Source organism: Triplophysa rosa, linkage group LG1 (genome assembly GCF_024868665.1).
Source record: "Triplophysa rosa linkage group LG1, Trosa_1v2, whole genome shotgun sequence".
In the NCBI taxonomy this organism is placed as follows: Eukaryota; Metazoa; Chordata; class Actinopteri; order Cypriniformes; family Nemacheilidae; genus Triplophysa; species Triplophysa rosa.
This window is the reverse complement of record NC_079890.1, coordinates 26137534-26209622: the sequence shown is the minus strand read 5'-3', so window position 1 is coordinate 26209622 and position 72089 is coordinate 26137534. Positions and strand designations below refer to the sequence as shown.

The following is a 72089-nucleotide window of genomic DNA, read 5'->3' as shown; positions in this document are numbered from 1 at the left end:
CCTATTCTCATAAATTTAGAACGCCTTGTAAAAGTTTATAGTTATGGTTACAGTTATCATTCATGGTGTTAATGGGCTTTGTATCATCACATACTTTTGTACATTTTGTACTTACATAAAAATACTGGCCATATAAGGTACAAAGAGTATTAGTAAGCGAATTAGGACCAATGTGTCTTTATGCAGATGATTGATTAATGAATCTATTCAGCATAGAAGCAATTCTGGTGATGAATTAGATAATGAATGTCGCACAAGACAGTGAACACAGTGGACTCAAGTCTGACTGCTTGAGTTTGGAACAGATGAGAATGTTCAGAAGTGCACCAGATTAACAGCCTCTGGCCAGCACTGTGTGTATCCCACGTCTGCACCTCAAAACCTGCTGTTGTCTTGTAAAATAAAATGTATATATATATTTTTTTTTTTTCAAAAGAGACAGTCAAGTAATTAGGCTGTGCTGAAAGTAAATATCCATCTTTTGGAATCCACTCTCTGAAGAAATTAGCTGAATATTCCCACTGTAGGGACGGCTAGTCAGAAAATCTGCAGCGGTACGTGCCTGAAAATTTGTTCCTAATGTCACCAGTTGAGTGTGTGCTAAATTATTCACCAACCAAAAATGACAGTGAATCATTTATTAAAATATTTGTGCTGGATAAACAGTATGAAATTGCCAGGAGCCTGCAGTGACTGCCAATGACAGATCTGGAAAGATCTGTAATATTAGATTGAGCTATCGACTCATTTTTATGAAAACTGTTGTATTATACTTATGCAGTGTGAATCTGATATCTCTAAACAGTGTATGTAATCTCTATAATTGCGGTGGAAATGTTATTTAGTTTTTTCAAAGGTAATATTGTTTATTTTTTATAATATTTTTACTGTAACATTTCATGGTAATTAAATATCTTATCAGTACAAGTGGGTAACAGCAGAAGAATTTTCAAAAGCGATTTAATTTGACGTAACAAATTCTATTTAATCCCATAGACGGTTTACAGCACCTCACAAGAGCTATTACCTACTACATTTACATTTACATTTAGTCATTTAGCAGACGCTTTTATCCAAAGCGACTGTTTTCACTCACCAGTCAAATCGGCTGCTACATTTTTACAATACTGGGTATTCAGAAAAAATGTTTTTATTATTGTAGCGGGGAAGGCGGGGCGAGAGCCGTGGGGTGGGTAAGGCGGGGCCAGCGGCGTAAGTGGCAACGAGTGTCAGCTGTGCGACCGCCGGTCCCCCACTTACCCGCCCCACGGCTCTCGCCCCGCCTTCCTCGCTACAATTATGAAATCTCTATTTCATTTTATTCAAAAACGACAGTAATTCTGTATTTTTTCTCTTTTATCATCATCCTTTTAAACCAGCACACTGTTACCTACTATATGATTGTGCTATATATCATGTCCTTCCCTTCATTGTGCCACAGCATCTATCTTCATTTGTGTTAAGGTTATCCAGACGAAACTCCACAGTTATACACTGCAAAATGATTAAAAACACCAAATCAGAGAAAATGGACTTGAAGGCCAGTGGACCAGATCACCACGAAGAGACCAGGTGAGTGAACGGTGGGGAAACATAAACATTCTCTCCCCTACCTACAGACTGCTAACTCCATGTGCCTGTCTGAGGAAAATATTTCAAAAGAAAAGAGCCATCATAAGCCTCTGAAGATGTTTTCTATTGACAAATCATAAACATCTTAAGGCCTAAACCCAAATTTCTATCCCCAGAGATGCTAACCGCTTCTTATATTATTGTTCCCACATGCATCTTAGGGTTGGTGTTAATATTTAAGAGTATCTGATTTATGCAGCAATTTATCTATTAGTGTTTCTGTCAGTGGATTTTAGTCTAGAAGCATTTCCTCCAGTTTGGAACGAACGTTTTCACTCACCAGTCAAATTGGCTGCTACATTTTCACAATACTGAGTATTCAGAAAAAATATTTTTATTATGAAATCTCTATTTCATTTTATTCAAAAACAACAGTAATCCTGTATCTTTTCCTTTTCTCTTTTATCCTCATCCTTCATTCTTTTCACCAAAAATCCATTTTAGGTCTTCAGTGCAAATGCAGGTATGTTCAAGTAAGCCAAATATGTGCAGTTGTATATGTGTACTAAATATGTGTAGGTTTGGCTTACACAAACATACCCAGCAAAGGGAGTAATCTGCCAAATTGGTTGTGATTTGACAGTGTTATCCGCCACACTTGATTTTTACCTGGTTGGCGGGTGTTAACTGATTTCCTGTCTTCTCAAAGTTTCATTTAAAGGAATAGATGGAGACCCATTATGAGTGTAAAATGAGATGGAAAGAAAGGTGATGACGGTTATTTTGGTTAGGCTTTTAGTTTGTCCCCATTTCGGCTTTGGTTTCACAAACAATCAGTGGCATTCATGTGTGAAGACAAATTGTAAGATGATCATGAGAAGAAGAGCAAAAATACGTTTTTGTTAGCTTGTAGGTCTCACAAGAGAATTATTTAACTTTCAATGTTTAATGGCAATGTTTTTGAGACTCATTTTATTTTATCAACATTTCTAGATGTATTGTGGCCATTCCAGTCCAGTGTCAGTTAAATTGCAACAAAACCAAATCTCAGGAGTGACGTAAAGTCATCCAACAGCAATGTGAAAGACTGACAGCATGACAAGACACATGAAAACGTCTTGGTTACGGATGTAACCTCGGTTCCCTGATGGAGGGAACGAGACGTTGTGTCGAACCGACAGAATGGGGTTTGTCTTGAGAACCTATCATCTTCTGAGTATTTAGAAAAGGCCAATGAAAATTGGCGAATGAAATTTGCATGCCGGGCTCCTCCCCGGATGTCCGGGTATAAGAGGGAAGCCGGCGTGCTCATTCATTCACCTTTTGTTCTTCAGAGCCTAAAGCATCTCCCCCGACGCTGGGGTGGGCGGCCAGTGTTGTGGCATGAGGGACACAACGTCTCGTTCCCTCCATCAGGACTTACATCCAACGACGTTCCCTTTCTGTCGGTCTCTGACGTTGTGTCGAACCGACAGAATGGGGTTCCTATGGAAAACGCCACAGCACTGAGCCGCGTCACAATCTCTGCGGAGCGACGTTGACTGGCCTGGGAGTCAGACGAACACGCTAACGCGAAATTATGACCCTCCAGTGGAGAGGAAGGGGGACCCAGAGCTTTCCACAAAGTTGGGAAGCCCCTGTCACCGGCCGTCACGGGCGGAGGCCTATTCTCTAAATGGCGAGAAGCCGCCCGGCACCGTACGGGCCACTGGGTAAGCATTATTCCCCCCTGGGGGAAAAACGCTGCAGAGGCCACTACCTACCGTAGGGAGGAATTAGTGGAGACACCACATGGTCTCACCATCAGGGGAGAACTCATGGGAAGAATGTGCGGACTGCAGGAGTTAACCGCAAGGTGGGAGTCCACCTGGGAGGTCATGGGTTGCCAAGGTGGGAACCATTCATGAGGATACATCAGACGGAACAGCCCACGGAGGGGGGGTTACCACGTCTGGAGCACTAGGTCCGGTTAGAGCTTGTGGGATAACTCAACTGTTCCCCGGCCTAAGGGGGCAGGGCTGCTCTGCCCAGCCTGCCCCCTGGAAGGGTGCTTAGTGATGGATGGAATGCCTGTTCTTTACCCGAGGGGAAAGAAGTGAGGCTGGATCGCCCTGCTCCCCCCGAAGGGGGAAGGGCTTCCGCAGGCGTACGCCCAACGGCTGCCGGTCCTACCTGTTGCCCTGCAGGACGCGGGCTGACACCGGTTCAACGCGGAGGTTGTAGAACCTCGCGAAGGTATTGGGCGTAGCCCAACCCGCAGCTCTGCAGATGTCTGCCAGAGAGGCGCCCTGAGCCAGTGCCCACGAGGAGGCGACACCCCGAGTGGAATGTGCCTTAACTCCTAAGGGGCAGGGGCGATCTTGCGACCGGTATGCCAAGGATATGGCATCCACGATCCAGTGCGCCAACCTCTGTTTGGAGACAGCTCTCCCCTTCTGCTGACCTCCAAAACAGACAAAGAGCTGCTCAGAGCTTCTGAAGCTCTGGTGCGTCCAAGTAGAGGCGCAGTGCGCGTACTGGACACAACACGGATGGGGTTGGGTCTTCCTCCCCGGTGGGGAGCGCCTGCAAGTTCACCACCTGGTCCCGGAAGGGAGTGGTGGGAACTTTGGGCACGTAGCCGGGCCGTGGTCTCAGGATAACGTGAGAGTCTCCAGGCCCGAATTCTAGGCAACCCGAGGACACAGAGAATGCTTGTAGGTCCCCTACCCTCTTGAAGGAGGCGAGCGCTACCAGGAGGGCCGTCTTTATCGACAGGCAGAGAAAGATCGGCCTCTCCTAGGGGCTCGAAGGGGGGCCTCTGGAGGCCCTCCAGGACCACTTCGAGGTCCCAAGAGGGTACGGGGCGCGGGCGAGGCGGATTCAACCGTCTCGCGCCCCTCAGGAACCTGGTGACCAGGTCGTGCTGTCCTAGAGACTTACCAGCAACTGGATCGTGATGTGCGGCTATAGCGGCAACATACACCTTCAGTGTGGAAGGGGAGAGGTTCTTCTCAAGTCTCTCCTGAGAAAGGACAGTACGTACCTGATCGAGCATCTCTGTGGGTCTTTCCGTGAGAAGAGCACCAGGACAAGAAGATGCGCCACTTGAAGGCATACATCTCCTAGTGGCCGGGCCCTAGCCTGTAGTGAGGGTCTCTACCACCGCCGGGGGTAGGTCGCTCAGGATCTCCTCGTCCGTCCAGGGGCCAGACATGGAGGTTCCAGAGGTCTGGCCTGGGATGCCAAAACGTGCCCTTCCCCTGAGAAAGGAGGTCCTTCCTCAGGGAATCGGCCAGGGGGAGTTGTTGTCAGGCCACCAGCTCTGAGAACCAGAATCAGAATCAGAATCAGAATCAGAAGAGCTTTATTGCCAAGTGTGCTTGCACACACAAGGAATTTTCTTTGGTGTTGGAAGCTTCTAGTACAGACATTTAACACAATGACAATACAATATAATACGATTTACAGTCTAAAAGATTCTAAATTGTGCATATATAAAATAAAGACTATTTTACAGAAAATGGGGGATAATAACATATAAGAGACATTGTACGGGTAGTATATAGTAGAATAAACATATTAACAGATTGTATGTACACTTGTGCAAATGGATAATTTAGTAAGTAGAGGTAGTGTTATATACATGTATACATAAGATGTAGATATAATAAGGCACAGTAGTGCACACTATAGGAGTAGTGGAAGTGGAATATTGCTCTTAAGGAGCAGTTATCTGTTTAGGAGGGAGATTGCCTGGGGGAAGAAGCTGCTTCTGTGTCTGGAAGTCCTGGTGTTTGGTGCTCTAAAGCGCCGGCCAGAGGGCAGCAGATCAAAGAGTTTGTGTGCTGGGTGTGTGGAGTCAATGATGATTTTTCTTGCCCTGTTTTTCACTCTGGAATCGTACAGGTCCTGAAGTGTGGGCAGAGGAGCACCAATAATTTTCTCAGCACTACGAACTGTCCGTTGTAGTCTTCGTAGGTCTGATTTGGTGGCCGAGCCATACCAAACAGTAATTGAAGTGCACAGAACAGATTCGATGACCACTGAGTAGAACTGGGTCAGTAGCTCCTGTGGTAGGTTGAACTTCCTCAATTGACGGAGGAAGTATAACCTCTGCTGGGCCTTCTTTACAATGGAGTCTATGTGGGACTCCCACTTCAGGTCCTGAGAGATGGTGGAGCCCAGGAACCTGAATGACTCCACAGTATCCACAGTGCTGTCCAGGATGGTGAGGGGAGGAAGTGATGGAGGGTTCCTTCTGAAATCCACTATCATCTCCATGTCTTGATGCATTCAGCTCTAGGTTGTTTTGACTACACCAGGCGCCAGCTGAGCAACCTCCTTTCTGTAGGCAGATTCATCACCGTCTTGAATAAGGCCAATGACTGTGGTGTCATCTGCAAACTTCAGGAGTTTGACAGAAGGGTCTGTAGAGGTGCATTCGTTTGTGTAGAGTGAAAATAGCAGTGGAGAAAGAACACATCCTTGAGGAGCTCCGGTGCTGATGGTACATGTGCTGGATTTAAATTTTCCCAACCTCACTAGCTGCTGCCTGTTCGACAGGAAGTTAATAATCCACTGACAGGTAGAGGTTGGCACAGAGAGCTGGGTAAGCTTGGGCAGGAGGAGGTCTGGGATTATGGTGTTGAAGGCCGAGCTGAAGTCTACAAACAGGATCCTGACGTAAGTCCCTGGTCTGTCTAGGTGTTGTAGGATGTAATGCAGTCCCATGTTTACTGCATCGTCCACAGACCTGTTTGCTCGGTAAGCAAACTGGAGGGGATCAAGAAGTGGTCTGGTGATGTCCTTCAGGTGGGCCAGTACAAGTCTCTCAAATGACTTCATGACCACAGATGTTAAAGCAACAGGCCTGTAGTCATTAAGTCCAGATATTTTGGGTTTCTTCTGTACAGGGATGATGGTGGAGCGTTTGAAGCATGAAGGGACTTCACACTGCTCCAAAGATCTGTTAAAAATATTTGTGAAGATGGGCGACAGCTGCTCGCACAGACTTTCAGGCAGGAGGGTGAGACATTGTCTGGGCCTGGTGCTTTTCTGATCTTTTGTTTCGGAAAAGCTGGCAAACATCCTCTTCGCAGATCTTAAGTGCAGGTTGATGTCAAGAGGAGGTGTTAATGGTATAGCAGAGATAGGGTCAGGGCGGGTGTGAAGGGTGAGACTCTGCATTTCAAAACGACAATAGAAGTCGTTCAGGTCGTCAGCCAGTCGTTGATTACCCATAGACTGAGGGGATGATGGCTTGTAGTTGGTAATGTCTTTCAGGCCTTTCCACACCGATGCAGGGTCGTTGGCTGAAAACTGGTTCTTCAGCTTTTCAGAGTAGCTTCTCTTAGCTGCTCTTATCTCCTTTGTCAGTGTGTTTTTGGCCTGATTATACAAGACTTTGTCCCCACTTCTGTAAGCATCTTCTTTGGCCTGACGAAGCTGTCTCAGTTTCATTGTAAACCATGGTTTGTCATTGTTGTATGTTAAGCGAGTCCTGGTGGGAATACACATGTCCTCACAGAAGCTGATGTAGGATGTCACTGTGTCAGTTAACTCATCCAGATCAGTGGCTGCAGCTTCAAAGACACTCCAATCCGTGCAGTCGAAACAGGCTTGTAAGGCCCGCTCTGTTTCGCTGCTCCATCTCTTTGCTGTTCTTGCTACAGGCTTGGCAGATTTAAGCTTCTGTCTGTAGGTCGGAAGAAGATGAACCAGGCAATGATCAGAGAGACCCAGAGCTGCTCTGGGAACAGAGTGGTATGCATCCCGTATTGTGGTGTAACAGTGATCCAGAATGTTGCTGTCTCTGGTGGGGCATGTGATATGCTGCCTGTATTTATAACCAAGTCCCGTTGGGCCAATAGGGCGCAACTAATAGCACTTGATGCTCCTCTTCCCTGACCTTGCACAGGGTCTGTGCAATGAGGATCACTGGGGGGAAGGCGTACTTCCTCTTGTCCCACGGCCAGCTGTGCGCAAGGGCATCCGTACCGAGGGGACCGTCGGATAGGGAGTACCAAAGCGGACAATGGGTCCGGGGAGTCCGGGGAGGCAAACAGGTCCACCAGGTCCACCTGGCCGAACTGCTCCCATATGAGCTGAACCGCGTGAGGGTGGAGTCGCCACTCTCCGCGAGGTGACCACTGACGAGAGAGCCGGTCTGCTGTCTGGTTCAGGTCGCCCGGGATGTGTATGGCTCGCAGGGAGCTGATCACCTGCTGACTCCACAGGAGGAGGCGTCAGGCGAGTCGTGTTAGCTACCGTGAACGAACGCCACCCTGGTGGTTGATATACGCCATGGCAGCTGTGCTGTCCGACCGGACCAGCACGTGCCTGCCCTGCACGAAGGGTTGTAACCTCTTCAGTGCAAGTAGCACAGCCCACAACTCTAGGCAGTTGATATGCCAACGCAGGCGGGGGCCCGTCCACCGCCCCGACACTGCGTGCCCGTTGCACACAGCACCCCAGCCTTGAAGGGGAGGCATCCGTCGTTACCACGACGTGTCTTGATACCTGCCCTAGGGGGACCCCCTCCCGTAGGAAGGCCATAGACGACCAAGGGGTCAGGGTGCGCCGGCAGAAAGGCGTGATGACCATACGCCTGCTGCTGGTGTGCCACGCTCTCCAAGGAACTCGACTCTGTAGCCAGTGTTGGAGCGGTCGCATGTGCATCAACCTGAGGGGGACCCCCCCCCCCGCCGAGGATGCCATGTGCCCCAGGAGCCTCTGAAATTGTTTCAGGGAGACCGCTGGCTGGCTGAAGTGCTTCAGGCAGTGTAACACTCTGACTCTGTAGTCAGTCGCGCTGTCATGGAGACGGAGTCGAGTTCCATACCGAGAAGGGAGATGCTCTGCGCGGGGGAGAGCTTGCTGTTGTGTGTACACAACAGATCTCGCGAGTGAGCCGAGATGAGCCAGTCGTCGAGATAGTTGAGTACCCGCACACCTTCTTCCCTGAGGGGAAGGAGGGTGGCCTCCACGACCTTCGTAAAGACTCGTGGAGACAGGGACAGACCGAAGGGGAGGACCCTTTACTGATATGCCCGTCCCTCGAACGCGAACCGCAGGAACGGCCGGTGTCGAGGGAGGATCGAGACATGAAAGTACTCGTCCTTCAGGTCGATTGCCATGAACCAGTCCTGACACCTGACGGACGTCAGGATGCGCTTCTGCGTGACCATCCTGAAAGGCAGCTTGTGTAGGTGTCTGTTTAGAACTCGCAGATCCAAGATAGGGCGCAACCCCCCGCCTTTCTTGGGGACAATGAAGTACTGGCTGTAGAACCCGCTGAACATCTCGGCCGGTGGGACGGGCTCGATCGCTCCCTTCACCAGAAGGGAGGCGACCTCCGCCCGAAGTACGGGGGCATCCCTGCCTCTGACTGAGGTTAAAAGGATGCCCCGGAACTTGGGCGGACGTGTAGCGAACTGAATCGCGTAGCCGAGATGGATCGTCTTCCTCAGCCAGCCTGACAGTCTGGAAAGCTGAGACCAAGCTCCCAGAAACCCAGACAGGGGGACTAGAGGTTTGATCTGCTTCATCGCCCCCGTGGAGGGTGGTTCGATGGCTAGCAGTACGGATTCCTTGCCGTGGGAGGACCCCCGGGGAGGAGATCGGCTCTGCTGTTTTTCCTGCCTGGCGATTGTCCAGCTCAACGCACTGTCTGTCTGAGAGTGCTGAAGGCTGGTGTTTATACTCGACATTGCGCTTCGCCGTGACGCAACGTCGAGTTGCCGTCCACCGTCGACCAGAGGGTGGGAACGGCTGTGAAAACCCAGAGAGAGAGGAAGCTCTTTTTGTGAGGAAGTGGGCGCTGGCCCCCCAGGGGGGACCAGCTGATGGTAGGACAGGGCAGGAACCGTCCCTATCCGACCCAGCGATGGAGTGGCTGGAATCGGGCCTGGTGGTAGTCTCAATCTCCCTGGGGTCTCTCCGTCAGGGCCGCTTCTGCTTCCGCGACGGCTGCTGACGGGGAGGCGGTTTCCTCTTCGGAGTCGAAGAGGGCCGAGGCTGCTGGGAAGCAGACGCCGCTCGGGATCTCGAAGGCCTGACAGCGGCCGAGTCACGGCAGTGCATGATGTGTCTGATTGCCTCCGTCTGCTTCTTCACCGTCGAGAACTGCTGAGAGAAATCCTCAACGGTGTCACCAAACAGCCCTCCCTGCGAGATGGGGGCGTCGAGAAAGCGAACCTTCTCGGCGTCCCGCATCTGCGCAAGGTTAAGCCAGAGGTGCCTCTCTTGGACCACCATGGTGGACATCGCCCGACCCAAGGCCCGTGCCGTCACCTTAGTCGCCCGTAGAGCGAGATCGGTGGCGGTACGGAGTTCCTGCATTACCGTTGGGTCGGTCTTGCCCTCGTGGAGCTCCTTCAACGCTTTGGCCTGATGGACCTGCAGGATGGCCATGGCGTGGAGGGAGGAGGCGGCCTGACCCGCAGCCGTGTAAGCCTTCGTCACTAGAGATGCCGAAAACGTACACGCCCTGGATGGGAGTCTAGGCCGAGCCCTCCAGGTGGCCGCTGTCTGCGGGCACAGGTGCACCGTGACAGCACGCTCCACCTGGGGGATCTCGACATAGCCCCTGGCCGCCCCACCATCGAGGGAAGTAAGGGCCACTGAGCCTTTCTGATTGGAACGGGCTGTGAGGGGCGCGTTCCAAGTCTTACTCAGCTCCTCATGCACTTCCGGGAAGAACGGGACCGGAGCTGGGCGTGGCTTGGAGCCGCGCTCAAACCCCAGGTACCACGTATCCAACCGCGAGCGCTGGGGTAAAGGCGGTGCTGTGCACTGCAGCCCAATGCTCGCGGCGGCCCGGAAAAGCATGGTTGACATCTCAACGTCTGCTTCTTCCTGGGCTCGACCCCCCGGGGGAGGAAGCTCCGAGGAATCGTCGGGGTCGGATGCCAAAAGATCGCCCTCCAATGCTGTGATCGACATCTCATCTTCGTCACGCACTTCCGAGTACGTGGCGGAGGAACAAGACGGGGTAGGACCGTCTTTTAAGGGATGGTCAGACGAGCGAGACGGGGCGTGAACGGTCCGTGAGCCTGCGGCTGGCGGGTTAACGTTCACAGTGATCCCCATATCACCCCCGGTGTTAACCGAAGCGGGCGGCAGGGCCGTAGTCACTGCCATCACGGATCTGGTAACAGACGAGGTGGTGGCTTTATCCATGAAGAATACCGCCACCCGTGACCCGCAACGTCTGGATAGGCATCCGCCCGCAGTGCGGGCAGGATGTATCCACGAAGGCTGCCTCAGCGTGCCGGAGACCCAAACACCTGAGACAGACATCGTGTCCGCACGCAAGAGAACAGCGGGACATGCCACGCTGGAGAAATTTGCTCCTTTAGAAAAAAAGAATTGTTCAGACACTTCCGGAACTGCCGAGACGCCCAGGGGAAAGTCGCTGTAGGAAGGGACTGTCCGCTGCACCACGTCGTAGATTTCCAGCAGGATAAGATCAGCGAAGATCTGGAGAACGCTCATCAGATGCTTAGGCTCTGAAGAACAAAAGGTGAATGAATGAGCACGCCGGCTTCCCTCTTATACCCGGACATCCGGGGAGGAGCCCGGCATGTAAATTTCATTCGCCAATTTTCATTGGCCTTTTCTAAATACTCAGAAGATGATAGGTTCTCAAGACAAACCCCATTCTGTCGGTTCGACACAACGTCGAGAGACCGACAGAAAGGGAACTGTGATTAAAAGTCACATAAAAATTGTACAAATATTACAGTTGTGTTACTTCTTTTCTTTTTTTTTGAGGCCTGAAAATACAGAGCATCTTTTCAGTTATTTTAACCTGTTTCTCCAGTTTATATGTTCTGCAAATAAATGCAGATAGAAATAATATTTTTATTTGAGATTTGGGAGAAATATTGTTAGTAGTTTCACAGAATGAAACAAAAACGATCATTTTACCTAAACACATAAATAGTAAATTCAGAACAACTGAAAATAATTTTGAAATGGTATGTTAATTTTTTCCGTTGCTGTATGTTTTTACATTTTTTATGCATTAACTTAATGTTACTACTGTATGTTCTTCATTTATTTACTTCCTGTATTCATTTTGATGTTAAAAGATGGCAATGTTTCATTTTTGGGCAAACTAATCTATCACTGTTTCTATCAATTGGGGTTCACCACATTTAAGAGAGTTTGCTTCTACTCTCCCCTGAAATATTATTCTAACCCAAGGCTGCCATAAGTAATAACAGTTTTACCGTTTGCTTGTATATCTTGAAAAAAAGATCCATTTCCCATTTTCTTTTTCTGTTTGATATATGCTCTCAGAGGGAGGGTCATAACTGCATAAAACACTGAGGCACTCTTTACAGAAAATGACCCATTGCCCCACTGTTCTGTACCTGAATGTCTATTGGAGAGCACAGTATTATCCACTTTAGCACTCAAGTCTAGACTTAAGTGACTATGTCTCCAGCAGAAAAGTGGCTGTGGCAGAAGCATCATATTGACCCCTTCTCACCTGATTTTGACAAGCCTGTTTCCTTTTATATCAACTTTATTGTTTCGGAATGGAGAAATATGCCAGAGAAAATTAGGATGAGTGCTTGTTTCAGACACCCAAATGGAAGACTGTGCAGTACAAAGGGGTTTCAAAAAATAGATGATATGGTTTTTAATTCCATTTTATGATTGTTGTGTAATACATACATAAGAGAGAACGCACAGTCAAAAACTTAAATACGTCCATTCTATAATGAATTATTTGTGATTTTAAGAATTGAGAAAGCGTTCAAGACACTAAAGTCATAATGTTTAATTAACAAATATGTGGTTACTGATCTATTTAGTAAATTGTTCAGACTGATCGCACCAAAAGGTTTTTGGACATTTATTAAAATAACAAACACGTGATAAACACGTGATAACAAAATACGTTTGACAGCAGTATTTATTAAACCCTATGAAAACTGAATTAATGAATGAATGATAAATAAAAGAGCAGCATGAAGGAGACTAGAATACTAAAAACAAGCACAGATACGTTTTGCTCGATGCGTGTAAGGACGGTTGGAGTGTGTGTGTGTGCGTGTGTGTGTGTGTGTGTGTGTGTGTGTGTGTGTGTGTGTGTGTGTGTGTGTGTGTGTGTGTGAGTGTGAGTGTGTGCGTGTGCGTGTGCGTGTGCGTGTGCGTGCGCGTGCGCGTGTGTGTGCGTGTGTGTGTGTGTGTACACACATACTGACAAATGAGCCACTCACCCAAAACTTGCACTGCAATAACCTAAAATAATGGAAGCTGACCTCTGGGTTGTCACCCTTATCCTTACATTGATTACACCACCACGGTGGCCGTACTTACCTGCCCCTCATGCATACAATGTATATCTGCTGTCAGAAATAACTGTAACAGGAACATGTTACTCCTGCATGACCGCACCCCAAGTAACCGGCATGTTCCTAGCTGTGCTTATGTAAAAAGGTGTTACGTGTGGAGTCAAGCCATTGCCGATGTGCTGGCTCATTCATTTCTAATAAACAGACAGAGTGCTTATTGTGATACTATATCAGTCTACATGACAAATTATTTTTGGTAGACGGTATGTTCCGTGCCATTTTTTGCAAAAATCATGGGGAAATTGTGTAATTACATCTGTGATGTGTTTATTGAAGAAGAAAATGTTTTATAACATAACTAATGCCATCTAATTGAAGTTATAGAACTGGGCCAGTTGCATAAACTGCTTAAACTAGTCTTAGATGTTAGTCATCTCATTTTTTTCTTCTTGACTGACTCGTTATGTGCGCGATTGAACGACCACGTGGAACTAATCCAGCCAATCACAGTGCAGATGATATAAACGGAAGAAAGAAGATGAAATTAAACGTATTTTCGCTGATGGTCGGGACCGCCTCTTCACCGAATGTTTTGTGGTGTGTGCAACTCGTCAGCGGTGTGTTGTGTAGTATGCGCGCAGCTATGACAAGACGACGACAGATGAGAAAGAACTTTGTTGTGTAGTGTAAGCGCCATAGCAATTCAAGTTGTCTCACAGTCCCGTAGTGTCAGCTCGGCTTAAGACTGATTAGTCCTAACTAATTGCTAGTCAGTGAGACTTGTGAAGACGCAGTCTTAACTTAGCGGCTAACTTTAAGCAACTGGGCCCTGGTCTAGGCATGTATTACTGTATGTTCAGGTTGTGACTTAAAAGCACAGTTCACCGCAAAAAAAAAAAAATTCTGTCTTCATTTACTCACCCTCAAGTTGTTCCAAATCTGTATTTTTTTCTGATGAACACAGAGTTAGATATTTGGAAGAATGCTGGTAACCAAAACGTTCTTGGCCACTATTGACTACCATAGAAGGAAAAATTATTTTATAAATATCTTTGTTCTGTTGAACACAAAATAACATATTTTTAAGATTGTAGGAAAGCAAACAGTTCTGGGGCACTTTTGACTACCATTGTATTTTTTCCTATGGTAGTATGGTTTTCTACTAAGCACAATAGCCTTTTTAGCCATAACCTGAGTCCATTAAAATGACATAAATGTGTGCAGGAAGTAGCATTAAAAGTCTAAATTTTAATGTAGCTCCATCTCTCGCTGAAACGCCTGTGCGTGCTATTCCAAAGTATCATTTTACATCAGCTAACTGAGCTCAATTATTCAGCAAATGTGTTTCCATCCTTATGGCTTATATCACGGAGATATTAAGGAGCTTTAAGTTTTTTGTGCATCAGTTGTCAAGAAGCAAGTCCGTCCCCGAGGCTGAGCCTCCACTGAAGCGTATTTTATTAAAAAGGAGGATGGGCAGAAAAAGACAGAAATATGCAAGCGATTAATTCTGCTCTAACTTTACTGCCTGACCTCATTAGCTGCAATAGACCTTTGAGTGCCCCTTAAATGCCCAGTTAACTGGCTATACAGATGATCAATGTCTAATATCTCAATAGGGGAGGAAAAGTGCTCAGTTAAGGACTGGTGAAAAAGCAGGAGAGAATGGCGAATGGGCAGAACAAGGGATGGCAACGAAAGACAGATGGAGACAAGCACTGGAAAGGTGAAAGTCTTTTCTTTTTTTACTGCTTGGAGTAAAAAAAGGTTTCTGTTTGAAGTCCAGAATGAAGTCCAGTCTGAGTAATCTGAAAGGCTTTGACCATATGTCATGAGATGTGTCATAGCCATTATAAAACAGATCCCTGGTGAGGATTGGTCAATGGCCACGGTTTATTCACAGTGAAGCACAGCTATGACCTCTTTACTGAGCTGCTGTTAGTATCACTCACTGCACACACAATCATGATTTTTACTGTTTATGTAAATAAATCAGGATTATTATAATTAACAAATACTAAAACTATTTAAACATTTGTGTTAATTAAAATCAAATAAATATAGGCCTAAATATAATTTGAAAAACTTAAAGGTCTCCTCAGACGAGCACTTTTAACAAGTTGGTATGATTTATTAGGGTCTTCATGAAATGTCTGGAACATATTTTGCTTAAAAACACTCAATGGCTGTGTAAACAAAACCCTTCTTGCCTCGTCAGAAACAACTATGCTCACAGCAACCCGTTTTGGTGCATGTCTCTTTAACTGATAATGAGTTACAGCGTGTCAACACAACACACGTGTTAGTACTGCCATGGCAATGGTTTAGCTAAATGATATTTCCTGAATTCCTCTGCGGTCAGTTTTGTCTTAAACGTCTCAAATCATTCGTCCGGAGAGAAAAAAATCAGTCACAGCAAACAGCGCATCCTAATTCCCACTGCAGATCTCAGCGGAATTATATAGATTTTAGCGCTTGTCATTGACAAGTTATAACGTTACACACACAACGTGAGAGCTAGTTTGCTGTGACAGATTTTTCAGCCTAAGCACGAATGATTTGAGACGTTTAAAATGAAACTTACCCAGTATTCGCCCCTGTTCATTAGCAAAACAAACAGCTTCCCGCAGCTAAATATTAATGCACATAATGTATGACCATACATACAGCTAAACTCCAAGTGTCCATCTGCACTTATATACAGTAAGTTTAACACTGGCTTTGAATGTTCTATTTATCCCGTGACTGATTTAGCTCCCTTCGCTATCATATGCTAACGTTATCCTCCTATACGGTATATTTACGTAAATTCAGACTGTTGATAAATATTACTTACATTGGCAGCTTTGTCTCGTTCAGTTGGTCTCGATCCATCTTGAGGAACAACTTTGAAGCTAATCCTGCTTGTAATGTGCCAGATTGAAAAAGCACTCCGGTTTGAAGTGATTCGCGCAAACAAGCAGGTTTTTACTTATGGTTTCTTATGGATTTCCACTGAAAATAAAATAAATCCACTCCTGTCTCTTCCTAGGTTTGGCCTGTGCAGCGACTACATTGCCACGAACTTTAGCCATGGCGTCACGTACACCGCTGTTGCTGGTGAAAACAACAATGGCGGAGCGCGGTGGGTGGAACTGTGTAGATTAAGGGGCGGTAACATTATGATAAAATCTGCTTTGGACGTCACAATCGGAGCGAAATCTGAACGGCTCGATTTCTCACATGCTTGCAGGAAAAGGCACACCAAAAAAACTTACTGGGTTCTTATTTTTCACGTTTTTGGGGTTGCCGGGGACCCGATTACAGCATTTAAACACAGAAAAAGTGGGGTTTTCATCTGATGTCTCCTTTAAGAAAAAACGTCTTGGTTACGGATGTAACGTCTTGGTTACGGATGTAACCTCGGTTCCCTGATGGAGGGAACGAGACGTTGTGTCGAACCGACAGAATGGGGTTTGTCTTGAGAACCTATCATCTTCTGAGTATTTAGAAAAGGCCAATGAAAATTGGCGAATGAAATTTGCATGCCGGGCTCCTCCCCGGATGTCCGGGTATAAGAGGGAAGCCGGCGTGCTCATTCATTCACCTTTGGTCTGAGGAGCCTAAAGCATCCTCCCCCGACCGCTGGGGTGGGCGGCCAGTGTTGTGGCATGAGGGACACAACGTCTCGTTCCCTCCATCAGGGAACCGAGGTTACATCCGTAACCAAGACGTTCCCTTTCTGTCGGTCTCTCGACGTTGTGTCGAACCGACAGAATGGGGTTCCTATGGAAAACGCCACAGCACTGAGCCGCGTCACAATCTCTGCGGAGCGACGTTGACTGGCCTGGGCGAGTCAGACGAACACGCTAACGCGAAATTATGACCTTCCAGTGGAGAGGAAGGGGGACCCAGAGCTTTCCACAAAAAGTTGGGAAGCCCCCTAACGCCGGCCGTCACGGGCGGAGGCCTAATTCTCTAAATGGCGAGAAGCCGCCCGGCACCGTACGGGCCACTGGGTAAGCATTATTCCCCCTGGGGGAAAAACGCTGCAGAGGCCACTACCTACCGTAGGGAGGAATTAGTGGAGACACCACATGGTCTCACCATCAGGGGAGAACTCATGGGAGGAATGTGCGGACTGCAGGAGTTAACCGCAAGGTGGGAGTCCACCTGGGGAGGTCATGGGTTGCCAAGGTGGGAACCATTCATGAGGATACATCAGACGGAACAGCCCACGGAGGGGGGGTTACCACGTCTGGAGCACTAGGTCCGGTTAGAGCTATGTGGGAGATAACTCAACTGTTCCCCGGCCTAAGGGGGCAGGGCTGCTCTGCCCAGCCTGTCCCCTGGAAGGGTGCTTAGTGATGGATGGAATGCCTGTTCTTTACCCGAGGGGAAAGAAGTGAGGCGGGATCGCCACTGCTCCCCCCGGAGGGGGAAGGGCTTCCGCAGGCGTACGCCCTACCGGCTGCCGGTCCCACACCTTGCCAGGATGCGGGCTGACACCGGTTCCGCGCGTAGGTATTAGAACCTCACGGAGTTGTTAGGCATAGCCCAACCCGCAGCTCCGCAGATGTCTGCCAGAGAGGCGCCCTGAGCCAGCCACGAGGGGTGTGCCTCACCCCCAACGGGCAGGAAAAGAGATCGGTATGCCCTAACGAGGGCATCCACGATCCAGTGCGCCAGCCTCTGTTTGGAGACAGCCCTCCTGCTGACCTCCGAAACAGACAAAGAGCTGCTCAGAGCTTCTGGGCTCTGCGTGCGGTCCAAGTAGAGGCGCCGTGCGCGTACTGGACACAACACGGATAGGTTGGGTCTTCCTCCCCGGTGGGGAGCGCCTGCAGGTTCACCACCTGGTCTCTCGGGAGAGTGGTGGGAACCTTGGGCACGTAGCCGGGGCGGGGTCTCAAGATAACGTGAGAATCCCGGCCCCGAGTTCTAGGCAATCTGTGGACACGGAGGGTGCTTGTAGATCCCCTACCCTCTTGGAGGTGAGCGCCATGCGGAAAGCCGTCTTTATCAAGACTGAGAAAGAGCGGCAACCCCGAGAGGCTCGAAGGGGGCGGGGCCTCTTGAGGCCCGCCACCTAGGTCGCAAGAGGGTACGGAGCGCGGGTAAGGTGGTCACCCTCTCGCGCCCCTTAGGAACCTAATGACCAGGTCGTGCTGTCCCAGAGGCTACCCAGCACTTGGGTCATGATGAGCGGCCGTAGCGGCTACATACATTCCCAGTGTGGAGGGGGAGAGGTTACTCCCCCGTCTCTCTTGAGGATGGGACAGCTCGTACCCGACCGAGCAACTCCGCGGGTCTTCTGCTGTCCGACCGGACCAGCACGTGCTTCCCTGCACGAGAGGTAGTAGCCTCCTCAATGCAAGTAGCACAACCAACAACTCTAGGCAGTTGAAATGCCAACGCAGGCGGGGGCCCGTCCACCGCCCCGACACTGCTTGCCCGTTGCACACGGCACCTCAACCTTGCAGGGAGGCATCCCAAAGGGGACCCCTGTCCGCAAGAAGGTCATGGAGACCAGGGGGTTAGGGTGTGTCGGCAGAAAAGCGTGTGACCATACGCCTGCTGCCGGTGTGCCACGCTCTCCAAGGAACTTGACTCTGCAGCCAGTGTTGGAGCGGTCGTATGTGCATCGACCCGAGGGGGACCCCCCCCCCCGCCGAGGATGCCATGTATCCCAGGAGCCTCTTGTTACAGGGGGACCGCTGACTGTCTGAGCTTCAGGCAGTTCAACACTGATCGGGGCGCGCTAATCAGTCGCGCGCCTTAGGGAGGCCACGAGGTGAGCGGGGCCGCTCGTGAGGACAGAGTCGAGTTCCATACCGAGAAAGAGGATGCTCTCCACCGGGGAGAGCTTGTTCTTTTCTCAGTTGACCTGTAGCCCCACCGATCTAGGTGCCGGAGAACCAGGTCCCTCTGTGTACACAACAGATCTCGAGAGTGTGCCAAAACGAGCCAGTCGTCGAGATAGTTAGTACCCGCACACCTCCTTCCCACGGGGAAGTAAAAACCTTCTACAACCTTCGTAAAGACTTGTGGAGACAGGGACAGACCAAAGGGGAGGACCCTGTACTGATATGCCCGTCCCTCGAACACGAACCGTCGGAACGGCCGATGTCGAGGGAGGATCGAGACATGAAGTACATGTCCTTCAGGTCGACTGCCATGAACCGGTCCTGACACCTGACGGACGTCAGGATGCACTTCTGAGTGATCAACCTGAAAGGCAGGTAAGTGTAGGTGCCTGTTCAGAACACACAGACCCAAGATAGGGCGCAACCCCCCGCCTTTCTTGGGGACAATGAAGAACAGGCTGTAAAACCCGTTGAACATCTCGGCTGGTGAGATGGGCTCGATCACTCCCTTCACCAGAAGGTTGGCGACCTCGGCCCGAAGTACGGACCATCCTAGCCTCTGACTGAGGTACATTGGATGCTGAACTTGGCGAGCGTGAGGTGACTGGATCGCGTAGCCGAGACGGATCGTCTTCCCTAGCCAGTCTGACAGCCTGGGAAGCCGGATAGGCTCCCAGAATGAGACGGAACTAAGGTACGATCTTTTTCATCGTCCCCCCGGGGGGTGGTTCGATGGCTAGCAGTATGGATTCCTTGCCGGGGGAGGTCCCCCAGGGAGGAGATCGGCTCTGCCTTTTTCCCTGCCTGGCGACTGCGCAGCTCAACGCACTGTCTGACTGAGAGTGCTGAGGGCTGGTGTTTATACTCGACATTACGCTTTGCCATGACGCAACGTCGAGTTTGCCGTTCACCATCGTGCAGAGGGTGAGAGCGGCTGTGGTAACCCAGAGAGAGAGTAAACTCTCCTTTTTTGAGAGTAAGTGGGCGCCAGCCCCCACGGAGGGGGCCAGCAGATGGAGAGACGGGGCAGGATCCGTCCCTATCCGACTTCCCAGCGATGTGGCTGGGGTCGGGCCCAATGGTAGCTTCGATCCCCCTGAGGTGTTCCCATGACGGCCGCTGCGCCACGGCTGCTGATGGGGTGATGGTCTCCTCTTCGCTGTCTCCTCCAGGGGGGGCCGCCTGAGTGGGGGGCGCCAGAGCTGGAGGGCGTTGAAGAGGACCAGGGCTGCTGGGAAGCAGACAGTGCACGGGACTCGACGGCCGAGGCGACCGAGTTGCGGCACGGAGGACTGCTTCTTACTGTCGAGAACCCTCCGGGGGAGGCCGCGTGCGGGTCTCGCGCCCCCCCCGACGGGCGGGGGGTGAGCGGGGCCGCTGCGACTCGACAGTAACACCAACCAGCCCCCCCTTGCGAGACGGGTGTGTCGAGAAAGCGGACCTTCTCGGCGTTACTCATCTGCGCAAGGATCGGCCAGAGGAGTTTCTCATGGACCACAAGTGTGGACATCGTCCGACCCAGGGCCCGCGTGGTCACCTTGGTCCCCGTAGAGCGAGGCCAGTGGCGGCGCGGAGTTCCTGCATAAGGCTGGGTCGTCTTACCCTCGTGGAGCTCTCTCAACGCCTTGGCCTGGCAGGAGCCATAGCGTGGAGAGAGGAGGCAGCTTGGTCCGCCGCAATGTAAGCTCTCGACACCAGAGATGCCGAGACCCCACATGCTTTGGACGGGAGTCTAGGTCGAGCCCCCCCAGTGGCCGCCGCCTGCGGGCAGGACGTGCACGGGACCCGACGTATCCTCCAGCCGTCTCAACCTCGAGGGAAGAGAGGGTGACAGAACTTTGTTTGACGTGAAACGTGCCGGGAAGGGCCGTTCCAGGTCTTACAAAGTTCCTCATGCACTTCCGGTAAACACGGCACTGGGGTCGGGTGCGGCTTGGAGCCGCGCTCAAACCTGAGGCGCCATGTAGCCAGCCGCGAGCGCTGGGAGAGGCAGTGCGTGCACTGCAATCCAACACTCACGGCGGCCCGGGAAAGCATGGCCGACATCTCGACATCGCTTTTCCTGGGCTCGACCCCCCGAGGGAGGGAGCCCGAGGAATCGTCGGAGTCGGATGGCAGTACGTCACCCCCCGATGCTGCAAGAGAAATCTCATCCTCACGCATCGTGTCCGAATACGTGATTGAGGAATAAGACGGCGGACCGTCTCCTTTGGGGAACGGTCAGACAGCGAAACGAGGTGTGAACGGTCCGTGAGCCGTGGCTGGCGGATTATCGCTCACAGTAATCCTCATTCACCCTCGCTGCTTGCCTAGCGGACGGCAGGGCCGTAGTCCTGCCGCCACGGAACGGGGAGCAAACGAGGTGGTGGCTGAGTCCCGTGGGAACACAGCCACCTGTGACGCAACGTCTGAATCGTCACCGCCCGCAGTGCGGGCAGGACGTATCCACAACGTCTGCCCCAGCGTACTGGAAGCAGGCATTGTGTCCGTCCCCCTCCTCGATGAGTGTGTTGCACCCATGAGAACAGCGGGACAAGCCACGCTGGAGAAATTTGCTCTTTTAGAAAAGGAAATTTGCTCGAACACCTCCGGAACTGCGAGACGCCCAGGGGAGAGTCACTGCAGGAAGGACCGTCCGCTGTCCACGTCGTAGATTCCAGCAGAAAGAATGATCACCAAGATCGTAGAGAAGCTCATCAGATGCAGTAGGCTCTGAAGAACAAAGGTGAATGAATGAGCATCCGGGGAGGAGCCCGGCATGCAAATTTCATTCGCCAATTTTCATTGGCCTTTTCTAAATACTCAGAAGATGATAGGTTCTCAAGACAAACCCCATTCTGTCGGTTCGACACAACGTCGAGAGACCGACAGAAAGGGAACCTCAGTTCCCTGATGGAGGGAACGAGACGTTGTGTCGAGCCGACAGATGGGGTCACGGCGGAGGCCTAATTCTCTAACAGCGAGAAGCGCCCGGCACCGTAAGGGCCACTGGGTAAGCATTAATCCCCCTGGGGAAAAACGCTACAGAGAGCACTATCCTACCATAGGGAGGAATTAGTGCAGACACCACCTGGTCTCGCCAACAGGGGAGAACTCATGGGAAAATGTGCAGACTGCAGGAGTTAACCGCAAGGTGGGAGTCCACCTAGGGAGGTCATGGGTTGCCGAGGTGGGAACCATTCATGAGGATACATCAGACGGAACAGCCCAGGGGGGGGGGGTTACCACGTCTGGAGCACTAGGTCCGGTTAGAGCTATGTGGTAGATAACTCAAGTGTTACCAGGCCTAAGGGGGCAGGGCTGCTCTGCCCAGCCTGCCCCCAGGAGGTGCTTAGTGATGGATGGAATGCCTGTTCTTTACCCAGTGGGGATAGAAGGGAGGCGAAATAGCCGCTGCTCCCCACCAACTGGTTCGTGATGTGCGGCTACTGCGGCAACATACACTTTCAGTGTGGAGGAGGAGAGGTTACTCTCAAGTCTCTCCTGTAGGAAGGACAGCACGTGCCTGATCGAGCATCTCTGTGGGTCCTCTCCGCGAGAGGCACACCAGGACGAGAAGAGGCGCCACTTAAAGGCGTACAGCCGCCTAGTGACAGGGGCCCTAGCCTGGGTGATGGTCTCCACCACAGCAGTGGGTAGCCCACTCAGAATCTCCTCGTCCCGTCCAGGGGCCAGACATGGAGGTTCCAGAGGTCTGGCCTGGGATTCCACAACGTGCCCTTCCCCTGTGAAAGAAGGTCCTCGATCAGGGGAATCGGCCAGGGGGAGTTGTTGTCAGAAGCATCAGCTCTGAGAACCAAGTCCGGTTAGGCCAGTAAGGCGCAACTAGTACCACTTGGTGCTCCTCTTCCCTGACCTTGCACAATGTCTGTGCAATGAGGCTCACTGGGGGGAAGGCGTACTTCCGCTTGTCCCGCGCCCAGCTGTGCGCAAGGGCATCCGTGCCGAGGGGTGCCTCGGTCAGGGAGTACCAAAGCGGACAATGGGTGGAGTCCGGGGAGGCAAACAGGTCCACCTAAGCCTGGCCGAACTGCTCCCAAATGATCCGGACTGCGCGGGGATGGAGTCGCCACTCTCCGCGAGGCGTCGACTGACAAGAGAGCGCATCTGCTGTCTGGTTCAGGACGCCTGGGATGTGTGTGGCTCGCAGGGAGCTGATCACCTGCTGACTCCAGAGGAGGAGGTGCCGGGAGAGTCGTTTTAGCTGCCGTGAGCGAATGCCACCCTGACGATTGATATATTCCACGGCAGCTGTGTTGTCCGACCGGACCAGCACGTGCCTGCCCTACACGAGAGGTTGTAGCCTCCTCAGTGCAAGTAGCACAGCCAACAACTCTAGGCAGTTGATATGCCAACGCAGGCGGGGGTCCGTTCATCGCCCCGACACTGTGTGCCCGTTGCACACGGCACCCCAACCCTGCAGGGAGGCATCCGCCGTCACTACGACGTGCCTTGACACCTGCCCTAGGGGGACCCCTGTCTGCAAAAAAGTCATGGAAGACCAGGGGGTTAGGGTGCGCCGGCAGAAAGGCGTGATGACCATACGCCTGCTGCCGGTGTGCCACGCTCTCCAAGGAACTCGACTCTGTAGCCAGTGCTGGAGCGGTTGCATGTGCATCAACCCGAGGGGAACCACCCCCGCCGAGGATGCCATGTAACCCAGGAGCCTCTGAAATTGTTTCAGGGGGACCGCTGATTGTCTGAAAAGCTTCAGGCAATTCAACACTGACTGGGCGCGCTCTGATGTCAGTCGTACTGTCATGCAGACAGAGTCGAGTTCCATACCGAGAAAGAGGATGCTCTGCACAGGGGAGAGCTTGCTCTTTTCCCAGTTGACCTGTAGCCCCAATCGATCTAGGTGCCGGAGCACCAGCTCCCTGTGTGTACACAACAGATCTCACGAGTGTGCCAAGATTAGCCAGTCGTCAAGATAGTTCAGTACCCGCACACCTCTTTCCTTGAGGCGAAGGAGGGCGGCTTCCACGATCTTATTGAAGACACGTGGAGACAGGGACAGACCGAAGGGGAGGACCCTGTACTGATATGCCTGCCCCTCGAAAGCGAACCGTAGGAACGGCCAATGCCAAGGGAGGATTGAGACATGAAAGTACGTGTCCTTCAGGTCGATTGCCATGAACCAATCCTGACATCTGACAGACGTCAGGATGCGCCTCTGCATGATCATCCTGAACGGCAGCTTGTGTAGGTGCTTGTTCAGGACACGCAGATCTAGGATGGAGCGCAGCCCCCCGCCTTTCTTGGGGACAATGAAGTACGGGCTGTAGAACCCGTTGGACATCTCGGCTGGTAGGACGGGCTCGATCGCTCCCTTCGCCAGAAGGGTGGCGACCTCGGCCCGAAGCACGGGAGCATCCTTGCCTCTGACTGAGGTAGAGAGGATGCCCCAAAACTTGGGCGGCCGTCTGGCGAACTGGATCGCATAGCCGAGACGGATCGTCCTCCTTGGAAGCCGAAGCCAGGCTCTCAGGAACCCAGAAAGGGGGACTAGGGGTTCGATCTGCCTCATTGCCCCTGCAGGGGGTGGTTCGATGGCCAGCAATACGGATCCCTTGCCGGGGGAGGACACCCCGGGAGGAGATCGTCTGTGCTGTTTTTCCTGCCTGGCGTTTGTGCAGCTCAACGCACTGTCTGACAGAGTGCTGAGGGCTGGTGTTTATACTCAACATTGCGCTTCGCCATGGCTCAACGTCGAGTTGCCGTCCACTGTCGTGTCGAGAGTGGGAGCGGCTGTAATGACGCAGAGCGAGAGGAAACTCCTTTTGTGAGAAAGTGGGCGCTGGCCCCCCGGAGGATGGTGAGACGGGGCAGGAACGTCCCTGTCCAATCCCCCAGCGATGTCGCTGGGGTCGGGCCCCATGGTAGCTCGATCTCCCTGGGGTTTCCCCCGTCAGGGCCGCTTCTGCTTCCACGACGGCTGCTGGCGGGGTGGCGGTTTCCTCTTCGACGTCCTTTTCCAGGAGGCAACCTGAGAAGGGGGCCCTGGAACCGGACCCGGAGTCGAGGAGGACCGGGGCTGCTGTGAAGCAGACGCCGCTCGGGATCTTGAAGGCCTGGAGGCGGCCGAGTCGCGTTGGGGCAGGATGTGTTTGATCGTCTCCGTCTGCTTCTTCACCGTCGAAAACTGTTGGGAGAAATCTTCGACGGTATCACCAAACAGCCCACCCGGTGAGATGGGAGCATCTAGAAAGCGAACTTTCTCAGAGTCCCTCATCTGCGCAAGGTTTAGCCAGAGGTGCCTCTCCTAGACCACCATGGTGGACATCGCCCGACCCAGGGTCCGCGCCGTCACCTTAGTCGCCCGTAGAGCGAGGTCAGTGGCGGTGCGGAGTTCCTACATTGCCACTGGGTCGGTCCTACCCTCGTGGAGCTCCTTCAACGCCTTGGCCTGGTGAACTTGCAGGATGGCCATGGCGTGGAGGGAGGAGGCAGCCTGTCCCACAGCAGTGTAAGCCTTCGACACCAGGGATGCCGAAAACTTACACGCCTTGGAAGGGAGTCTAGGCCGAGCTCTCCAGGTGGCCGCCATCTGCGGGCACAGGTGCACCGCGACAGCACGCTCCACCTGGGTAAGCTTGACATAGCCTCTGGCTGCCCCACCATCGAGGGAGGTAAGGGCGACAGAGCCGGTCTGACGGGAAAGGGCCGTGAGGGGGGCGTTCCATGTCTTACTGAGCTCCTCATGCACCTCCGGGAAGAACGGGGCCGGGCGCGGCTTGGAGCTGCGCTCAGACCCGAGATACCGCGTATCCAGCCGCGAGCGCTGGGTAGGAGGCAGTGTGATACACTGCAACCCAATGCTCGCGGCGGCCCGGAATAGCATGGATGACATCTCGACGTCCGCTTCCTCCTGGGCTCGACCCCCCGAGGGAGGGAGCTCCGAGGAGTCATCGGGGTCGGATGTCAACAGGTCGCCCTCCGATGCAGCAAGCGACATCTCATCCTCGTCACGCACTCCCGAGTACGTGACTGAGGAACAAGACGGGGTAGAACCGTCTCCTGGAGGACGGTCAGACGAGCGAGACGGGGCGTGAACGGTCCATGAGCCTGCCGCTGACGGTTTAACGCTCATGGCAGGGCCGTAGCCCTTGCGGTCTCGGAACGGGTAGCAGACGGGTTGGTGGCTGTGTCCATAAAGAACACAGCCACCCGTGACCGCAACGTCTGGATCGCCATCCGCCCGCAGTGCAGGCAGGACGTATCCACAAAGGCTGCCTCAGCGTGCCAGAGACCCAAACACCTGAGGCAGACATTGTGTCCGTCCCCCTCCTCGATGAGCGCGATGCACCCACAAGAACAGCGGGCCATGCCACGCTGGAGAAATTTGCTCTTTTAGAAGGAAATTTGCTCTTTTGACACCTCCGGAACTGCCCAGACGCCCAGGGGAGAGTAGCAGCAGGAAGGGACTGTCCGCTGCACCACGTCGTAGATTCCAGCTGGAAGGTAGATCATGAGATCGCAAGAAGATCAACGAAGATCTGCAGAAGATGATCAGATGCGTAGGCTCTGAAGACCAAAAGGTGAATGAATGCTGCATGCCGTGTTCCTTTTATACCTGGATGTCCGGGGCGGAGTCCGGCATGCAAATTTCATTCGCCAATTTTCATTGGCCTTTTTAAAATAATCAGAAGATGATAAGTTCTCAAGTCAAACCCCATCTGTCGGCTCGACACAACGTCGAGAGACCGACAGAAAGGGAAGTAAGATTCAGAAAAAAGTTTTAGAAGTTACATGAAAATTGTGTTTCAATCAGCTCCCGGTTGTGAATTAGGGGTGTCACAATATACCAATATTGNGAGAAATCTCATCATCACGCATCGTGTCCGAATACGTGATTGAGGAATAAGACGGCGGACCGTCTTTTTGGGGAACGGTCAGACGAGCGAGACAAGGTGTGAACGGTCCGTGAGCCGTGGCTGGTGGATTATCGCTCACAGTAATCCTCATATCACCCTCGCTGCTTGCCGTAGCGGACGGCAGGGCCGTAGTCCTGCCGCCACGGAACGGGGAGCAAACGAGGTGGTGGCTGAGTCCCGTGGGAACACAGCCACCTGTGACGCAACGTCTGAATCGTCACCGCCTGCAGTGCAGGCAGGACGTATCCACAACGTCTGCCCCAGCGTACTGGAAGCAGGCATTGTGTCCGTCCCCCTCCTCGATGAATGTGTTGCACCCATGAGAACAGCGGGACAAGCCACGCTGGAGAAATTTGCTCTTTTAGAAAAAGAAATTTGCTCGAACACCTCCGGAACTGCCAAGACGCCCAGGGGAGAGTCACTGCAGGAAGGGACCGTCCGCTGTCCACGTCGTAGATTCCAGCAGAAAGAATGATCACCCAGATCGTAGAGAAGCTCACCAGATGCGTAGGCTCTGAAGAACAAAAGGTGAATGAATGAGCATGGGGAGGAGCCCGGCATGCAAATTTCATTCGCCAATTTTCATTGGCCTTTTCTAAATACTCAGAAGATGATAGGTTCTCAAGACAAACCCCATTCTGTTGGTTCGACACAACGTCGAGAGACCGACAGAAAGGGAACCTCAGTTCCCTGATGGAGGGAACGAGACGTTGTGTCGAGCCGACAGATGGGGTCACAGGCGGAGGCCTATATTCTCTAACAGCGAGAAGCTGCCAGGCACCGTAATGGCCACTGGGTAAGCAATAATCCCCCCTGGGGGAAAAACGCTACAGAGAGCACTATCCTACCATAGGGAGGAATTAGTGCAGACACCACCAGGTCTCGCCAACAGGGGAGAACTCAAGGGAAAATGTGCAGACTGCAGGAGTTAACCGCAAGGTGGGAGTCCACCTGGGGAGGTCATGGGTTGCCAAGGTGGGAACCATTCATGAGGATACATCAGACGTAACCACCCACGGGGGGGGGGGGTTACCACGTCTGGAGCACTAGGTCCGGTTAGAGCTATGTGGTAGATAACTCAAGTGTTACCAGGCCTAAGGGGGCAGGGCTGCTCTGCCCAGCCTGCCCCCAGGAGGTGCTTAGTGATGGATGGAATGCCTGTTCTTTACCCAGTGGGGATAGAAGGGAGGCGAAATAGCCGCTGCTCCCCACCAACTGGTTCGTGATGTGCGGCTACTGCGGCAACATACACTTTCAGTGTGGAGGAGGAGAGGTTACTCTCAAGTCTCTCCTGTAGGAAGGACAGCACGTGCCTGATCGAGCATCTCTGTGGGTCCTCTCCGCGAGAGGCACACCAGGACGAGAAGAGGCGCCACTTAAAGGCGTACAGCCGCCTAGTGACAGGGGCCCTAGCCTGGGTGATGGTCTCCACCACAGCAGTGGGTAGCCCACTCAGAATCTCCTCGTCCCGTCCAGGGGCCAGACATGGAGGTTCCAGAGGTCTGGCCTGGGATTCCACAACGTGCCCTTCCCCTGTGAAAGAAGGTCCTCGATCAGGGGAATCGGCCAGGGGGAGTTGTTGTCAGAAGCATCAGCTCTGAGAACCAAGTCCGGTTAGGCCAGTAAGGCGCAACTAGTACCACTTGGTGCTCCTCTTCCCTGACCTTGCACAATGTCTGTGCAATGAGGCTCACTGGGGGGAAGGCGTACTTCCGCTTGTCCCGCGCCCAGCTGTGCGCAAGGGCATCCGTGCCGAGGGGTGCCTCGGTCAGGAGTACCAAAAGCGGACAATGGGTGGAGTCCGGGGAGGCAAACAGGTCCACCTAAGCCTGGCCGAACTGCTCCCAAATGATCCGGACTGCGCGGGGATGGAGTCGCCACTCTCCGCGAGGCGTCGACTGACAAGAGAGCGCATCTGCTGTCTGGAGTAAGATTCAGAAAAAAGTTTTAGAAGTTACATGAAAATTGTGTTTCAATCAGCTCCCGGTTGTGAATTAGGGGTGTCACAATATACCAATATTGACAATAACTGTGATTGTCACATATTAAATGTGACAATCACATATAAAAACCAAGATTAAAAACCAAGATTATTGATACTGTGTTAATTGTACACATATCGTAAAGTTGACCAAATAACAGACAAAATGCAAAAATAAATTTCACTGATGGCATCATTTATTTATTCTAAAAAAAATAACACTGTGATAATATTGTTACCGCAAATTTGTTTGGCCACAATAACATGCAGTGAAAATGTGATACCGTGACAGCCCTATTGTGAATCAGTATATCGTATACATGGTTCGAATTTCCCAATTCACAGTTTTTCAGGAAATGGAAAAAACACTGTACTTTTTAAATGATTAAATACTGTGTTGTTAGGGTTGACAAGCATGTGTGCACCCATTGCCAACAAAACACAGACATATACTCAGTTTCACTTACCGCGTGCGGTTCATGTCCGGCATCTTTTAGCGCTGGGACCGCGCCATCTATCAGTTTCAAACGATCTCCAAATCCAGCGTTATATCCACCGTTTATATAACATCCATCACTAAAATGCCATGAACAAACAAACACTGCAGCTGCGCCCACAGCGCAGCCAATCTTGATGGTAAACGGGTCTCGCTCGTCGGTTGATGCGTGGGCGGTCTATTTCTTTCGCCTTGCCATGGGCGTGCTTTTCCAGGAGAATTGCCCAATAAGGGATGAAGAAAGTTGTTACGAAACAAATTTTCGTGTTCGAAAAAAACTTTCCGAAGCCTATACGAACGCTGGGGGAGTTTTTTAACAAGTTGATCATGTCAAGCATGAGAAGAAGCTCGTTTAACATTGTAAATAAGTTGGAATGCATGAAACATCATTACATCCCCCCTTTAAAATGGCCGACACCTCATCAGTGCCTTGCTTACTGAACAAGGGAGCTGATTGAGATGAGACTTGGCTCAGGATGAGTCACTTGCTGAATGCTGATGTCATTGGTTGAATCATATCTAACAAGATACACAACTGTCTTACACTGTAGCTACTATTTTAATTAGAATGGCTCCCTGTGGCCTCCTCAGACCTTCATTGTGCCATGAGGGCTAATTGTTTGAAATCAACCTCTTGGACATTAATCAAACTGGCTTGAATTCAGAGACCAAAGGGTAGGGTGGTGCACAAAAAGGGTCAACAGAAGAAAGCTAATTAAATATTGAAGATATTTGTTTTGTTTTCAGACACTAAATATTTTTTCTAAGCTAAAACTTGATTTTATGAATGACAACGCTCAGTTCTTTGTAAACGGCACCTAGATTGGCACCTGTGGTAAATCTCCAATAACGACTATGTCTATACAGTAATGTTTCACAGTAAATGCATTTCCACTACTGCTGGCCCTCTGCACTCTCTTAATTAATCTTAAGTGTTTATTCGCTTTGTGTGTCGTACAATGCCAGCTAGTAATAAGCTCTATAGTCCCAGTGGAATGAATGTTATGAATCTGGGACTTACATAACATTTTTAAATGTACATTTTTTATTTTCTCAGTGTGTGCCACTTGGTTATTATTTGCATGTGATATTTTATTCAAAGGACATATTGCCATGCATGAAAAAGCACAGTAATGAGTTAATGTCTTTTGTCTCTTATGTAATCGTAACCAGATAACTTACATTGAGAGATATTATGAATATTTTGTAGAAACTTGGCATGGTTCATCAGTTGCACTGCTTTGATTATTTTTTTACTTAAATAATTCACCTATTCTGCACTGTATGAATTCTTCTGGCAATAGAGCACAATGCTAAACATGTTTTCAGCAGTCTTTTCGTAAGTATTCTCTGTCGTGAAATGCACAGACGGAGAACCCAAGCGCAGACAGTCGAGGTAGAAAACAAAAGACTTTTAATAAACAATAAACCCACGAGGGGGTAAAAGGCAAGTAATAAATAATGCAAACAGAACACTTCCCACAAGGGGGCAAAACAAAGAATCAAGGCAAAACAGGAACAAGGTACATCTTTAGGGGAATACTCCACACAGACTGAGGACGAACAATAATGAACTGGCAAGGGCGCTGGAGGAGATGCCGGCTGGACTGGTGCTTGTGCAGATGCCAGTGGGGGAGGCAGCGATCCCATCCTCCGCTTCTTCCTCCTGGAGTGGATCACTGGGCGGGCAGGCTGACGAGACGTGGTGGAAAGTGCATCTGGCTCCGAGCTGGAAGCATCCGACACGGAGTCCCACGACTCCCTTCTCCCACACCTTCCAAGACTGACTGGTGGGCAGGACCTCCGGGAGTCGAGGGGGGCGGCCGCCAGCACGCAATCCTCCAGGATGGGAGGCAGGCGGGAGCGTGAGTAGTCCGGAAGGCAGCTGGAGGAGAAGCCGTTAACCAACTCCTGGAAGGACCCCCTGACCATCCTCTATCGATCTGCCATAGAAGGGGGGTTAACGACGCTCGCAAAGAAGGCATTCATCAGGATCCCTTTCTGCAGACACCTGGGCATACTCTGCGAGGGCCCGATCGCCCTGTAGAGGAAACGGGCCATTGCTTATCTGGACCATGGCGGAAGTTGACTGCCACCAATCAGCCAACTCCCGCCTAGCAGGAGACGAGGTGCTGTCGGCTGGGTTCATTTTGGCCGGTTCGTTCTGTCATGAAATGCACAGACAGAGAACCCAAGCGCAGACAGTCGAGGTAGAAAACAAAACACCAAAAACAAACCCACGAGGGGGCAAAAGGTAAGTGATAAATAATGCAAACAGAACACTTCCCAAAAGACGGGAAAACAAAGAATGTCCAGATGACAAAATAATAAGCAAAAACATTTTGCCGCTATGCCGTCTAGCAATAGCAGTGACATAAATGAAAATGATTGCATGATTTCACCAGCAGCTGATTGGACAGATGTGACCCAAATGTAACATCTATCCAATCACCGGCTTATTTTTTGGTATATTTCTTATGGGCCAATTAGGGTCTATTTTTTAGTCGCGCTGAAGTAAATTCAAAATAAAGAATCCAATCAGAGGCCCCTAAACAGGTGGGGCCCCTAGGCTGCAGCCTAGGCAAGCCTGTGCGTTAATCCGCGCTTGCCTACAGGACTATCACTGGATCTGCACCAGCATACTTTCACACTCTCCTACACTCATATAACCCATCAAGAACCCTGCGTTCAGCAACCGAGCGACGTCTTGTATTGCCTTCTCAAAAGGGCAGCAAATCGCTTTCCCGCTCATTCTCCTTCACAACTCCTTCCTGGTGAACATTCTTCCTAACTCAGTCCGGTCAACCACATCTTTCACAACATTCAAAAAACTACTTAAAACCCATCTCTTCTGTGAAAACTTGACAGACAAATGAGAAAAAAAACAGATATTGGTCTGGCTTTTGTTAAAACTAGTAACTTTGTATTAGCACCTATTGTATTATTGCTCCTGTATGACATATTGCTTATTGCTCCCTGAACTCTCTGTAAGTCGCTTTGGATAAAGCACAGTTTATATATTCTATCTCACATTCATTCTAGATGTGTAGAGTGTATGCTGGGTGAAGGAGGAAGATGTTGGACTTAAACAAAGGTGATTCTGGTGGTTTCCCCTTGTGAAGAGTCCTGCACAGAGGTCTATACAGATGCAACCTTGTTCAAGGTATGTTAAGATGAGTCTAACCTGTAGCTAAAGCTCTTTAGTCCATATATAATATATAATAGTGCCCAGCTGAGGAGAACGAGAATCACTATATTTTTCTGAAGTAAGCCAGGCGCAGGTTAAAACACAGTTCCCTTTCTGTCGGTCTCTCAACGTTGTGTCGAGCCGACAGATGGGGTTCACTCTTGAGAACCTATCAACTTCTGACTAGTTTAGAAAAGGCCAATGAAATTGGCGAATGAAATTTGCATGCCGGACTCCGCCCCCGGATATCCGGGTATAAAAGGGAGACGGCGTGCTGCATTCATTCACCTTTTGTTCTTCGGAGCCTTCACTCTGATTGACTTCGAGACTTCATCTCTACGCTTTATCTTATTAATTACTGCTGGAATCTTATGACGTGATGCAGCGGACTGTCCCTTCCTGCAGCGACTTCCCCTGGGCATCTCGGCAGTGCCAGAAGAGTTAGAGTTTTTTTCTCTAAAAGATCAAATTTCTCCAGCGTGGCATGTCCCGCTGTTCTCATAGGTGCAACACACTCATCAAGGAGGGGGACGGACACGATGTCTGCTTCCAGTACGCTGGGGCAGACGTTGTGGATACGTCCTGCCCGCACTGCGGGCGGTTGACGATTCAGACGTTGCGTCACGGATGGCTGTGTTCCCACGGGACTCAGCCACCACCTCGTCTGCTCCCCGTTCCGTGATGGCAGGACTACGGCCCTGCCATCCGCTATGGCAAGCAGCGAGGGTGATATGAGGATCACTGTAAGCGTTAATCCGCCAGCCACTGTCTCACGGACCGTTCGCACCTCGTCTCGCTCGACTGACCATTCCCCAGGAGACGGTCCCACCGTCTTGTTCCTCAACCACGTATTCGGAAACGGTGCGTGATAATGATGAGATGTCCCTTGCAGCATCGGGGGTGACGTACTGCCATCCGACTCCGGCGATTCCTCGGAGCTCCCTCCCTCCCTCGGGGGGTCGAGCCCAGGAAGAAGCGGACGTCGAAATGTCAGCCATGCTTTCCCGGGCCGCCGTGAGCGTTGGGTTGGAGTTCCCGCACTGCCTCTCCCGGCGCTCGCAGCTGGATACATGGTGCCTCGGGCTTGAGCGCGGCTCCAAGCCGCACCTGCCCCCAGTGCCGTGTTTTCCGGAAGTGAATGAGGAACTTAGTAAGACCTGTAACGCCCCCCTCTGGCACGTTCATGTCTAACAAGTTCTGTCACCCTCTGTTCCCTCGAGGGTGAGGCAGCTAGAGGATACGTCGATGTCCCCCAGGTGGAGCGTGCCGCCGCGGTGCACTCGTGCCTGCAGGCGGCGGCCACCTGGGGGGCTCGACCTAGACTCCCGTCCAAAGCATGTGGGGTGTCGGCATCTTTCGTGTCGAGAGCTTGCATTGCTGCAGGCCAAGCGGCCTCCTCTCCACGCTATGGCTCCTGCCAGGCCAAGGCGTTGAGAGAGCTCCAAGTGGGTAAGACCGACCCAGCGCTTATGCAGGAACTCCGCACTGCCACCGACCTTGCTCTATGGGCAACCAAGGTGACCTCGCGGGCCCTGGGTCGGGCGATGTCCACACTTGTGGTCCATGACAAACTCCTCTGGCCGAACCTTGCATAGATGAGTAACGCCGAGAAGGTCCGCTTTCTCAACGCACCCATCTTGCAAGGGGGGGGGCTGTTTGGTGATTCTGTCGAGTCCCGTGCACCGTCTGCTTCCCAGCAGCCCTGGTCCTCTTCGACGCCATCCGGTTCTGGCGCCCCCACTCAGGCGGCCCCCCGGAAGAGACATCAAGGAGGAGACCATCGCCCCATCAGCAACCGCGGCAAAAGCAGCGACCCTCATGGGAAGACACCGGGGCGATCGAGAATACCATCAGGCCTGACCCCAGCCATTCCACGCTGGGTGGTCGATCCGGGACGGTTCCTGCCCTGCCCCCAACGGCCCACTCTCTTAAGAGTTCTCTCTCTCTGGGTGTATATCACAGCCCCTCTCACCCTCTACACGACGGTGTTCGGCAACTCGACGTTGAGTCACGGCGAGACCCAATGTCGAGGATAATCAGTAGCCCTCAGCACTCTCAGTCGACAGTGCGTAGTGCTACATCATCGCCAGGCAGGTAAGTCAGCAGAGGTGATGTCCTCCCCGGGGGCTTCCCCACGGCAAGGAATCCGCACTGCCAGCCATCGAACCACCCCCTGGGAGGTCGATGAAGCAGATTGTGCCCCGGTCTCGGTCCCTGGGAGCCTGACTAGAGCCCCCAAACCGTCATGGTGGCTACGGGATACGATCCGTCTCAGCTACGCGATACAATTTAACAGACGCCCGCTCAAGTTTGGGACATCCTCTTACCTCAGTCAGAGGCAAGGAGTTGTTGGCTGTGCTACTTGCACTGAAGAGGTGGTAACCTCTCGTGCAGGCCAAGCACGTGCTGGTCCGGTCAGGACAGCACAGCTGCCGTGGCGTTATTAATCGTCAGGGTGGCATTCGCTCACGGCAGCTAACACGACTCGCTCGACGCCTCCTCCTCTGGAGTCAGCAGGTGATCAGCTCCCTGCGAGCCACACACATCCCAGGCGACCTGAACCAGACAGCCGACGTGCTCTCTTCTCAGTCGACGCCTCGCGGAGAGTGGCGACTCCATCCCCGCGCAGTCCAGCTCATATGGGAGCAGTTCAGCCAGGCGCAGGTGGACCTGTTGCCTCCCTGGACTCCTCCCATTTCCGCTTTGGTACTCCCTGACCGAGGGACCCCTCGGCACGGATACCCTAGCGCACAGCTGGCCGCAGGGTAAGCGGAAGTACGCCTTCCCCCCAGTGAGCCTCATTGCACAGGTCTTGTGCAAGGCCAGGGAAGAGGAGCATCAAGTGGTACTAGTTACGCCCTATTGGCCTAACCGGACTTGGTTCTCGGAGCTAAGGCTTTTGACAACAACTCCCCCCTGGCCGCACCCCCTGGCAAAGGACCTGCTTTCCCAGGGGAAGGGGCACGTTACGGCATCCCAGGCAGACCCCTGGAACCTCCATGTCTGGACGGGACGAGGAGATCCTGAGTGGCCCACTCCCTGCGGTGGTTGGGACATCACTCAGGCTAGGGCCTCGGCCACTAGGCGGCTATACGCCCATAAGTGGCTCCTCTTCTCGTCCTGGTGCTCTTCTCGGAGAGAAGACCCGCGGAGTTGCTCGATCGGGAACGGGCTGTCCCTTCCTCAGTAGAGACTGGAGAGTAACCTCTCCCCCCTCCACACTGGGAGTGTATGTAGCCGCTACGGCCGCTAATCACGACCCAGTTGCTGGGAAGCCTCTGGGACAGCACGACCTGGTCATTAGGTTCCTAAGGGGCGCGAGAAGGCTACCGCCTCGTCCGCGCTCCGTACCCTCTTATGATGTAGGCGGCGGGGTCCCCTAGGGGGATCCTCTAGGGGGATCAGCGGCTATATTACGCCTCCCTTCTTTTCCCACTGGGTAAAGAACAGGCATTCCATCCATCACTAAGCACCTTCTTGGGGGCAGGCTGGGCAGAGCAGCCCTGCCCCCTTAGGCCGGGGAACAGTTGAGTTATCTACCACATAGCTCTAACTGGACCTAGTGTTCCAGACGTGGTAACGCTCCCCCATGGGCGCTTCCGTCTGATGTATCCTCATGAATGGTTCCCACCTCGGCAACCCATAACCTCCCTAGGTGGACTTCCACCTTGCGGTTAACTCCTTCAGTCCGCACATTTTCCCATGAGTTCTCCCCTGATGGTGAGACCATGTGGTGTCTCCACTAATTCCTCCCTATGGTAGGTAGTGGTCTCTGTAGCTTTTTTCCCCCAGGGGGGAATAATGCTTACCCAGTGGCCCTTACGGTGCCTGGCGGCTTCTCGCTGTTAGAGAATCAAGGCCTCCGCCCATGACGGCCGGTGGCAGGGGCTTCCCACCTTTTCTTCAAAAGCTCTGGGACCCCCTACCTCTCCACTGGACGGTTGCAATTTCACGCTAGCTCTCACGTCTGACTCGCCCAGGCCAGTCAGCGTCGCTCCGCTAGAGATTGTGACTCGGCACAGCGCTGTGACATTTTCCATAGGAAGCCCATCTGTCTGCTCGACACAACATCGAGAGACCGACAGAAAGGGAACGTCTTGGTTACGGATGTAACCTCAGTTCCCTGATGGAGGGAACGAGACGTTGTGTCCTTCTTGCCACAACGCTGGCCGGCCGCCACAGCGGTCGAGGGATGCTCAGGCTCCTCAGACCAAAAGGTGAATGAATGCAGCACGCCGTCTCCCTTTTATACCCGGATATCCGGGGGCGGAGTCCGGCATGCAAATTTCATTCGCCAATTTCATTGGCCTTTTCTAAACTAGTCAGAAGTTGATAGGTTCTCAAGAGCGAACCCCATTTGTCGGCTCGACACAACATCTCGTTCCCTCTATCTGGAAACGGAGGTTACATCCGTAACCAAAACGTTTGGTTTGTAGAGATGCTCTCCAAGATGTTGCCAACATAGCCACCAATCAGAACACCAGATTGCGATTAACTCTACCTGAACCGAGCCAGTCTGAACTGATCCCCATTGCGTGGTGTTGAACTGAGAAAGCTGTATTATGTCAGATAACCTCCCACCCACTCCACAGTATTCCGGTGTTTACTGTGATCTGTTAATTTCAAACCAAAGTTCTTCCTAGCATCTGCGTTGTCCTTGATGATTTACGAGAAAAAAGACCAGGAAAGAATAAAGTGCTGTTCAGCGTGGACCGCCTCTCCCTGCTGCGTTTGATTCTGTGATACACTCCACTGGCACCTCCTTCACTTGTTTTTGCCGGTCTATCAGAAGCTCTACAAGTAGGATGATGTTACTTGAATACCAGGTCAGTAATGACTGCCTTGTTTTTTCTTCCACATGGCTGGAAAATGGTTCTGCTGTGTTCTTGCCTGCCAGTTCTGAGGAGTTAATGACAGGTCTTTTTTTTCCAATGACAGGTAATAAAGAGTATGAGCTCTTAGAGCAAAGAAAAGAAGAGTAGGAAGTAAACAGGTAGATGGGGGAAAAGGGTGGTTGAAAGGTAGAACATTATTTAGCAGGGAGAGAGGAAGCTTTTAGCTCTCACAATTGTTGGCAGGGGAGTTTTGTCACTCTGACAGGATTTTGACATCTCTTTGTAGCACAACAATGCTCAGTTCCACACATTGTGAGATGAATTGTGTTGAGGAAGATCAATGTCTGTATATTCTGAAATAGTGTTTAACTTCATAACCTGGGACAAATTACTAAATACATTTGGGACTAGTGTTTTTAAATGATTAGAGACAAAAAAACAAAAAACCAGTCACATACCCCAGAACAAGTTTAATTGTGTTTCACGATGTTTATTGAATTTCCAGCTCTTTACTCTCTCCCAGACTTAGGAAGCTGAGCTGCTGAACTTGTGTGACTCAGGCCAAGGAGAAACGTCTTAACTTTACTCTAAAAAGCTTTTCTGAGACCTAACAACCCTGCCCACTGTGTCTGTCCTTGCATGTCCTGTCGTACTTATAAATAATAAACATGCAACGGAACAGAAGTCCACTGTTCCCAACACTGGCCTAAAACAGAAATTATGCAAAAACCTCCACACCAAACTTCACGAAAGAGCAACAAAAAAGAAATAAAACGTTGCTTGTCGTATCAGGGGAGAAAAAAGAGGCTAATTGATAATTGTGGGTATTGATACACATGGTGGTAAAAGTTGGTTTATCTTGTATGGCCTTTACATTGCTATGAGTACCAACTGTTTAGTATCTTTGAGCTGAAATTAGAGAATCAATATGTTCCCAACAGTTTCCATATTTCCACCTGAGAAGGCAAGCTTTGAACTTTAGTGTCTATTTGAAACAGGCAGGAACATAGTCTCAACAGGTGAGAAATTATTCAGTTCAGATCAGATGGAGTCACAGGCTTGTTTACAGCAGTTATTTTGTTGTATCTCACTGGACAATTACAGCTGTGCTGTTTATGGATTTGTTGAAATAGAAAATGGAAAAGCAGGCTGAGGCTTTAGGTTTGAGTTTTTGGGCTTCTGGACTTTGTATAGGTTGTAGTAGCAGTAGCATTGGGAATTGTTCTGTTTGGACAAACCGGACAACATGAATGTGGCTGTAGACTAATTAGAATAACTTTGTGCTAAAAATAGAAAGAAACTCATTTCAGGTTTTGCAACAAGTGAGAGAGAAGCGATTAAAATTAAATCATTGATGGAAATGCTAATAAAAGGCCAAACAAACACGCAAACCCAATTGCATTTTGCTGCAAAAAGGGCAAAACTGTATCTGCTTTTCTGTGTAACAAAACATGTCACATAGAAAAGCATAATCTCTACACATAACACCAAATCAAGACTGGGCTAAAGATGCCTCAAATTTGCGATTTACTGTGCTAATATATTTGTCATTTAATTTCAGTGCAAATTGGTGGGAGATTGAGTACCATGGCAACGCTTGTCTGAGGATGACAGAGCAGTGTGTTCAGTGTTAATTGCTAGTGAACAGTGACCAATCATCATGGGCCTTGACTCCCTATCTCTGTTTGACCAGACTTACTGGAACTCCTCCAAAATCCAAACAAATACCAAAACTGAATGCTTATTGTTATAATCAAGAGTCTATTTGAACCACATTGCCTGTTTTTTTTTTTAAATGGACACACTGCATTGTTGCGAGAAAGAAAAAGCTGATTGGCAAATAGCTTTCTTGCTTTCACCCGAGATGTTGATGCAGCAATATTCCCTTGAGCAGCGCTCCTTTTCCTTTTACATAAGTATTTCTCTCACCCACTATGCAAGTTTCCCTGTCACCTTTAGGAATGACACTTCATGGCGAGTTGAGCTTTAGCAGAGCTGCCTGTCGCCATCGTCAATATAAATGCAAATGAAGATCAGGGATTCGTGAGGCTGGAGCGTGGTTTGGTCATGATAATATCTGGCACGCAGTGGAGAGAGGTGGTGGATCAGGTATTGAGCTGTGCGTGATGCCTTCGGCTTTGAAGATCTGAGGCATATTTTCTGAATTGGGGCCCACATAAAAAAGTACGGGCATGTCTTATGGTCACAGAGAGGGTGAACCACTGCTTTGATTCGGCACATTGGAGAATGGAGGTTCAAGCAGGGAAAGCCTGAACAAAACCGGAAAAAGCCGAAAATGCCCTGAAGAGGCATCTGTGGATTCAATCTGAATGAATGGGCATGTGTGTCAATGACTGTATTTACAAAGTAGCAGAGAACAAGCTTTTGATGTTGGCGAGTAATCCAGAAAAAAGATGATGGGATGCACCTTTTGTGCATCTGCATTATTTGATATTCAGCCTACTTGCCAGTTTCAAGAACATTTTCCCTATAGACCCCTTTCTCGCCGACGTCACGCTTACATCACAGCTCTAGCTAGAGGCAAAACAAAGGGCAAACTGGAGGTGGCCAATACAAACCAGCACAGATTCGGCTACATAAGGAGTTTAAAATATCATCTTGTTGTGTTGTTTAGTGCCACAATCGACAGAATTCAGTCTCCAATTTGATATTTTAAAACATACCTGCTGCCACTGCCAAACAAAAACACGGACGACAGTTGTAGTTAAAAACAGTAAAACTAGCGGACTGAACCGAAGTGATCATCAAAAATACTTGCATTTCACTTCATAACACTTAAGATTAAAATGCTACTGTCTTTTGTTGGTGTGGATTATGATTTGTGTATGTGTCTAAAAATATCACATGTATGCCCAAATCAGAAACTGGGAAACAATGTTATTTTTCACATAAGTTAGCGTTAGCTTTTGAACTCATAGCGTATGCTCGCTAACTTCCATTGAGTGATCCATTGAGTGAACGCGTACAGGTCGGCCAGGTTCATGGCGTTAAAGTTAACTTTTTCAAAAACAATCACGGTCCTAGACAGTGAGTGACCTTAAATGTTAAAACTTAATCAGTTTTTTCTAGCCATTGTCAAAGAGCAAGCAAACAAAACGTGCTACCTAGCATTAGAAATGCGGTCAGTGGGATCTTTCTGCCTCCAGCTAAGCTCCACCCACAGAAACGTGTCACAATGTTTACTAACAGTAAAGGCCTCTATAAAACACTGTTGGTAACAATATAGCGGATGACGGTTGGTCTGTTTTATCAAATCTTTTTAAAACACTGTAAATCCGAAGGATTTTCATCTCAGGATTTGGACTATAACGAGCTCTCCTGTTCAATGGACTGCTCCGTTTTCCAGTCAGATACTGTCAGGTGCATGTAATTGAATGCTCTCTAAATTGAAGCCTCGCTCTGATATATAGATGGCCCAGGGAACCATGCTGTTGTGCCAAATCAGGCAATTTGACAAAAAACCTTGTTAAAGGCCACACCATTATCAGGGTGATTTTAAACACTTCTGAATTCGAGACCCAAATCCCTTGGGCCTGGGTTCATCCACAAGCACTACAGAAACTGAAAAGCTTTGGACTAAATCAAGCCAGTGCAGACATCTTATTTTCTCTTAATCCAAAAATGAGATGATGTAAACATGTGCATGTGACTTTTAGCCATGCCATGGTCAAGCACAGCTTCTGCAGATTCTGTGATGTCCACTTATTCAAGTTACCTGAGAAGGACAGTTGAAAGGGAAGAAGGAAATGTGAGCCAACAAATCATGTGTTTGTCAGCCTCTCATTTCACTCGGCCTATGAATGCTCTTGCTCTTTATAATCTGAGCACCAAATGTCCTTGAGCTATAAATAAATTAAGTTATTATACTGTATATGTAAGGTTTACAGTATAAATACAGTATTTATATATATATATATATATATATATATATATATATTCTGTATAAATAAAAAGATACAAAAAGAGCATATAAGTAGGCTACAGTGCTTCATTCAAAGTTTCTTTACCTGGCGGATGCTTGTCAGAAAGAGTAAAGCAGTCATTAAAACTTCAAGTAAAACGACCCAATTTTTTGTCTTTTTCCGTGACTGTTTGTGTTAATCTTCCTTGCTGTCTGTGCACTTTAAAGAGAATGAGATGTAGGGGTGAGTTGGGGTTAGAGGTTGTTGGCTGATGGAAATAGACTGAAAGCGGTTTCTGTTATACATAAGAGGAAGCAAAGTGGGCAAGTGAGGGCTAAGTGAGGGAAAGCAGACATAAGAGAGTTAATGCAGTTAATCACATACTAAACCCTTGCCCCCAGCTCAGGGGCAGTTCCAGGGGTCAGAATATTCAGGGATAAACACCATACCTACCGTGAATGCATATGGGGATAGGCTTAGACAAAATACTTGCAAAGGAAACACTTAAAAATGAGTGTCGAAATGTTACCTCTGCAGTGTGTCACTTTTTATCTGGTGAATCAATATTACTGGAGCTAAAACTAAAGTTCACACTAACCTAGTCTCAGCCTCAGGCAAAATCAGAAATCATGTATTTTAATCCAACATGATGAAAAGAAAACTGGAACACTGATGACACTTCCTTGATTTATTCACTGGGTGTTTGGGGGTTTGTTTGGAGGTTAGCAGGCTGTTACAATGAGTGTTTCTCAGAAAAATATATAGTTGCTAGATTTGCCAAGGTTCATCGTATCGTGTCTTAATAGAGTTTCGCATGAACTGCAAATCTTCTGGCTTGTGTCTTAAAGTTTGCCAACAATTTCCTGGAGCACAGCTGTGTGCACATTTTTATGTCTGTGAAATATCCTGTGCTTATTACATCAGGATGGAGGAAAACTTTGACCATGAAGTCAACAAATAAGGTTTAATTTCTTTGGTGTTGTCGGCAAAGCAGAACAATGTACCATAAATTATACAAGCCTCAACTTAATTGCGAAATAAGCTATAATGTCTTGATATTTCAGTAATGATATTCTTGGTGTTGATAGTCCTCTGGCTTGCTTTATCTATAGAACATATTCAGCTATAAATGTATGTACTATTGCCAAAAAAAGACCACATTATTTTCAACCCAGCATTGGGTCAAAAAGTGACAACCGTTCAGTTATAATAAATTAACCTGTTTGGTTGTTTCAACCCAAAATGCTGGGTTGTTGGGTCAAATATAAAACTGTCTGGGTTAATTTAACCCAGTGGCTGGGTTTGTCCCATTTTGACTGAGGGTTGAAAATAACCCAGCATTTTTTTACAGTGCAAGCAGTGAAAATATAACTTATAAAAAGAAAACTTTGGATAACACATTTGGATCACCAAAAGCCAACCTCCAGCGCCACCCATACCACATAAAGGTTCTTGGTAGAACGTAAAGGATTTTTTTAGACAATGAAAAGTATAGGAAACAAATTGTTCTCTGAAAAACCTTTGACTGAATGGTTAGAACGAGAAATGGTTCTTCTATGATATTGCTCTAAAGAATCTTTTGTAGCACTTTTATTTTTAAAAGTGAAGGATATGGACATATTGTGTTGTTTTCTCCACTAGAACAGAACAAACCATTACTGACAACACTCATTACTTCTATCCTCGGTTTAATTAATTTCCGTGACGTTTGACCTCTGACTGCCGTGTGACTGGAAGAGCCAATGGCAACATTGATACCATCTTCAGAAAGGTTTATATTTAGACCTCAGAGCTGTTGCACATATACTGTACTGTACGCTTGTGAAACTGCAGCCTGAATGACATAAGCAACCAGGAGCTTCTCACAAAAGCTCGCTTGCTTCCACATCCTCTCCCTTTCTCTCTCTAACTCTATCCTTTTGCTTGTTTAGACTAATGATGACCGAAATTAAAAAGAAAATCATCTCCATATGCCTGTGTAAACAGAAGCTCCTCAAAGCGGTCTGTTTTCCCCAGCCGTTCTCCAGATGGACACAGTAGGGAGGACAGGGAGACTGTGGAAGTGGTGATGTGTTTCTGGGCTGAAACTGCAATGGGACTTTTTCAATTTCAGCAACAGGTCTCTTCTAATTTATGATGTATCACTACGAATTCGCCCCCCAGCTGTTTCTTTTGTGCATGATGAAATGAATACATGCATGTGTAATATGAAATCTCATTTTTATTTTTATTTTCTTGATGAAATGAATGGCTACGGTTGTTGTTAACAAAAATCTTGCAAGCGGGAGAGGAAGATAGCAACTGAAAGGTAGCTGGGTGTGATGCACGGAAAGTGCTAGAATTAAAAGGGACAATGAGGAAAAGGGAGGGAGAGAGAGGAGTATTGAATGATGCTGATTCAAGGCTTTGAAGGGGGACCCGCTGTTTTAGTTTCACCATGCTGAGAACAAATGGTAGTAATCTGAGCTTCCCCAGTGCAAATAAGTACCACGATGTGTCCTTTCTCTAAAGAGATGAAGAAAGAGCGAGGAAAAAGAAAGAGACAACCCCGCAAGGAGTAAACAAATGGCAAATGATGGTTTCCTTAATCATTTAAAAGAGCCTCTGTCAACAGGACACCTTGCGTTTGGCACATACATTCACCCAAGCACTTTTGAGGCATCTCTTCATTAATAAACAGCTTTCGCATTCGGTGTCTGAGAGAGTCATTAAGACGTCTCTAAACCTGCCGCCCCATTTAAAGTGTCTATAAAGCACTAAAATGATGCTTGCTAGGTATAGCTATAAGCTACTTTTAAACTTTGCTGCTTGCATAGCTTTATAATGCCATAGGTGAGCATGAATCTGGAATATTTTGACATTGAGACAAACAGATGCAGGGCGCATTATGAAGCTGCAATTGGAGAACATTTTATAGTCATGTTTCACGAAATGTCCTAGAATCCACCTTGACATGCACACGTTGTTTCAAAGCCGCTGGACTCCTCACTGGGTGAGCAGTCTTTTCTGTTTATTTATAAATTGGTGACCCTCTCTTCCACCTCTCTCCGTCTTAATGTCAGAGTCATTTTTCCTCCCTGGTGCCTGTTATTTTGGATGATTAGGGAGCTTGCAGCGGGGTACAAACACTCTAATACTCCTATCTTAAGACTGCTAATTTAAAGATGGTAAAGAGCCCTGCACATCTGGGTGTTCATCCACTCTGCTGAGGCCGGGATCTATACATTAATCCCAAACAGCTTTTTCATTAAAATATTTTATTGAACATCTCAGATTTAGAGAGACGTTTTACATATAATGGTGAAAATATTGTATTGGGTAGCACAGAGTTTTTCTGTGCTTGTCTGCTTCTTTCTGTCTTTCTCAGCAGGTTCTTTGCTGGTGAGCGGGGTTACATTACCACATTGACCTCTGTTTCCTGAGAATGTATTTTGCAGATTCAGATATCCCTGACAGATGAAACATGAGTGTGTAGGAGTCCTAATTGGATGTACTCCTGACATCACTGCATGAACACAAAAGGTACAGCATTCTGTTCTGAATCTAAAAAAAAGGCAATTGCATTTATGAGAATCATAAACCCAAGATGTCTAAATGGGCACATACACTCACTGTTCATTATAATTATGAAGTTTTAGAATAAAAAACAATGGTATTTTTAATGCATAGTATTATTTTTTATATAGCGGTCAAAAGTTTGTTCTAAATATCTTAAAAACCGTGGATACTTTAAAAAAAGTGGATGCTTAAATGTCTGAAATTACTTTTGTAGACAAATATATAATTGTGCCAACATATCAATGTCTTTCATTAGAAAACTAATTTGATTTAAAATACATACAGCCGCTGAAACATTAAGACCATTTCAAAATTATTTTCAGTTTTTCCTAATTTGCAATTTATAGGTATGTGTTTAGGTAAAACGATCATTTCTGTTTCATTATGTGAACAACTCACAATATTTCTCAAATTTCAAATAAAATGTTGTTTGTGTTTGCATTTATTTGCAGAAAATGAAAACTGGAGAAGCAGATCAAAATAACAAAAGTTTTTTTTTTCAGAACTCAAATACTGCAAAGAAAACAAGTTCATATTCACTTTTAAGCAAAACAACAGTAATGTTTGTTTTTTGGAAAAGTCAAAAAATAGTTTTTAATGTACACAAAAATGGTGCTATATAGCACTAAAAGTGGTTCTTTGCTCGTATTCATAGGGGAACCACTTTTAGTGATATATAGCACCATATCTTGGTGCTTCAGTGGTTCTTCAGAGGTTCTTTGGGGTGACAGGGGTGCTGTATAGCGCTGTTTCCGTATAAAGAACCTGTTATGCCCCTGTATGGTTCTTTAGCGGTTATATAGCACCTCAGTCATCCCAAAGAACCGCTGAAGAAACACTGAAGCACCAAAATATGGTTCTATATAGCATATAGTTTTGATGAGTTTACTATTATTCTAAAAGGTGGGAAAATCTAAATAAAGAAAGTGTTTCCAAACTTTTGACTGATCCTGTTTTTATTTTTTTAATTACGTAATCCCAAATGTCCTAAGGGATTAAAGTAAAACATGATTTCTATAATTTATGAGCTATTTTACTAGAACCTCTGGAAAACCAGACATTTTCAAGCATTTGGCCCTCACAAGTATAGTCGAACGGCACACAAACATTTCCTGTTCAGCAGGTTTTGATATAAAACATTTGTCTGAAGATGGATGCCAGCAATATAAATCTTCCCATGTCACAGTGGGAAAGAACTTGGTTTCATATTCAACCTTGTTCAATTTAGCATAACAAAAGCACTGGAGAACCATCCTCGTGACAGAACATGAAACCATCTGGCTGGAAAGTGCGGCAAATAAAAATGATTAGCTCTCTCTGTCTCATCCAGCCCAAAGTATGAAGACATATACACAGATAAATTGCTTTCTTTTCCTACCGCCTCTGCATTTCTCTTACCGTATATACCAAATCTACTACATTGAAAAGTGAGACATTGGCTTTGAATTGTGATGTCCTCTATGAGGTAAATAAATTGAATTCGATAAGGTCGTTGCTGAATTATAAAATATCAGGAAACAGGGCAAAGAATTGGAAATTCAGGTTGGGAAACATTGTGAGGGTAAAACTTATTCTCATACTACTAAAAACTCTCTTTTAGGTCTTTGAAGGTGGAGCTTTTTCCTCAATCACAAAATGTAATGACATTTTGATCTATTGACATTGAGCATTTGTATCATAAGCCTCTTTTAGTGGAACCTGTTAAGATGAACAGATTTGTGAAAGGGCCAAAAAGGCTTTGGGTGCTTTTTAGATAGAAATAGACAGCACCAAGAACAGTGCTCAAAAATAATTGCTTAGTTTCTAAAGTTGAAGACTATGAGTTGCAAATTCAGTCTTTTTTATTTAACTATAGCTGCACATTTATCAATACAAGAGAGTTCATTTATGGAAGTCAAAATGTGGGTGTATCAAAGCTTCTGTCTGCTATTGTGTGTTACCAATAAGCCGTCCTTTCATTTTTTTCCAATGTACACCAGTTCAGTGTAAAATACAAAGAACAACAATATTAAATATTTAAAACCTCTTGAACCTAGAACAGTCTATACAATCCTTTGACAAACTTTGCAAAGAAGAGTTTAATACCAGGTCGCTCAAGGAAACCTGCATGTTGGGAAAAAAAGAGAAAACTTTGTGCATCAAAGCCTCTCTCTTAGGTTTCAGTGGTTGAAAAATAGCATGGAGATGAATGAAAAAGTCTGAGTGCCCTCAGCTGTGTTGTTTTAAATTGCATTGCAGGCTACATCTGCCATGCCACACACATTAATATCACATTGCCTGCTCATGAATTAGACAGAATTCCTGTCACCCAGCGACCCAACTGGCTTTTTTACTCTTGAGACTGCCCAGCAGCAGACACATCTTCCCAGAGATCATAAATATCTAATTGTACTTTCTGCTAAATGTTGTGGAACAGAAAAGATATGTGAGATTTCGGATGATCACGATAATGGCTAGCTGAAAGGATAACCTTAAGAGACCTTTATCCAGTTTCTGTTTGTATATCACGACTCACTGTGAAGCAAAGAAAAAGGCTTAAATGTAAGTTCTTAAATTTTGTTTTCATGTGGAAAATTCCAACATGACCCTGTTGCACAAAGCAAATTACATGTTAATCATAAACATTTACTGAGTAAATTATAATCAAAAGTCACTGACTGCAACTGTAATGCGTCAGAGGAGGACTGGCCCTCCCGGCTGAGTCTGGGTTCTCCCAAGGTTTTTCTTCATTCATTCATCATTGAAGTTGGTTCCTTGCCACTGTTGTCGTGTTGGCTTGATCACCAGGACTGCTGATATTAGATTAGCTTAAAGTTCTGCGAATTGCATTAACATTGCTTTTATTATGGTCCTCTCTGTTTGTACTCTTTACACTTAATTTTTACACTTTTTGTGTTTTCCTGTAAATCTGCTTCCAAACAAACAAAGCAACATTGTAAAAAGCACTACATAAATAAACTTGAATTAAATTGAAAAGATGAACATCTTTTACTAGAAGGGGGTGTCCCAATAATTTCATACATATATTGCAGTTTTTATCATTCCATGAAATCTTAAACTAATAGAAAAATACCATAATGCTCATTATTTATTATTAAAGCAGGAATTTGTTACACTGCTGTCACGCTGTAAAAAAGAGTTTCCGTTCTGTCCTAAGAAGTGACAGGTGCAGATGCTCCACACCAGATAAAGGGCATCTCATCATTAGTGACAGGCTCAGATGAGGTGGCTTTTGCCATAGTGCCATTTACTGGGTGATACTGATCAGAGTTATTCTAACAAAATGAATTGTGAATAGCGGTCCGAGCTCATTATGTGCCTGTTTGTGTTTGGACATCTTCATACAGACACAAAAAGGTCAGAGTGTAGTTCAATGACAAGCATTGTTCGGTTAAAGCTTTATGCAATGTAAAAGGTTTAGAATTGTTGTGACGCTAAGGGTAAACACACTGGCACCTGCCTCATTGTCAAGGACAAGCAGTTGACCTGCAGGTGAGGGACATGAGAGATGGACAGAAATGCGCCATCAGTTAACTTTGGATTCCTGACATCTCTCACAAAAAAATATTGAGATGTTGTTGAACTATTTTACTGATGAGTATCTGCCTGCAGTGGAAGGATATACATTAGCCTACTGTTGAATCCCTCTCTGCCTCTCACACTGCCTCGCTAGTTCATATACCTTCTCGTCTTGTTTATCAACCACACTGACTACTCTCTCTTACCATCTCTCTTATATACGAGTACAAATACATCAGTAACCTGCAAAAGCTTAATTTTAATATTGGTCTAGCCCCGTTTCTCCCTTTATCTCCATCTCTTGCTTTCTGTGTTGGTGAAGTGCTAATAGGAGTGTAGGGGTGAACAAGTGCTACATTATTGGCAGGCAGGCAGCTGGGGGGAGGGCTGTTTTAGGATTCAGCCAGAGAAGCACTCTGCTGCACAAGCCTGGGACTCCAGGGACAACGCTGGATTAGTGGTCAGATATGGTGACACATCCTGCAATTCTACGTGAAGGAATATGCTTATTTTTTTATCTGTAGCAAACATGCAGTACATTGACGTTTTTAAGTTTGTTTTTAATCATTGTCCGTTTTTCAATATAAGCTCAATTTTTCACATTTTTTGGCTACTATAACTTAAAACATTACAATTATAACAACAGCTGCTCTGACTGCAACCTTTTTCAGCTCTAATACTGGAATGTTAAAGGGTTGAAACGGAAGTAATGAACCTGAGTTACTGAAGTCCTGTGTGGTCATGTCCACAATTAAAGAAAAAAATATGTTTTATTTGTCTGTCGCTATAAGAAATGCAGATTTCCTCTGTTATTAATACCAGAAGCACAGTCTTAGATTAGATTAAATGTATGCCTAATCTGAAACCTTGAAGTGTTTCACATTAAAATAAAAAAAGACTTTAGTCTGTGACGGTAGTTACTTTAAGGGATGCTTGTTGATCTCGTAGAGTAAATCGTATAAATCATTTAACTGCCGTTTATTTTCTGGCCAGTCATTTGCTGTGGACGTCGTTTGGAACGGTTTTCCTCTTATTGGTCGAGCCTTATGCTGATTAGAGAGACAGAGAGTTAGTTTGCTCCCAAACCCCGTCGGTCTGTCAGTGGTCTCGCGGGTTTGGAGATGCCAAAGCGCCTCCTCGCTGCTCACGCGCGCACACACAGAGCTGGAACTATCCACTGATGTCTCTTCTTCGTTTAGGTACTTTAACTGCATCTTAAAAACGTCGAGGTAATCCACTGACATTGGATTTTTTCCATTTTGTTTTATTTTTGTTTCGAGGACATATACACGGCATTGTTTTGTGATGGGTGGTGGAAACGAATCGCGGATCTTTTCTCTTTTTTTGGAGACCGAAGTGAGCTTATTTCCTACTGCTGAAAGCAAGTTTTATCTTGATAAGAAGCGTATGGTCAAACAGAGGATTCTTTAGGAGGGAAAGGATAATCGCTCGAGTATACCGTAAAAGATCCTGCAGAACGCATAGATTTTACAAGAGAAAAGGGGCATTCTGGTCCGCAACATTGGATTTTACGTTTTGGCTGACTGATGCAGCATCCTTTTGGAGTATCTTATTTGGAGATTTCAGACCGTTTATTGTACATTTCGGAGAAATAAATTGTGTCTTCTAAAGCAACACCAGACGAAGTTATGGCGATGATGATGAAATAAAACCTGTATCTTCTGGTCAAATGACCACTTTCACTCGTTCTCCAATCTGACCACCTTATTTATGACATGGAAAAACGGGGACTCTACGGTGTCTTTTATTATTTGATCCTAAATGCGCCCCTGCTATTCTACGTAAATGGTGAGTAAACTTATAGTCCTCGATTTCAGATATTTTAACTCTCTGTTGCGTATTTAAGAGCAGAGTCTACTGAGAGATAGCAGATGCGTCTTACTGATTCTGAAATTAAGTTTTTCTCTTTTTTTATAGTGATGCTGAATTATTAACATCTGGTTATGTTGGATTTGTTATTTACTGTTTTATCGTGCCATTTTTCATTATATTAAATTCATATGTATACTAGGCAATATCATGTTTACGTGGAGAGTTGAACATCCTCCTATCTGAAACTTAACACAATAGACTAAATAATTGTTGAAAACGATTAACAAAACACAAATGCGTGCATATATCATAAATATGCCTATTTGGTTTCTCAATTCTAATGATTTCTTGTACTAACTATATGTTATTGATGTGTTTTCTTTATTAAGCCTCATTTACTGAAGTGCCCAAAGATGTGAGTGTCGGTGAGGGCGAGGACATAGAGATGCCGTGCGCTTTTCGAGCCGTTGGAGTCTCGCCTTTCTCTTTGGAGATTCAGTGGTGGTACCTCAAGGAAGCAGCCCATAAAGAGCTCGCTCACGAACTTCAGATTAGCGCTCCGGCCAACAGACCCAAGGTAAAGGGGCTTTGGTTTTCTATGAGATGCATGAAAACAGGCAGTTTTCCATAGGAGACCTGTTGTGAAAGTTGCACCAGGGGGGCTGTTTGACGGCCGCAGTGGGATGCAAGAAGGTTTCACGTACTCATATTTCCCCCGGCGTACTTCTTTGATGTATCCCTGTGATGAGTGAGCCCAAATAAACGCACGAAAGCAATCGATGACTAAAGCACGTCATTCAATCATGTTGGGTTGTGGGTCTGGGGTGTGGAGATTCGGCTGAAGGATATGAATGTGATGTCATGCTCAATATGATATAAATGTCACAAAGCCTTTAACTTGGCCCTGAGATGGATCATTGTACGCCAAGAAAAAAATAAATCGCACATTTCAAATACAAAACTAACGTCTCTCTATTTACCTCAGCGTACATCAATAGGACACGTGTGACATGAATGACTAGATTGCATTCAAACCAGAAATACAAAAAAACGTATCCATATGAAAGATAGCCTAAGCCATAAAACGTGACAGGAAAACGAATGTGATACGCGCAACTGTTGCTGTCCATGGTGCTGATGAGAATGACTGGACCTCTCGTCTATGATTAACTGCGAGGGTCTTTCAAGCTTAAACAGTAGTTCCCTATTGATATTATGACACAAGAAAATGAATCACTCTAGCTGCCTGTTCATGTTTGGATGTGATCTGTTACAGGTTGCCCACCGGGACGCCACGAAAATAAGCGTGAGTATTCCGATGATCATTTTGTGAGCGTTTTGTGGAATTACAGAAGACGAAATAAAATACAAAAACAATCCATGAGATGGATTTAGTGTGTTTGACACGTGATTCATTACATGAATATATTACAGCTGCGATTCGGCGGCAGGAGCTCCGTCTTTCGGCGGATTGTCTGTTATAATTGCTTTAATTTTAATAAACGGAAATCAAAAACTGACTAAAATCCTGTTTTACGCTTACATTATGTAGGCTATAGGGAAAATGTAATTCTGTATTTATCAGCTGTATTACAGCATTTAAAGGTGCACACAGCAAATTCTAAATTGCACTTTCATCCAGTTGCCTTTTAATGAAAAATACGAAAATTATAATGATACGTAAAAGATGGATTATCTTCGCAAACACCATTTTAATATAATTTGTTTCTGTCTCCATGAGCAGACGGTAAGAGTCCAGGGCAACGCCATTTCCCACAAGCTTAGCCTGTCGGGCGTCCGGAAGGAGGACGAGGGCGTGTATGAGTGTCGGGTTTTGGACTTGTACTCTGATGAGACTCAGGAAAACAAGGTGCAGGCCACTCTGCGCGTGACATCACGCGAGGGAATGCTGGCCGAGGAGGCCGTGTCGCATATCCAGAACCGATGGCCGCTGAGAAACAGTAACACGGCGACGGGCGGACGGGCCACATCCGAGCCGGGCCAGGGTCAGGGAAAACCCCGCGTGCCTCCACCGCTCGGAATCGGACCCGCTCCCGCCTCAGCCACCACGACTGACACTGCAGTCAAGTCTTCAGCCTCGCCTCGGCCAGGCAATTCATCCATCCTGAGACAACAGCACGGATCCGGTGAGTGAAAGTGCAACAGCGGCACTGAGTGGTCAAAAGAGGTAAAACAGGGTGTTGGAGCTTGATTGAGTGAGATTATTTTAATGGCATTTGGGGATTTGCTTGATACGTATTTAAACGTAAAAACAAAGTCCCTTTAAGGAAAGTCTCGTCAATTGACGGCCGTGTTTACAACGCCTCTTGGCAGCTATTTCTTTCATAAAAGACGAAGTTCATAAATATAGCCTACCTACATTTGTTGGCAAAGGTCACAATAAAACTACATATTTCTGCTAGTTTAATATAGGCCTGTGAATCACATTACAGTCTGGTACATTATGTTGATAAACAGTTAAACCTGATATAAAGTTTGTTTCTAATAAGCTCAAACTGCTGTTAAGAATCACATTACATGTTGCGCGTATGTGCAAGTTGTGTACTCTGTACAAATCCCCTTCCCTAGAGAATCGTTTGTCTTTAATGATTGACAGTTGGCTTGTTTTACTGGAAGTCAGGGCTTTCTTCTTAAAAGCCGCCATATTAAGCATTGTGCTTTCCTCCATCCATAATAATACCATTGCACCATCTTGTTATTATAGTGAATCAACTTGAATGACCTCTATCGATTCAAAGTTTATTTGGATGTATCTTTAATGAAGTGGTCAATGAGAGTGTGTCGAATGTGACTCTTGCATATAGTGAAATACAGAACATTGAATTGTTTATCCGTACGTGGTTGAGGACGATAAATCCCAATGTTATTACCAGCATTATTCGGTACATTCTGTTGACATACCTCAGAGTGCTGTCTATTTCTGTGATTGATGTCAATGTGTATGTGATGGAGAGGCATCCCTTTTTCAGACAGGCACAAAGCACACTAATCAATGAAGCACATCTCAGAATAATCACATTTTACAGTCGCTGCTGGAAGGTTTAATTTGATGCCCTGCCGTATCAAGCCCCTGTCTGCTCAGCAGGCAGTCTGGGAGAAAATTGTATGTGTGGAGGTGTGTGTGATTGTTTATGTATCAGTGTACTCTCTGTGAAAGGCAGAAATCAGAAGATTGAAGGGAAGCAAGAGAGAGAGAAAGTAATAAAAGCACTTGATGACACTTTCTCTGTCTGAAGCAGGAAGCACCGATATGGTCTGTCCTGTCTCAGAGCATCAGTCCTGACCCTTATTGTCTCTTTATGACCACAGTGCGGTGTGACAGTGAGGTTATCAAGACATCACCTTGTCTTTTTAACTCTGGCCCCGAGGTCAGGTCCGCTATTTATGGGGCCTTCGGTGGGGATTTAAAGGCTTGGGTTTGTTTCTGACTCTACGTTCTGTCACCGCAGAAGTGATTTCTGCAGACAATGGCGAGTGATTACATCAAGTGTCTAGTTGAGCCAGAGGCGTTTGTGGCGGGGATGCAGGTAACTTGACTAAATACTGTGGTCTGTTGGAAGATACAGTGAATTTAGAAGCATTTTATAGTTTTAAAAGAGGGCAACTAATTATTGACTCTGTTGGTGTCTGTACGCTTTATGAGTGGTCACTGTCAATATTTGTGTTCTAGGACAGTTGTGTCTACTCACTGTCTGTTTCTATCATTTTGAATAGGGTATATGTTGAACATCACTTGACCAAACTGGAAAACAGGTCTTGTTACATCCGCTTGTCAGACAAGTGTTAAGAGTATTATGAAATAGCAGAGATATCTATTGATTTTTGAGGTAATCATCTAATTCAGCTTTGTTGTTTTTATTTTTTGTGTTTTATAAAATGTTATATTCAAATGTCAGTGAAAAGAATTATAAAAAACTTTAAAATATCAATCTGCATGTATTACATATATTGATTTAGCTAATATTTGGTATCTTTTCTTAAAGGCATTTTGAGTGAAACAGTTCTATATGTAATAAGTGCATACAAAAGACCTGAACCGAATACAATGTTTTCCAGTTTCAGCATAAAGCCTATTAATCAAAAACAATTTTTTTGGAAAATCTAAATTTTATAATATAATTTCTAGAAGACAATCTATAATTCATTCAAGAAATATTCATTTTAAAATCCTGATTAGTATCCTACTATTTATAAAGACATGAAAAAAGTATCTTTATAAATGTGTTTACACTTTTAATCAGGTTGCAACAATTTTCCCTGTGTACTGTGAATTCAACCAAAGCAATTTAAGGCAGCTTTGTTTCTTCATGAAGAAGGTGTGAAACAGCAAGTCATGTTTGATACACTAATCAAATGGTGACACACAATGTGTGTGGGATCATGAAAACGTGCGCATGTGGCAGTGAGTGTATGTGCGGCAACATGCTCAACCAACCCTATCTTTAATGCAGTCAGACATGGAGGCAGCCATTTGGTGAACACGTCGGACATTAAGATTGCCAGTGTAATGATCCTCTGTGCTTTTTCATTCCAGGTTTTAATTTAACACTCTTCATCTCTCTCTATCTCTCTATTTAATGGGCTATATATTGGCCATTTTTGTTTGACCATTAAAAGTCATTAAGACTTAATTAGCTGGACCATTTGCCTTTGCTAAGAAATACATGGCATGGTTTAAAATTGTTGATTGTTATTGTGTTAAGTCACTGAAGTTCTATTTTCTACCTTTTCTACCTACCTAAATTCTCCAACATTTTTAAACGGATATTATGCGTTTCTATTTGATATTGTTATATTTGCTGTACAAAGTTACTTAATGAAATATGATACGTGTATGTATTTCATATGCACATACTGGTCATCATTCAATTTAACCTGTTTTAGTAAAGGGATAGTTCACCCAAAAATACAAATTCTGTCATCATTTACTCACCTTCGAGTTGTTCCAAATCTGTATAAATTTATTTGTTCTGATGAACACAGAGAACGATATTTGGAAGAATGCTTACAACCAAACAGATCTTGGACCCCATTGACCATAGTGGTAAAAATTACTTTATATATATTTTTTTGTTCTGTTGAACACAAAAGAAGATGTTTTGAAGAATGTGGGAAAGCAAATCGTTCTGGGGCACTTTTGACTACCATTGTCATTTTTGCTACTGTGGTAGTCAATGGGGTCCAAGAACTGTTTGGTTGCAAGCGTTCTTCCAAATATCTTTCTCTGTGTTTAACCAAACATAAAAATCCATACAGGTTTGGAACAACTAGAAAGTGAGTAATTCATGACAGAATTGTCATTTTTGGGAGAACTATCTCTTTAAATATGATGCTAAATCAAAGTTTTTAGACTGTTTATATCTGCCTCTCATATGGTCAGCTGTGTCTTTGTGCCTTTGTCACTGCTAGTAATTTTGATTTTCCTTTTTTTGGTTAAGAGCTGCTTAACTTATTTGTTATTAAAGTGAGACGGTTAAAGAGTCTGACAGATTTAAAGGATTTTACATTTGAAGGATTTTGGCCATGGTATCAGCTTTCTTTCTTACTTTCTTTCACTCTTTCTCTCACTCATACACACACACACACACACACACGCACACACACACACACACACACACACACACACATTCTCTTTCGGAAACATGCGTCTGTCACTTTTGCACAATTTCATCACTTTGAGTGGCAGAAACAATTAATATTAAAGGAATGCTATGGGCGGGAGCTGATAAGCATGGCTTTCTGCATGCTGTCAGGTGCATCAAATTGCCTCTTGCTGTTTTTGCTGTCTTTTATTTTTCCCCAGCAGGGCTGGGTGGCATGTCTATCCTGACTGGAAGGAGCAGATAACCTCAATGCCTTGTAGAAAATGGGTACAGATTCCCACCTAGCCAAAATACAATGAGGTTACAAAATGAATGTCTTTGTAAGGAATACTTCCTGTCAGATGGCACCTAATTCTGTCATTAAGCATGAAATGTACCTAGATGTGGTCTATAACTAAATGCTTTTATTGGTGCACGAGATTGTCTCAGCATACTCTTTAATTATTTCTTAGTTAGCTCATTTCATATTAATGCCATTGCTTCCTAATTGTATAATGAAGCTGTTTGTGTTTGCCGTAGGTTTAATTCATGTTAAAATTCTTTTACACGATTTAGCAGGTTTTACTAATCTAATTCTGTAAGCAAACTATATATTTTACCGTTTGGATGTTTGTGTCAGGAAAAGGGATAGGGCACATTTAGGACACATTCCAGATGAAACTGGACAAGTGTTAATGCATCTTGTCAGCGCTTTAATCCTCCTAGCAAGTTAGTTGCGTCTCAGCTCAAGTTCATTGTTTTAAATACACACGACGATCACACTCACAATGAGAGAAATGCGGACGCGACACTCATGCGTTGTGACATTCTCGTTTTTCCCGAGATGAAGCTCAGCGGAAAAGAAGCTCAACAAAGATGAACAGATGATAGTATAAATAAAGCTAATAGCATAGCTACTGCAAGGGAATTTCAGTGCTTGAAATTAGTTTATAATTTTCATAAACTTACAGCTCGTGATGCTTTTTTATCGGCAGACGCCACAGGAGTGCATCACTTCGGCAAGTAGAAAATGGTGCAACGTGCGTTTTTCCTATGTTCCTTTAGACGTGACATGTAAACGGCAGACTGAAGAATGAATTAATACTGAATAATGTTTTTGCATTTTGTGCAGGAATAGAATAGAGGCCTATGATTGATATCCGTTTATCTTATGAAGCCAGTTGTAACTGAAACAGTTTTAAATAGACTTAAAGCTATCCAATCAGAGAACGCATGAAGTGACCAGGTGTACAAAGGCCCTGTATTGTATGTATTTCATTTATGTACACAATAATGTGAAAGTGAACATGAATACACTTTGAAATGACTGCGCTCTGATGGCAGATTATTATGCAAGACATCTGTAAACGCCAACACAACACACTTTTTTTAAACAAAGGAGCATCAACCAAATGTACGGAGGTATGTTTAATAGCTTTACCGTAAGTTAAAACATGTTTAAAAACTTAAAGTTTAAACACAGAGTAAAAATGTGTCTTTTTAGGCTTTGTATTTGTACAATGCGTAGGCTAAACTAAAATAATGTTATTAATCGGTAATAATAAGTAAACCGTTTTTGGAACAAAATATTCCAGAAGAAACACAAAAACAGAAACGTTAAAATACTGATTCAACTTGAAGTGGACGAATGATTTTTTTTTCTTTTTAAAGCCCTGCTTGGAACCCTGATACATTTATATCACTCCAGCCGCACAGCTGTTTTAATCTACTCTCTGTTTGTGTTTGTGTCTGTGCGTATCACTGTGTTTTCAGAATCCTGTTCCCTCTACGCCTAATACCCGCAGACATCAATCTGGTTATTTCACCTGTAATCAAATTGCAATCCCGCATGACAGCGAGCGCAGGGGGTTTGGTGGTGCGATGATTATGTGCTTGAGGGGAGAAGCCCAGTGTTTAGTGCTGCTGGACAGCTTTTACACTTAACTGATGAGCCCAGTCCAACTGCAGACCCCCACTGTAAGCATGCATTTGCTAGATGTGTTTGTAGATTGTCATTGTGTGGGAAGCACTTCAGCACTCTGGGATGAGTGTTAATTGTTTTATCTTTGCTTCGGTCATATTGGGACACTGTGCTTAGTTGTGTTCCTGCTGACTATACAAGGGAAATCAAGGAGAGCTTTGTCTCAATCTAGCTTTTGTTTAGCGAATGACTCACACAAAGAGAGAGAGAGAGAGAGAGAGAGAGAGAGAGAGAGAGAGAGAGAGAGAGAGAGAGAGAGAGATGAAGGTAAGCCTGAACATAAAGCATTGAATGTAAGACAGCGGTGAGGATTTTCAGACCGTGAATAATAGAAAAATGGTAGCTGGTTTAAATGACTGTATGTGACAAAATAGGCAGACATTCCATAATAAAGTATGAAATCGGTCCAATGTGTAATTTTTTGGAGAATCTAATGACAGAAATGCAATATAATATACAAAGTACATAACTATGTTTTTAGAGGTGTATAAAGACCGTACATAATGAAGCGTTATGTTTTTATTACATGGAACTCGCCATGTTGTTTCTACAGGATCCCTAAACGGACAAACTGCTACAGAGCACAGTTCATAAATACGCTACCTCCTTCGGCAAAGAAGCGAAAACATGATGACATCTTAGTTCTGTGTGAGCCACCGTAGTGCTTCGAAAGGGAGGGGTGAAGTGAGCTGTTGGTTGCAATTTGCAACCTCACCTGTAGATGCCACTAAATTTCATGCACTGGACCTTTAATAGCTTCTTTATTTGTCCACGATGTCCATTGTATCAGTGATATTGATGTGTCTGGATTTAACAGTCATGTTAGTTATTATTTTTTAGCATTTACTTTATTAGTAAAGAAAATATCAACTGAAATATCCCATGCTAAAATTCTATAGTGCAGTATTTGAGGGTATATTGTATTGATGTTCTCGGTGTATGTTTGTATGCACTGGCTAAAACAAGCCAATTATCAGCATGAATACAGAGTTTGTGTTGTCTTTCTGTGGTCAATAATCCCTCTTTTCTAGACCCTTAAGCTTTCATCTTTTTGTTTGCTAAAGCTCTGCTCTTGTCCACAGGGAATAACTGTCATGATGCTCCTCCTTTTACCATATTGTGCTTCTTTATTTCCATATAGCTTTACTGTGTAGGTATCATAGTTGTGCTGTTGTTTATACCAGTGGTTGATATTATATAAAGATTCATCAATGTCACATACTAAAATAAAAGAAGTCATTTGCTGGTATTATTGATTCACTATATTAGTCTCTGCATTCACAGGCATGCTGGGGCGGACAAATGTATACCTGCAGCTTAAAGCATAGTTTCAACAAACCATAGCCAATTGTATTTGGAGGTGTGTAGAGCGTGCTGCTGAAACACTATTATTCCCTCTGAGGGAGAGAGACATGCCCTCAGCTCAACAGATATGATCACACTGTAACCCTCTAATCCTTCATCTTTAGAGTCCATTGCTTCTGATCTCTCAGTGGGCCCTCAAGGGCCATTATAACAGTTCATAGGTGCACCTGCTAGGATCGTAAGGGAGTTGAAAGAATTGATAAAAGCAAGAGATGAGTTGTGAGGTGAAAAAAATGACGAATGCATGGCAATTACAAAACGTTGATGTTGTTACCAATGAAGAGGTAAAATTGGACTGAATTTAATTCCTACAAACAAGCTGTTTTATACCTATAGATTTGAGTAATCTCCAATCATTAAGATAACCATGTACACAGCATTGCATCAGGAGAGTCTAATGGAGAATGTCAGGTCATTTGTTCATTCCCTGAGGGCTGGACTTAAGAAAAATGAATATTGCAGTGTGCCAAAAATCTATTTTATTTTATTAAACTGGCACATTTAAAGAAATTCAACTTTTTACTATGAGTAGTCCACACAAAAATAAAACAGTAAATGTAGCATAGAAGGCCAAAGCCAAATTAAAGGTCTATTGTATGAAATTTAGCGGCATCTAGAGGTGAGGTTGTGAATGGCAAACAACGGCTCACTCCACCCTTCCCATTCGAAGCACTATGGTGGCTGACACAGAACTAAGATGTCGTTAGTGTTGTTTTGGGGGGCCTGTTTTAATTTTAGTTTTAGTCTAGTCTTTGTGTCAAGCTGTCATTTTCGTTTTTATTAGTTTTAGTCACATTCATACTCTTTATTTGTCATGACTCTGCCTCATCATGTCATGTCTATTCTTGGTCTTGTGGCAGAGTCATGACAAAGCCTTAGGTTTAGTGTGAGAAAGACATGGCATTGTTTACTATGGACATGCCATGTGCTTTCTCGTGTCTCGTCTTTTGCCCCGCCCCTCTCGTTCCCTGTATAGCTTTCCTGCTGTGTCTCATTACCCACACCTGCCCATTGTTATCTTCCTTTGTTAGTCTCCCTATTTAATGCCCTTGTGTTTGCTGTCCTGTGCTGAATCGTTTTGTATTCTCCTCATGTTATGCTCGTGTTCCTCTTGCCTTGTCTTATTATTATCCGTGGATTACCCTGCCTTGTTTTGGACGTTGTGTCATGTTTTGAATTATTGTTTATTTTGCCCCCCTCGAGGGAAGTGTTTGTTTTGAGTTCTGGTTATTTGATCGTGTCCTATTTTTTCCCCATTGTGGGTTTTTGTTTTCTGTTTTGTCGTGTTATTAAAGTCTGTGTTTAACCCCGTCATTACCGCCTGCCTGCACTTGGGTTCTTCCTCCGAATCCGTGACACTTTTTAGTCTAGTCAATTTTCAGTCGACTAAAAGTCTAAGCGTTTTGGTCTTATTTTAGTCAGAATTATCCATGACTATTTTCATCTAGTTTTAGTCGACGAAAACTGATGACATTTACTCTAGTTTTAGTCAATGAAAATTGTATTTTAGTCTCTTTTTAGTAATTCAATTCTATTTAACCCAGTCAATATAGTATAAGTACCTAGTAGTATAGACAAAACCAAAATTTTCTTTTAGCCAAACCCCTTTCAAACAAGGTTATCTTATTATATTATTGATACCTTATAGACCCAAGAATACATCCATTCCAGACACGGAAGATGCTATGATTTGAATTTACGGCCATCGGTAGGGGTGGGAATATCTAGGCACGTCAGGATGCGATTCGATTGCGATTCAGAGGGCTGCGATGCGATGATAAAACGATTCTCAATGCATCTTTTTTCCTATACAAATTTTCTTTTTCTTGCTGTGTGACTATTAAAATTAAAGTATTTGTAATTACCCAGACCGATTTTACTTCCAATATCCTTTATTAATAAAACAAATGGAAGTGATTTCGCTAGTCAACTGGAAGGTTACATTTGCCAGCATTGCAAAGAACCAACAGGAAAAGAGTGACTGCCCTCAGTGCCCCTGTAATAGCATACAGAATGCAGTAAACTAATACAGACTTTTTTGCACATAGCACTGGTGCTAGAGAGGTTTAAAGTTTGGTAGCACAGGCCAAACAGTAGGAGCACAAGTATAAATCGTCTGTTGTCATAAAAAAAAATGATGCAAGTGCAGTTCATCATGAAAAGGCAGGTAACTGACAAAAGACATTCATGTTACATACAGATGGAAAATTAGGGCCATATAATTTTTAGACTACCTAAATTTGTTTTAATTTTTCTAATGTCTGTGTTTTTCCTTTTTTACTATACAATAGTGGTATATTTGTCCACATAAATTACTGTAGTATACTATAGTATTTACTATAGTAAACTGCAGTAAAATTCTTAGATACTATCATGTTTTTGAACTTTACTATAGTATACAGTGTTTATCAATTTACTACAAGGGCACTACAATTTTCAATAGCAAATAATACTGTGCACAAAATTCACTCAGACAAGCATAACAGCCAGATGACATTTAAATAACAGGATTCTGCTCCGCATCTAGAGTCCATGTAACTAGATGCGGAGCGGAATCCTGTTATTTAAATAACGCACATAACGTGTAAATAAAGCGCATTGATTATTGTTACACACAAACAAGCACAACCACGACAAACATGCAGCTCTTCTTATTATTCTACATACTGTATATGTTGTACTGTTGTTGTTTTATTCAAGTTACTTGTCCGGTCGGGCACGTGAAATTATCATGTTTGTTGTGTTTCCAAAGTATGTTAGTTTAGCTTGACACAACTTGCATATGTATGTCTTGTCGAGGCCATTTTGCCTTCAGCTTCATAGAAACCAAAATGCTTTCATACATGAGCTTGAGCAGGTCGGATTTCTTTCTCCGCCATTTCGTCGTCTCTTATTTGCATGCCGTCAAATATTTAACATTTAGAAAATCGATTTTTGACATTCGTGAATCGATTCGGAATCGTCCACGTCCGCATCGCAATGCATCTAAGAATCTTATGTACCCCTAGCCATCGGTCCCTTTCTCTGTGTCAGACTTAACTTTGTTTGTTGTCGTTTATGATAACTCACCTTAGCTGCATCTTCTAAATATTGCCACGAGTGGGGCTTGAGGAAGTGACTTTGCCTGCGTCTGCGCAGTGCGACCTGATGCAGCCCCTGAAGTGAGACACAGGAAACAGAAACACTGCAAAATAATAATAATAACGTGACTTAACGAGACGAAATAACGTTATAACATTTCGTCTCGTTTTGGTCAACGAAAATGAAGAGACATTTTAGCATAGTTTTTATTTTGTAAACCACATTTAGTCTCGTTTTTATCCGTCAACAAAAGTGCATTATACATTTAATTATAGTCATCATCACATGACCAGCATTTACGTTGCGTCTCGTCTCGTTTTCGTCACGTGATAAAGGTTCGTTGATGACGATATTTAGTCATAATTTTCATTGACGAAAGCAAGACTGGATGTCGTCAAGTTTTCGCTTCTTTGCCAAAGGAGGTAACGTATTTAGGAAATGTGCTCTGTAGAGCAGTTTAACCATGTAGGTCTACTGTAGAAACAACATGGTGAATATCATGCAAGGGGGCCCACGGTGTATGCAGATAGAAATAGCTCATTCTAAAATCATAAAAACATAATGTTTCATTATGTAAAGTCTTTATACACCTCTGAAGACATAGTTATGTAAATTATATTACATTTATGTCAATAAAAAATACACACTGGACCTTTAAAATGCAATAGGAACAAATGGCTCAAATAGGCTACATGTGAGAGGCTTACCATATACTGTAGTCAAACCGCAGAGGAAATGCCAAAATACATGCATCTCTTAAATGTCCTTTAAATTCTATTTTGTAAAACGAAATAATTCCGATTATATTGTCTGGGGTATACTGTGAATACTCAGTACCAACATATCCATCTCTATAACAGTATGAGTAGAACCATAATCCTTCAAAGGCAACAAAATGTTATTAAAAGTGGCATGGACTGTGAGTACTGGGCAGTGTTCATTAAATGTTTTATTAAGCAAACAGACAGATTAATATCCTTTTACAGAGGGTTAAGTGAGGAAGAGGAGGAGATTACTGCTGACATGTGAGTAATGAGCTGGACTCAGAATCCCTCTGCGTCCGTGTTGACTGTAATTATTTCCACAGCAGTCAGGGTCATGACTTTGGCATTTTAGCTGATTTGCTCGTCTGTTTGTGTATTCACTTACCCTTGTTTAGCCTAATCTCTTGTGTATCTAGATTTCGATTGCGTGCAGAGTGACGTTGACAAAAGGTCAATTAATGGAAGATCCTGTGAATCAAGATGAGTATGGTGAAGAAATGTAGTGAAACGTTTTAAAAATTGCTCTCTGTTGCTTGGTGAAGTGATGGGATTGACATATGGCAATGGATATCCTGATCTAGTTCAGATAACTTCATTAACTTTATACACTGTGGGTATTTCTCAGATAGATTTTTAGTTTAGTGCACTTCCATATGTGTTATCATTATAAGCTGTGCCATTGTCAGTGCATTGTCACACTTTAGAAGTTGTATTGTTTATTCAACAATGGTTTATGGTATATATTCAATATATACCATAAACAGTACAACAATATTGTACTACTGTTCAAAGTAAGGAAGGAAGGAAGCGGGAACCGGTGAACATTCAAACCAATATTTAATAAAATAAACAAACAACAAAACGAAAATAAAGGGCCGACAGCTACCTGTCACGGTCCCACCGTCTTGTTTATGAAATTCTAGTCGTGTGGTGGGATCGGGGCTGAGTCCTTTGGTTATGTGTGGAGAGAAACATATTATTGTCCGTTTGAGAATAATATACGTTCTCTCCAGTGTCTTGTCATTGGCCCCACTCCTCTCGTTTCCTTGTCATCTTCCCCTGAGTGTTTAATTACCCACACCTGTCATTATCCCTTGTTTGTCTTACCTATATATACCCTCATGTTTCATTGTCCTGTGTTCGATCATTGTATCTGTATGCGTGTGCTATGTGCTGTCTCAGTTGCCTTGTTCTCGTCCAGCGTTAGCCGTTATTGCCTGTTCCTGTTGTTGCTGTGTCATCGTCTTAGTAAGTGTTTAGTTTAGTTTAGTTTGTCAAGTGTTTATTCTGTCTTGTGTTTAGTCAGTCTTCGTTCTGTGCTTGTTCATTATTTTCTTGTTGCTGTTTTACCCCATCGCGGGTCCTTGTTTTGTGTTTGTTTAATTAAAGTCTTTTGTGTTAACCCTTTAATCACTGCCTGCCTGCATTTGCGTTCTTCACACCACAACCGTGACAGAATGACCGAACCAAGTCGAACCCAGCAGGCGGCTCCCAAGGACGGCAAGGCGTCGTCTCCCCGATCCGGCCTGGCTCACTTGCTACTGGGGTCCGCCAGGGGAATTATGGGGACCAGGAGTTCGCCAGAGCATTCTCGGCGGTGGCAGAGGCGACCGGGTTCAGTGATGCGGAGTTGAAGACAATCTTCAACTGCTGCCTCACCCGGCGCCTCACACCGTCGGAGAAGAGGCTGCTGGCTCCTCTCGGGTTTGCGGATATGGTCAGGTACGTGGCCAACCGGGATGATCCCGGGAGTGGAGTTCCATTTGGAACTTCCGCTCCACGGTCGAGCGTCCCGGGGGGTCTCGTCCTGGCTGCCGCTGCCCGGGGGGACTCAGTACCCTCTGGCTGGAGCTCCACGGTTCCGGTTCCCTGGTGGCGACGTGGCGAGTGGGGAGAAGGACTCGGGGAGACGTCTGGGGTTCCCCCAACGCTGAATACCTCCGGGACGGCACGTCCGGGGGACCGTCGGCGGAAGAGCGTGGTGCGGGTGGAAACTCCGTCCAGTCGCCAAGGCTGCAGACGGTGCGAGACAAGACTACGGGGAACCTGTCCAGTGCAGCCGGCACCATCCGGTGCAGCCGGCGTCCAGTCCGTGCACCGGTCCAGTCCGTGTCCAGTCCGGTCCAGCCGTCCGCGTGTCCAGCGGTCCAGCGGCGTCCAGTCCGGTGCCAGCCGGCTCCAGTCCGGTGATCCAGCCGGCGTCCAGTCCGGTGACCAGCCGGCGTCCAGTCCGGTGACCAGCCGCGTCCAGTCCGGTGATCCAGCCGGCGTCCAGTCCGGTGATCCAGCCGGCCTTCCAGCCGGCGTCAAGCCATGTCCAGCCGGCCTTCCAGCCGGCGTCAAGCCTGTCCAGCCGGCCTTCCAGCCGGCGTCAAGCCCTGTCCAGCCGGTCCCTGGGTGAGACTCCCAGGGCCAAAGACTGTCCCCCCAGGACTCCCCTAAGTCCCCAGGACTCGCGCCCTCGAGCGCAGCCGGGGACTGGGACTTTCCCACCCCCATGGACTGCCCCCTATGGGCCTTGTTTGGCCCCCCCCCTCCCATGTTTGTTATTTTTGATGTCCCACCCAAGTCCTGTTGTTGTCTTGTCATGTTTGCCCTTGATTTTGTTTTCTTTGTTTTGCCTTGTCCTGTCTGTCTCCCAGTCTGTCATGTCTTGTTTGTCAACCCCTTGGTGAACACCTGGGGGTGTTCATTAAGGGGGGGGCTCTGTCACGGTCCCACCGTCTTGTTTATGAAATTCTAGTCGTGTGGTGGGATCGGGGCTGAGTCCTTTGGTTATGTGTGGAGAGAGACATATTATTGTCCGTTTGACAATAATATACGTTCTCTCCAGTGTCTTGTCATTGGCCCCACTCCTCTCGTTTCCTTGTCATCTTCCCCTGAGTGTTTAATTACCCACACCTGTCATTATCCCTTGTTTGTCTTACCTATATATACCCTCATGTTTCATTGTCCTGTGTTCGTTCATTGTATCTGTATGCGTGTGCTATGTGCTGTCTCAGTTGCCTTGTTCTCGTCCAGCGTTAGCTGTTATTGCCTGTTCCTGTTGTTGCTGTGTCATCGTCTTAGTAAGTGTTTAGTTTAGTTTGTCAAGTGTTTATTCAGTCTTGTGTTTAGTCAGTCTTCGTTCTGTGCTTGTTCATTATTTTCTTGTTGCTGTTTTACCCCATCGCGGGTCCTTGTTTTGTGTTTGTTTAATTAAAGTCTTTTGTGTTAACCCCTTAATCACTGCCTGCCTGCATTTGCGTTCTTCACACCACAACCGTGACACTACCTCACGGTCAACTGCCAGCCACACAAACATAAATAAAATATTATATACACAATATCCAGGCTTGGTCCTCTCTCGTCGTACACTCCTGTCACTCGTCCTTTTATGCTTCCGTAGCTCCACCGTGAGAGATGCGAGACCGGTGCAATGCGCAACTGACACTCATTATCACTCGCATCACCGGCCTCGCACCGTTCCCTCACGGCTCTCGTCCCGCCTTCCTTGTTACAAATATATTCTTCAGTTTTGTTTGAGGAATATACGGCTGTGGAGAACACTCCAGTTTTGCTTTAATCAGTATTTCTGCATGTAGATCCGCAAACATTGCATCTTTTTTGTCATTTTGACCAAATTGTTCTGTTTCAGTTTTCTGCAAATAAATGCAAATAAGAAACAATATTTTAATTTGGAATTTGTGAGACGTTGTCTCTAGTTCGCAGAATAAAACAAAAATTATCTTTTTACTCAAACACATGAAAATAATTTTGGAGTGGTGTCTTAAGTTTTTTGTAGCTGTATTTTATGCTCCTTATACTAAGAAAAACAGGTTACGTACAAGTGCATGAATAAGTCCATAGACTTTTTGAGCCCAAGCCAAGAAAGGCAGAAAGAGTACCGAAACAGACTGTGAAATAAACACACTTACATAAAAACACAACTAAGTCCATATTTCCATGTGTTACTCAGCCTGGGTCTGCCACTGTGGCCTTTAACCTTTAAGATAATTTTAAGTTCAGTAATTGATATAAATATATATATATATATAAATAGTAAAAAGAACAGAGAGAAGAACAAGCTGAAAGTAATATGAAGTGCCTCTGTGGTAAACCCACGCTATAATGTTTCATTGAACCGCAGCATTTCACAATGCTTTCCTATATCAACCCAACCACCCATGTAAGGGGACAACACCACCTTCTTACCTCTGCAACAATGATGATAAAAGAAACAGCCATCGGTGAATGTGTAGGTCAAATGGACACGCTCCAGGAGATCACTGTATAACATGCTCCTGGAGCTCGTGTGCTGTTGTGCAAGCGTTCTGTGCCATGGTTTACCTGTCATGGGCAGCCTGGCACACTATGCTAATCTGTTTGGGGATGGTGGGGGAGTTAGAGTAAAGAAGTGCAGTGAGATATGACCACGGGAAAGCCAGAACTGCGGAAAACAGACTGTCGTTTCACACTCTGAAAGTCAGGAGCGCTCTGTTAAGCAGTGACTCATTACTAGTGTGTTTTTGTTTGCGAATGTGGGTGTATGTCCATATATTGAGGAGAGAGACGACAACTGTGTGTTTATGTGGTTTGAATGTATTCCTTCTGGTGTTAGTTGTGCTTGTATGTAAGTGTGTTTATTTCACAGTCTGTTTCAGTACTCTGTGCCTTTCTTGGCTTGGGCTCAAAAAGCCTGTGGGCTACTGTTCTGCTGTCAGGGAAGAAGAGAAAATGTCATGTAGGTCCCAGACAAAGGGCAAGGTGCTCCCCTGAAGGTCCAAGGGTTCCTCAGTGTTCCCCACTGGGAGCTGTAGCACTTTTTTCACCTTCAACGGATGACTGCATAAAAATTACGGATGAAAGTGTGGAGTTACTGCGTTCTTTGTTGTGCATAGCCTGTAACTGAGGAATGAGGTGATAAGAGCAAAATTGCTGAGTAGTGTTTACGAATGAGACATCTGAAGGACTTTAATGTGAAACATGGCACAGATGCTGAATAAGCCATAGACGCATTAAATAGCTAGAGAGGAAAAGCAAAGAAAGTAGATGCTGTTTAATTTTAAATGTTGACGAATGTACAGGTATGTTTAAATGAAACACTTTGGACATTATTTTTTAGGTGCTGTGACCTAACAAACATTTCTGTCTCTCTTTCTCTGTTACTGCTGACATTTGCAGGTTCCGGAACAATGGCGACTACTGAGCCGCTCCTTTACATCACTCTGCTGATCCTGCATAAGCTCCTCCCCTTCCTGTTTGCCTACTAAGAGACCACAACCAAACAACTCGCAATTTCACTTTATGTACCAAACGACAAAGGGAAAAATATTACTACGTATATATATAAATATATAAAAATAAATATATCTACCATCATGGCACATCACAGAGAGGGATGGGATGCGACGATAAGATCAGCGTATGATTCGGAGCGTATGAAAACATCAGAATAATAAAAAACAGCCATGTTCTTTTCTGGGACTTGTGTCGGACATTTGACTCAGATTTGGATGTAAAAATGGATTCTATAAGAAGCATGATGAAAAACACACAAAAAATGTAAGATATGATAAAAAAAGGAGTCTATGTGAATTAGAGCTTCACAACTGTGTCATTCACACGACTGACATCCATAAACGCTGCATCAGATTTCCAAATACTAGTGTTTGCCTTGCTAAATGCATGGCTTTTCTATTTTAATTTTAGGGGTTTTATTTTTATTTTAAGATTTTACATTTCAGTTTCATCATTGCTCTGATTTAACAATATGAATAATTGAATCATGAATGCCTTCTAATTTTAATTTGATGATTTAATTTGTATGGTTTATTTTTACATTTCCCAACCTTTTTTCTTTTCTTTTTTTTTGTTTCGTTTTTGCATGAATGGTTTCATTGAAGTAATGTCGAAGAGGACACTCTTTCATGTCAGTCCTTTCCACAAGACTGTGTGTATTACTGTGTATTCTGTTTCCTCACATCTGACTTTTGAGTTCTCAAGCTTTTTGGTCTCATAATGTATAAAAATGCAACCTTATATATTTTGATCAAAAAAGACATGTTACCATAGTTGTTGTTAGTCACCTCTAATGTTTATTTTTATTAAAGGTATGGTGGTCAAGAAAAAATGTAAAAAGAAAAAACATTGGTATGTTGCCAACATCAGTTGAAATAAAAGTTGTTTCTTTTTTTTTAAAAAGAGAGAAAATAAGAAAATTATAATTCTTTAGGTTTTTACATCGCAATGACATTTTTGATATTTTTTTATTAAGGTGGACTTTCATTAGACAGCCACAGTACATGTACAGTAGTTTGCTAGTCTAAACTAAACACTCCAGCATCTCGGTGTCATGAACAGCAATATATTCTTTACAATTGAATTTCCATCTGAAAAACACATTATTCCTGCAAGCAATACCAACTGAACAGAGGCTGCCAGACAACTCACGGTTCATTTCATTAGTCAAATACACATCACCTTTTTGCAGGGTCAGATAACTCTCTTCTGTCTTAAAGTAACCATACTCTATCTAAATCCTCTGATGAATGACAGAGGCATTGTTCCATGCTAAAGCATGGATTTTATTCTCTTAATGGAACCCTGGAAGGTGTGACACAACCAACCAGCCTCGGACAGCCATTGTGTATATCTCCTCCACGTAACTGACTTTCACTCACTTTAATATTCATGCATACAATGAAAGGTCATCCTACTCTTACTAGAATAAATAACTGTTTGCAAAGATAAATGAATCCAGCAGGTAAAGCCAAGCATCCAGTGAACCATCACAACTTTAGCATTTTTTCTTTTTAAAAATGAAATGAGCCAGGTCGCTTTGACTCCTCTTGGTGAAGGCCTATCCGCCCCATCAAATTAATGAGTGTTTGACAAAGCCATTTATATGTGTTGCACAGCATCCGACAAGACCCTGAGTGCTCTAACCACTGTAAATCATCCACTATTCAATTGAACCAACTCTCTTCCTCTCCTGCCTCCTCCATTCTTAAGGAAACATGATGGGTAGGAAGGAACATGCACTATATGATTGGTGCATTAGATGCAAATGCATTCTCTTGTAACATACAAGTAGTAATATGTATACTAAATTATTCTAATGCTGTCAATTAAATAATGTGATAAAGGCACTGAAAGGATTAAGATGCCTGTCCTTGGTACATGTTGTTGCTCGGGCATTCAAAGCTCTGAAAACTTGAGGTCTTTCTGCACAAAGGACAAACAAAAATACACAAGTGAGACAATTATTGACATAAAAATATACACTTGTAAGCGATCATATTTATGTGAAATTTTGTGTTTGTGTTGAAATTGTTAAACCTAAACATAATTACTGTAGTTAAAAACTTTTTTTTTTCAGGTTGCGGGAATCGAGATACATAAGCCAAAGTTTCCATTTGCTAGCCATAATTGTCTCATGAGAGACGCCTGACAGGGAAATGTGTCAAAAATGCCTGTCTAGGATCTTGTTGTGTCCTTATCAGACTAATACACTGCAAAAAATGCAAAAAAATCTGCCAATGGGGTAAGAAAAATAATCTTGAATTAAGGTTGACCTTTTTCTTAGTCACTCAATTCAAGATTATTTTTCTTACCCCATTGGCAGATTTTTTTGCTTGTTTTAAGCACAAATTCACTGAAATTTCATATTTTTTTTACTAAAAACGAGACTTATTTTCTTAGGTCAATTTCTTAAGTCATTTTTACTGGAAAACACGAAAAAAGACTAGGTAAGAAAGTCATTTTTTGCAGTGTAAACAAACATGTGTTTCATTTAACAAGCATGTTTTGTACATTAAAAAGAAACTGTAGATGATTTTGCCTTAGATACAATACTTCCATCACCAAAGCATTTTCATCCAGAAACTCACAATGTGGTGGTCATGGAAAATGGGTTAGGGGACATTAGCAGCTTCAGTGCTTAACTGTGGAGTCTGTGTGGGTTTAAGAAGGTGATATAACGTGCCCTGATGGATACACAATGTCCTTTAGAAAAGTCCTTTAGCATTATGTCAAAAACAAAACATGAAAGGAAAAGAAATTCTACTTTGTCCTGTTGAGTATTCATGGACTAATGGCTTCATTGAGATGAAGCTTAATGTGGTAATTAAGAATTGATCAGCACGGTATGAAAATTAATTTGATAATGAAGCAGCCAATTTATGTTAAACATAAGAATCACAGTCTTACAGTAAGTAAAGACTACAGTAGATCAAGATCTGCTGCATCAGTTTAAATCTGCATTAGCCAATTCACCAGCACATAGACAGGACAATTACATCATTGCTGTTTAATTTGCATTATGTTTTGTTTGTTTCATTGGCAGTGCTTTCTGATTAAGACAATCTTGCCCTCCCTGATAAAGCTCACCACACAAGTGAATAACATGCATGGTGGACACAAGCACTTGTGTGTGTCTTACGTGAATTTACTGCAACAGAAGAATGTGGGTAGGTCGAAGAAGACAATTTCTTCAGGAATAAGCAGAAAAGATCCAAAAGATCCTTATCCTTGCGGCCACACTTTTAAGCAAGGTGAGTGAACACACGTATAGTGTGTGCCATCATCTCTGACGTCATACAAATTGAGACATGCAAATAACCTGTTGTGACTCCATCGTAATGTAAATCTGACCAGACAGATTTAGTGAGCTCTGAGCTGAGTTAGTGTATCATCTCAAGATATTATAAATTACAATGACCTTGAGTCTAAAACAAGAGGTTGGAACTCTAAGGAAATTAAGTTGTATTTGCTGGTATCAGACACCAAGATTTTTCACTAAACATAATACCAAGTGATTTTGTACTCTTCTTAAATACATTATTGTATTAAAATATTCATTTTAAATATTGATATAAAAACAATATATATATATACAGTATATATATAAATATATTGACTTTATAAATCGATTTCATTCACCTATATGTTATTTAAATAAGCTGTTTAAAGAAGAAACGTAAAAATGCCTTTCAAAAGTCAGCATGCAAGTATCTTCCAAAGAACACTCTTACAAAAAGAAGTTCTTCACAATGCCGTATACAAACTTTTTTTCTAAATGGTTCCATAAAGAACCCTTAACATCCAAAAGAGCCTTTCTGTATCACAAAAAGTTCTTTGTGGCGAAAAAACTTTTGGCTAAATTTGACTGAATGGTTCTTTGTGGAACCAAAAATGGTTCTTCTATGGCATCGGTGTGAAGAACCTTTAAAGCACCTTTATTTTTAAGAGTGAAGGGCAAACACACACACAAAAATGTTTTAATAATGGTCACCATCTTCACAATCTGATTTATTTTGCCCAGTCCTTGTCTACCATTTACATAAAAGATTTTCAATTAATTAAATCCAATGTTTTTAAAAGCACAACGACTTCAACAG

General features: G+C 45.6%; 1 protein-coding gene across 1 annotated transcript; it reads left to right on the top strand.

The window, feature by feature from the left end:
- The first annotated feature begins 49167 nt into the window (after positions 1 to 49167).
- vstm2b (V-set and transmembrane domain containing 2B) lies at positions 49168 to 68891 on the top strand. The gene is made up of 5 exons (XM_057347750.1): positions 49168 to 49891; positions 50305 to 50492; positions 51192 to 51221; positions 51660 to 52062; positions 67873 to 68891. The coding sequence occupies exons 1-5, from the start codon at positions 49819 to 49821 to the stop codon at positions 67959 to 67961; spliced, it is 783 nt and encodes a 260-aa protein (XP_057203733.1). The 5' UTR covers positions 49168 to 49818; the 3' UTR covers positions 67962 to 68891.
- Positions 68892 to 72089: the final 3198 nt, after the last annotated feature.

Coding starts and splice junctions, on each gene's coding strand:
- vstm2b (XM_057347750.1), top strand. CDS start 49,819: ATGGAAAAACGGGGACTCTACGGTGTCTTTTATTATTTGATCCTAAAT. Junction 49,892..50,304: donor CCTGCTATTCTACGTAAATG/GTGAGTAAACTT, acceptor TTCTTTATTAAG/CCTCATTTACTGAAGTGCCC. Junction 50,493..51,191: donor CTCCGGCCAACAGACCCAAG/GTAAAGGGGCTT, acceptor GATCTGTTACAG/GTTGCCCACCGGGACGCCAC.